Genomic DNA, 72089 nt, shown 5'->3' on the forward strand with positions numbered 1-72089 from the left:
TGCCTCGCTCTGCCACTGTCTCTCTGTCACACTTGTTCTCTCTCTTGCCTGTCTCTTTCTCCATCGCTGTCTTTCTCCCTCGCCTTTCTCTGTCTCTTTCTCACACCATCACCCTGCCACTCTCTGCCCCAACCCCCTCTCTCTCGCCCTGTCTCTCTCTCTCTCTCTTGTCGAGTTTTATCTCTCTTTTTCTATGACAATCTGTCTCTCGCCATCTTTCTGTCTCTCCGCCTCTCTCTCTCTCCATCAGTCTCCCCCCCTCCCCACCATCCCCAGTCTCCCTTTTGAGGAATATTTGGGTGTGAAGCAGAAGGGAAAATATTTTCAGGGTTGCGGGGAAAGGGTGGACGAGTGAGACCAGTGAAACTTTCCCTGCGGAGCTGAATGGCCTTGTAATGGGTGTTGGAACCGTTCTGTGATACACACGCAGGTTATCATTTAATTCTCGAAAAAGCTTCACTCTTTCCTCCATTGTAGGTTCCAGCACTTCCACATCACAAGTTGGGCAAAGGATCTCCCTCCATTTTAAAGATGGAGAAGACTTAGCCTAGTGGGACATCAGCAAGGCTTTTGATAAGGTCCCACAAGGGAGACTGAGAGTGAAGGTAAGAGCCCATGGGATCCAAGGCAATTTTACATATTGCATCCAGAATTGGCTGAGTGGCAGGAAGCAGAGGGTGATTGTCAAGGGGTGTTTTTGTGACTGGATTCCTGTGTCCAGTGGGTTCCACAGGGATTGGTGTTGGGTTCCTTGCTGTGTGTGGTACGTATAAACGATTTAGACTTCAATGTAGGAGGGTTGATCAGCAGGTTTTGCGGATGACACTATAATTTGAGGGGTGGTAAATAGTGAGGAGGATAGACTTAGATTACAGGAGGATATAGACAGACTGGTCAGTGGCAAATGGAATTTAATCCAGATAAGTTTGAGGTGATGCACTTGTGCAGGACAAACAAGGTGCAGGAGTACATGATGAATTGTAGGGCCCTGGGATCTAAAGAGCATTGGAGGGACCTTGGTGTGCATGTCCAGCGGTCGCTTAAGGTAGCGGGACAGGTAGAGAAGATGGTTAAGAAGGCATATGAGATACATTCCTTTATTTGCCGAGTCATAGAATGTAGGAGCGAGAAGATTATGCTGGAATTGTGTAAAACGCTGGTTAGGCCACAGCTAGAGTATTGTGTGCAGTTCTGGAATCCACATTATAGTAAGGATGTGATTGCACGAGAGAAAGAGCAAAGGAGATTTACGAGGATGTTGACTGGGCTGGAGAATTTCAGATAGAGGAGAGATTTTATAGACTTGGATTAATTTCCCGGGAGCAGATGAGATTTTGGAAGGACATGATTGAGGTGAATAAAATTATGAGCGGCATTGATAAGGTAGACAGAAAGGAGCTTTTCCCGTTGGTGGAGGGATCAATAACCAGAGACCATAGATTGAAGGCAGGGGGCAGGAGGTTTAGAGGGGAAGTGAGGAAGGAGTTTTTCACCCAGAGGGTGATGGGAATCTGGAACTCACTGCCTGAAAGGGGGTTAGAGGCAGAAACCCTCATAACATTTCAGAATATTTGGATGTGCACTTGCTATACCTTGGCAAAAAAATCTGTGGGCCTAGTGCTGGAACTTAGAATTAGTGTTGTTAGGTTCTTGTTCGATCGGCACAGACCTGTTTGTCCGAAGGGCCTTTACTTCTGCTGAACATCTCTATGACTCCATGACAGTTCTCCATCCTTTTTAAAGAAGGAGTTGGGATCTCCCTCTATTTTAAGGATTGAGAAATGATCTTCCTCCATTTTAAAGATGGAGAAGTGATCTCTCTCCATTTTAAAGTCTGAGAAATGATCTACCTCCATTTTAAAGATGGTGAAGGGATCTCCCTCAATTTTAAAGATGGATTAGAGACCTGCCTCTATCTTAAATATGAAGAAGTGGTCTTCATCCAATTTTAACATGGGGAAGGGATCTCCCTCTATTTTAAAGATGAAGGAGTCATCTCCCCAATTTTAAAGATGGTGATATGATGCCCATCAGTTTTAAAGATGTGGAAGGAATCATACTCCATTTTCAAGATTGGGAAGTGATCTCCCTCCATTTTAGAGACGGGGAAGGGATCTCCCCACATTTCAAAGATGGGGAAGGGATCTCCCTACATTTTAAAGATGGGGAAGGGATTTCCCTACATTTTAAAGATGAAAAATGGATCTCCCTCCATTTTAAAAATGGAGAAGCCATCTTCCCCCATTTTAAAGATGGAGAAGCGATTTACCCCCTTTTTAAAGGTGGAGTAGGGATCTTCCTCCATTTTAAGATGAAGATTGTATTTCCCTAAATTTTAAGGATGGAGAAGGAATCTGCCCCCATTTTAAAGACTGAGAAGGGATCTCCATCCATTTTAAAGATGTAGAAGGGATCTTCGTCGATTTAAATGATGGGGAAATGATCACCATTCCTTTTAAAGATGGATAAGCGATCTCCCTCCATTTTACAGAAGAGGAAAATAATTCCCTCTATTTTAAAGATTGAGAAGGCATCAGCCATCATTTGAAAGATGAGGAAGGGTTCTCCCTCCAATGTAAAGATGGGGAACGGATCTCCCTCCATTTTAAAGATGGAGAACGGATCTCCTTCAATGTTAAAGATGGAGAAGGGATCTCCCTGCATCTTAAAGATGGGGAAATGATGCCCCTCCATTTAAAGATGAAGAAAGGATACGTCACAGGATAATGTTTCTTTATACTCAGGCACGTTGAAACATATTGGGAGCTTTAACCTTTTCTCCAGTTGATTAACTTTTAATTTGAACACTTTTTTAAATATGAACTCTAATTCAAAGGAGAATAACGCTTTTTAATCTCATAACACAAGAGCAGAGGGAACTTTACTCAGTATCTAACCCCGTCGTTTACCTGTCCTGAGAGTGTTTGATGGGGACAGTGTAGAGGCAGCTTTACTCTGTATCTAACCCCGTGCTGTACCTGTCCTGGGAGTGTTTGATGGGGACAGTGTAGAGGCAGCTTTACTCTGTATCTAACCCCGTGCTGTACCTGTCCTGGGAGTGTTTGATGGGGACAGTGTAGAGGCAGCTTTACTCTGTATCTAACCCCGTGCTGTACCTGTCCTGGGAGTGTTTGATGGGGACAGTGTAGAGGCAGCTTTACTCTGTTTCTAACCCCATGCAGTACCTGTCCTGGGAGTGTTTGATGGGGACAGTGTAGAGGGAGCTTTACTCTGTTACTTGCCCTGTGCTGTACCTGTCCTGGGAGTGTTTGATGGGGACAGTGTAGAGGCAGCTTTACTCTGTATCTAACCCCGTGCTGTACCTGTCCTGGGAGTGTTTGATGGGTCAGTGTAGAGGCAGCTTTACTCTGTATCTAACCCCGTGCTGTACCTGTCCTGGGAGTGTTTGATGGGGACAGTGTAGAGGGAGCTTTACTCTGTATCTAACCCCGTGCTGTACCTGTCCTGGGAGTGTTTGATGGGTCAGTGTAGAGGCAGCTTTACTCTGTATCTAACCCCGTGCTGTACCTGTCCTGGGAGTGTTTGATGGGTCAGTGTAGAGGCAGCTTTACTCTGTTTCTAACCCCGTGCTGTACCTGTCCTGGGAGTGTTTGATGAGAACAGTGTAGAGGAAGATTTATTTTGTATCTAACCCCGTGCTGTACCTGCCCTGGGAGTGTTGATGGGGACAGTGTAGAGAGAGATTTAATCTGTATCTAAAGACGTGCTGCTGTACCCCTCCTGGGAGTGTTTGATGGGGAAATGTGGAGGAAGCGTTACTCTGTATCTAACCCCGTGCTGTATCTGCCCTGGGAGTGTTTAATGGGGACAGTGTAGAGGGAGATTTACTCTATATCTAACCCGGTGCTGTACATGTCCTTGGGGTGTTTGATAGGGACAGTTTAATAACAACTTTAATTCCTATCTAACACTGTGTTGTTCAGTAACGGATGCACAAAAAGTGAAATCTGTGGTTTCATTTCTGTGTCACTTTCGGTATCTTGAAGCTTATGTTTGGAGCTGGAAATCAGTCAGTTAATGAATGTTATCCTGAAATTTTCACCCTGAAAATTGTGAGCCTTAGTATTGTGGAAACGTGTGAAGAAATACTTTGAATTCACACATTCCTACATTGTGAAATGTAAGATACCTTTGAAGCAATAGGATGTAGGGCCAGGGAGTCTGAATGGACAACAGGTTTTGGATGATTAAAGACTGAATTTAAATAACGTCCTTTGCAGCATCCGTTTACTGTAAATGTCCCAAGATAGTGAAATGCTTCAGAAGCTGCTCACAGGAAATGTCCCGAGTGAATGAAACGGTTCCCCAATGTCTGATTTACTTTCCATGTCTTCAGGGACATAAAGGGAGCAGAAATATTGTAAGATACAGACCATGAGATGCCGTATAATCACAGAATTGAAGTTGTGGGGCCCTCTCCTGTTTTAGAATGTCAGTTTTAATGTTTTAATCTGTGACCCTGGGCTAATGATTCAGAAAGCAGAAGGTTCCAATCCCGCACTTTGCTGCCGTGAATTTGAATTGTGAATTTTCTGAAAATTTAATCTGGAATTAAAAACCTCCGCAATCGAATGATTTACATTCTGTCTGCTGCTGCAAAGCCCTTGTGTGTATCTCGGTTTCTCACTTTGTATTAACGATTTAAGATAATGGGATAGAATTCCACTAGTTTACAAAAGGGCACAAAAAGAGGCATCATTGTCAGCGTTGTAGTCAGAAGCTTCAAATTCCAAAGATATATGAACACCTTAAGTGAATGGGTGAAATAGTGAAAGATGGATTTCATTGTAGGGAAACGTGTGGCCGCTCAGTTTAAAAAGGATGGAACAGACTACATTATAAATGGTGAAAAGCTGCAAAGAGTCGTCCAAAGAGACTTGGGAGTCCCTGTCCATTTGTGTCAAGACTGAATAGTTCCAATGATAAACTAAATGTGATGTTTGGTATAAAACTGTTTATCAACTCACATGGCACATGCCATTGTTCAGCCTCTGTAACCTGCACTTCAAAACATCACAATAAAAATTATATTTTCAACAGTTCGTGATTTCAACCAATCATTCGATGTGAAAAAAAAAGCCCCACCGAATCCCTGAAGTCGATTCCAGTCTGTAATTCACTCCCGGGTATCTGTTATATTTCATATAAAGCAGCCTGAACCCCTCGATTAGATTCCAGACCGTAACTCGCTCCGGGGTATCTGTTATTCTATATATAAACATCCCCGAACACCTCGATTAGAATCCAGACCATAACTCACTCCGGGGTATCTATTATTCTATATATAAACCTCCCCGAACACCTCAATTCAATGACAGTCTATAACTCACTCTCTGGTATCTCTTATTTTATATATAAACTAACCCGAACCCCTCGATTAGATTCCAGTCTGTAACTCACTCCTGGGTATCTCTTATTCTATATATAAACTAACCCAAACCCCTCGATTTGATTCCAGTCTGTAAGTCACACCCAGGTATCTATTATTCTATATATAAACCCCACAAACCCCTCGATTAGATTCCAGTCTGTAACTCAATCCCGGGTATCTCTTATTCTATATATCAACCAGCCCGAACCCCCCGATTCGATTCCAGACAATAACTCATTCCCGAGTATCTGTTAATTTATATATAAACCACCCCGGACCCCTCGATTAGATTCCAGTCTGTAACTCAACCCCGTGTATCTTTTAATCTATGTATAAACCAGCTCGAATCCTTCGATTAGATTCCAGTCTGTAATTCACTCCGGGGTATTTATTATACTATATATTAACCCCCTGAACCCCTCGATGAGATTCCAGTCTGAAACTCACTCCCGGGTATCAGTTATTCTTTATATAAACCACCCCGAACCCCACGATTAGATTCCATTCTGTAACTCACTCCCGGGTATCTATTATTCTATATGTAAACCCCATGTACCCATCGATTAGATTCCAGTCTGTAACTCACTCCCGGGTGTCTGTTATTCTACATCTAAACCAGCACGAAATATCCGATTAGATTCCAGTCTGTAACTCACTCCCGGGTATTTATTACACTATATATTAACCCCCTGAACCCCTCGATTAGATTCCAGTCTGTAACTCACTCCCGGGTATCTGTTATTCTTTATATAAACCACCCCGAACCCCTCGATTAGATTCCAGTCTCTAATTCACTCCCGGGTGTCTGTTATTATATATGTATAAACCCCCTGAAAGCCTCGATTAGATTCCAGTCTGTAACTCACTGGCGGGTGTCTGTTATTCTATATATAATCCCCAAAAACCCGTCGATTAGAATCCAGTCTGTAACTCACTCCCGGGTGTCTGTTATTCTATATCTAAACCACCACGAACTCTTTGATTAAATTCCAGTCTGAGAGAAAACATAATTAAACGGAAGTGATTGTTCTGATTGCAAACTGTGCCTTATGTGATATTCCGGGTGTGTTTAATCTGTTGATGTTGTGACTTTTCTGTTTAGACAGTAACTACAAGAGGATTATATTGAAGATCACTTCAGTGAGAGGGCTCAATGAAGAGAGAGCGAGGGATTTCATTGCGGCCGGGTGAGAGAATGCACTGCATTCAGGACAAAAACGGGAAACAGCAGATCCTCCCTATCATCCTCTTCATTCACTGATCGGAATCTACCCCCTCAGGTAACTGTCCCAATTTCCCCTCTACGTATTATCCTATCCATTTAGCAGAAACTGAACAGGAGCCACCATATAAATACTGTGGATATTATTGCAGATCAAAGGCTGGGAATTCTCTGGCGAGTAACTCACCTCCTTACTCCCCAAAGCCTGACCACAATCTACAAGGCAGAAGTGTGATGGAATAGTCCACACTTGCCTGGATGAGTGCAGCTCTCACAATACTTAAGAATGGTGACACCATCGAGGACAAAGCCACCCCAGCTGTTTATCACCCCATCCACAAACATTCACCTCCTTCACCACCGACACACAGTAGCAGCAGTGTGTGTACCATCTACAAGACGTACTGTTGGAATTCGTCAAGGCTCCTTAGACAGCAAGTTCCAAACCCACGACCGCTAACACATAGACGGACAAGGGCAACAGGTAGATGGGAACACCACCACCTGGAAGAAAACATTCCTTGGATGAATAAAATCATCATATATTTCTCATGATCAAGCAATATCCCACACACCCGGTCATCCTGCCCAACCCACCCACCCCCCCCCCCCGCCCCGCCCCCCCCCCCCGCCCCCTCCCTTGCTTGTGACACTCATCTATCAGTTCTTCTGTATGTAGCAGCTCCAGAAGGATCAATGTTTAATCGGCTTTAAGTGATAAGAAATTCAGTGCTCAGGTCTGGACCATCTGGAACCGTGAATCTGATGGAGACTTTCACCCAGCAGCCGTGAATCCATCTCCGTGTGCTTTACAAACTCGCTCGATGTTGGCTCTGCTTTGACGTCAGCTTCTTTAAAACAATGAACCTGTCAGCAAAGTGATCATCTACAGCTAGACATGTGTGATTCTGTTACCGCTATTGATTTAGCTCCACACAAGAAGGGTGAGGGAGATTTTCAGCCTTTGCTTTGTTAAATAGAGGATGAGGTCACTCTTTTAATTTAGTGACCTCTGGTCACGCTGAAGCCAAACTGAGCTCTCGAACTCCCGGCAGTTTCACGAATGAAGTGATCTCCTGTTTAATGAAGGTGTTTAATTAAATATATCCTACTGTGTACAGGTCCTAAATCCTCATGGAGCTGTCAACACTGAGAACGGGCACAGGGACAACAGATATTGCCTTGTTGAAGGGCAGGCTCTGGGAAGATATCATCTTTTCAATCAATGTATCTGTAGACTGGTGGTATAATTCGGTGCTTGGCTTTGCAGAATCAGAAATAGATTCACAGCCAAGATTCTATTGGATATTAGAGTAATTTTGTGTGACGTTAGCTGTTTTGGACCTGCTGTATAAACATATATTGATGTTAGTGAGGTAGAAACAAAATGTAAGGGGAGCAGCTGAATTAACTGAAGTTACTGATAAGAGGTGGATTGAATAACATTTTCCTGAGATGAATTTGTTTTCCGGAGAAACTGAAAAAGTGAGTTTTTTTTCACATTTTGACTGACGAGCATCAATAGAAATGTTCTGAAATGATCCATTGATCCTGCAGGGTAAACCTGTCAAACTGCACAGGTCAACAAGCAGAGCTTCCATTAATGGACAATCAGACAAGGACATCTCTCTGTTAGAAAGGCATCAATAAAGGGGCAGAATGCAAGGAACATTCCAATTGCAAGGGTTTCAGTGGGTGAATACTGAGCTTACAACTGGAACACACTTGAGTCTCTGATAATCCGCTCTGATGGGAAACCTGATTGTATTAACACTTTGTGTGTAATTGTTATTTCTTGAATCCTGTGCTCAATAAATCCTTGAATGCTTAAACTCAACGTTTCAAAAAGCTCCTCTTTTCTGGAATGTCTGGATCATCTGAAACCTTTTTCCCCTCCCTTTCCAGTTACGGGCTGCTCACTGTGTGGTGAGGCTCAGCATCAGGCAGGATGGGAATGTCATTTTTAAGTTGGTTCCACATTCCCAGCAATCCACTGTCAAAGACTCTTCTCAAACCGTTTCCCTGACTTGTGATTAAAGTGATACAACCCCACCCTCTACTGGCTGCTCATTGTTACTACAGGCGCCGCTCTGAGCCAGCCTCAGATGAGTTTTGCTGCTTCATGGCTGCATCTGGAAACATTGATGAAGAGTGAATCTTGAACAATAGTGTAAAGGATAGAAGTTTGCAGCAGGGTTCACAGTTCACTCGGATGGTGCATTTGGTCCTTTACCTCCTGACCCTATAGATGAACTCTCTCCACATTCCCTATTGGAGATATGGTTGGAGATAGTAGTTGAGGATTATTTCAGACTGCAACGTGCATAGTTGGTTCAGTTATCAGGTCTAATCCCATTCAGAATGTGAGTAGATAAAGGTTGCAGTGCTCGGTAATTTCTCTGTAATACATTGGCAATGTTGGCTCCTGTTAATGGTTTTATTGGAATCCGTCTTTGTGATAATGTTCTCAATATCTCTCCAATTCTTTGCCGATATAAAATATAATGAAAACACAAGCAGTATACAGGACATGATTGATTGTTACAATTAATTTTATTAGAACCCTCCAGTGCTGAACATGTTCTCACATCCCATCACCTTCCTGGTATAAGTCACTCTTCCCCAGTGAACTTGTGGTAGAAGAAGCCTCGCCCAGTCTCCCTGCCGTGACTTACCCCATTCCTGTTCTTATTTTCCCCGCGGGCAGACGTGGCATTTAACCATCCTCCCCACTCCCCCAGCCCCCCCACCCCCCACCCCCGGCCACCGCCTCCTACAGATCGATGGTCCAATTTGTGAGGGCTCTAGAGGGAAATAGTTGCCTCCAAGACTGGATTTAAGCCGTGGCCCCTCCAGTGACCATAAAGACAGGAGCCAGCTTGGCTCGTTCCCTATAGAGAGAGGGCCCACCCCACTCTGTTACTAGAGTCAAAGAATCCGCTCATCCCGCCAGCCTGTAGAGCGGCATGCCCTGCACCGCACTGACAACCGAACAGCAGGACCCATTCCCACTTTGTTACTAGAGCCAAAGTACCTGTCTGATTGTGCCCATGATTGCAGAGCCCTCCCCACTCTCATACCATTGTCACAGACTCCACCATCCCTTCTATCACCAGAGGGATAGGCCACATCCCGCTCTGTCACGACAGGGACACGACCTGGCCCCAACTTTTTACAATGGGGGCAGGAACCGGTGCCCACTCTGTCACAACAGGGGCAACTCACCACCCCCCTGGAAGACTGTAATCAAATGATGGAATCCCGGAAACTCTCAGTGATTCATTTCTTTAAACCCTCGAAATTGTCGAAGAATTAGAGTAAAGGGATATTTCAGCACATTCTTCAACTGCTCCCTGAACTTAGTCTGGGTCACGGCGTAAATCTCAGTGTTTGTGCAGCAGCTCAGGAGCTGCAGCATGAAGCCCAATTCCCGCACAGAGTTACCCAGCCATACAGAATACAGCCCCATATAAAACATTCGCCTCCATATGGAATACGCCATTAACACCGCCCACAACAGGATGAAATTGGCCGAGATAACAAACAGTAAAATGATGGATTTCCTCCGACTCTCCATCTCTGGGTCTCTGGGCCTCTCCCCACTGCTGTGAGCCCGGAGTCTCCTGCGGGCTCTGCTGCTCATTAAAATGTGTCTGACGGTGAGAACATTGAGCAGCAGAATCAGGACAAATGGGACACAGGGGGTAAGGATGTGATGGAGAAACTCGATGATTATCCAGACTGGATTCTCCTGAACTTCGAATGTTACAAAGCAAAACCAGGGCTTGTTCCTCAGCAAATACGAATCTGATAGCATAAAGTACTAGAAAATATTCTTTAAGAAGCTCAGCAAAGTCACTGATCCGAGAACCACAGTCGCCGTTTTCTCAGTGCAATATTTACTTTTCAACTTGTGGCAACAAATGGCCACAAACCGATCAAAGGTGAAAGTGACGGTGAACCCGACAGAACAGTCAGTGACTGCATCAAGCAGGACAGCATGGATATTACAGAAACGCATATCCCACAGGAAATTAAAATATTCCCAATAAACAATTGGAATGTGTCTCAATATCAGGTCGAAAATAATGACCATTAGATCCGCTGCTGCCATGGACACCAGGTAACGAGTGACACATTTGGATAGACCACAATTTCTCCGGGTTAAGATCACAATCGTCAATAGGCTTACTGTAAGGAACAGTGAAAACAGTGGAATTATACAACATGTTCAAAATTTAAAAATCTCTTTGGCTGAAGGCACTGAAATGTTCCATTATGTTGCTGCATCTAGTAACATTTTGAAACTGCTGTGGATACACTACTAAACTGTAATGTCTGTTATATAGCGGAAGGCAGTGTAGATGAAATATGCACTGAAGTGGCAGAACTCGATGAATATCATAATCTTGATGTCTCATATTTCCTGAACTGTTTGGAAAACTTTGCAATCTTGAAACACTTCAAATTTAGATGGAGGAGTGTAATGCAGTTAAACATGTTTCATACAATTAATAGCCATGTACAGTGAGACTTACCAGGGACGCCAATAATAGAAAGGAGGGGATAGTAACCAGCCTGAATAACGTGGAGCATCCAATAGACCCGGCTTTCCAATGACATCCACTTATAATATGTGGAAAGTTGATAAAGCGCCGCCGATAAACTCCGGCTCATTGCCATAACATTCCAATCTATTGTTCTCAGATCCTGATCCATTGCCGTAACATTCCAATCTATTGTTCCCAGATTCTGATCCGTTGTTGTAACATTCCAATCTATTGCTCTCAGACTGTGATATAACCTCCCCCTCTCTCTTGGAACAGCAGGTCACTGTATGTGAGAGAGCTGCAGCTTCCGCTGTCACTATGAACTAACACATTGAGCAGCTCCTTTATTAACAGCAGCGGGAAGGATCCAAGGAGACTGGCATTCATTCCAACTGAACAAACAGGTTCAGTTAACTCCTTCAATCCAATTCGTCTTGCAAACCACTACATTTTTACATTTACCTGGTGCAGCTGGGGTTTATGAGCGTTTTCTAGGTGCAGCATAGTGTAAAGAGATGATTGAGAAGTAGAAAATTCGGGCAAATAAAGGAGTTGTTCAATAAAAAAGTTGGGATGGACATAAGCAATTCATTAAATATGGCAGGGCACACCATTAAGAAGACTTAAATAACAATATATTTTTATTGAGAAATGGAACCAGAGTTTACAAAAGTAAGACAGGCAGACAAAAATTCTGTAAATCTATACGTCTTGGTGAAGCCTCAGCTGAAGTATCGTGTCTAATTCTGGGGAACAAATTTCAGGAAGGATATCAGGGCTTTGGAGAGGGTGCAGAGGAATTTTACTGGATTTGGAACAGGGATGAGGGGCTTGATTTCGGTGGAGAGAATTCAGAGGAAGTTTAATGGAGACATTTAAATCATGGCCTTTGATAGAGTAAATAACGTGGGGCTGGTAATCCTGGAATCCGGGTCAGGAACGAGAAGAAAGAGTTCAAAAGTGACAGGGAAGCAGGGATGGGTTGAACAGTTGTTGGTGCAAAGAATTCAGGAATGTGCAGCCCAAAAATCTGGTGGAGGGAGAGAGACACATGACCTTCAAAGTAGAAATGGATGCTTACAGACAGTGGGAAATGGGACAACTAATGGAGTGGAGGAGAGAACGATCGATTATATTGGCCTTGAAAAATGTGGTAAGAGATACGATGGGCCAAATGACCTTTTTCTCAACTCTATGATTTCATGACTTTGTTCCATAAGAGTATGTTGGATCCGTATATAATGTTTACAGTTGTTATCGAACAGATTCATTGAGAGACGCGCTGATCAAATTTGTATATTCATGGATGCCAGAGAGGAAAAGAAAACACTCAGGAACTAATGATTGCCCTGAAACTGAAAAAAGATACTGAAACTAATACAGACCTGAAACTAATGAAGATCCTGAATCTAATACAGACCCTGAAACTAATACATTGTCTGGAATTAATACAGACCCTGAATCTAACACATGGTCTGCAATTAATACAGACCCTGAAACTAATAAGTGGTCTGGAATTTATACAGACCCTGAAACTAATAAATGGTCTGGAATTAATACAACCCTGAAACTAATACATGGTCTGGAATTAATACAGACCCTGAAACTAACACACGGCCAGTAATTAATACAGACCCTGAAACTAATACAGGGCCTGGAATTAATAGAGACCCTGAAACTAACACATGGTTGGAATTAATAGAGACCCTGAAACTAACACATGTCGTGGAATTAATACAGACCCTTAAACTAATGCAGACCCTAATACTAATACAGACCCTGAAACTAATACATGGCCTGGAATTAATACAGACCCTGAAACTAACACATGTCGTGGAATTAATACAGAGCCTGAAACTAATACAGACCCTGAAACTAATACATGTCGTTCGTGGAATTAATACAGACTCTGAAACAAATGCAGACCCTGAAACTAATACAGACCCTGAAACTAATGCAGTCCCTGAAACTAATACAGACCCTGAAACTAATGAATTCCCTGATATTAATATAGACCCTAAAACTAATGTATGTCGTGGAATTAATACAGACCCTGAAACTAATACCGACCCTGAAATTAAAACAGACCCTGAAACTAATGCAGACCCAACACTAATACAGTGCCTGGAATTAATGAAAATTCTGAAAAAAATGCAGACCCCGAATACATAATCTAATTCCAGAATCTAATTCCGGCATTGGATCTAATGGAGCTCCTGAGACTACGATTAACCATGAAACTAATCTTGGCCCTGATCATTAGACAGCGCCTGAAACTATTACTGAGCCGAAAATGAATATGGCCCCTGAAAATACAATTACACAAAGAAAATACTTGCTCGGTAATAAATCAAGAGCATAAACAAATACACCCAGAAACAAATGAATCCCCACAATCTGATCAAAACCATAAAACAAGCACAGACCCCAAATCTAATAGAGACCCTGAAAATAATGCAAAGTTCTAACTGTTAAAGGCCTCGATAATGATCCGGGCCATGAATCGAATGCAGAACCTGTGAGCGTTACAGGTCCTGAATCTAGACCTGGCCATGTAATTAACAGGTTACCCCAGTCCTTACCCAGTGTCAACATGGAGCAATCTCGTGTCAGGTAACATATAGAGCTGTGCTTGGTCAGTGCTCACCAACATTGAATTCCACAGGATATCTGCAATACAGATATTCCTCAACATTACATCAACCGTGTACACCATTTGCCCAGTGTCAGCTCTGTGTGTACAAGGGGCAGATACAATACAACATTAAAACACATGTGTATCCTTACATTATGCACAATCTTCAGTTTGAAGCACATCGAATGCAGAGCTAATTTTCATCAGAATAGTTTTTTGGCAACGTTGCACACTCAGCTTCACCTTCAAGAACTCCAAAATCAGGCAAAGCAAGAGCTCCTTCAAAATCACTTTGACAATCTGCCCTCACTATGCATTAAGTGTCGGATAGCATATGAAGCTCCAACTACCTTACCCTGGCAATGCATGCCCACTTCATGCCAAGTGTCAGCATTCATCACTCACAGGACAGTTACAATACAATGCTCCCTCTAAACACTATTGCCCTGTATCTCACATTGTTCGCAGTTTCAGCACTAAACCTTCCAGGGGTAAGGACAAAACTGAGCCCGCAGGCAGAATCAAGGAGCAGGTTGTTTCCAAGGTTGTGAAGCAGTTAAAGAATAAGACAGGTGGGCATCCAAAAGACCGACATGTTCTCACTTTCAAAAGTTGAGTACGTGAAGGCTAGTTCAGAAACACCACTCTCTGCTTTCTATCTCTTACCAATGCTATATTCACACTGTCACTGCTCTTTCAATCCACCAATTATTGTTTCCTAACAAATCCATCAACTCTCAACTCATCAAACTTAGTCCGTATAGTTCACAAAAAACACACTATCATCATCAACCCTCTCTGGTACTTCATCCAAAAACTGAAACAATTTTCCCAGATGTATTTTTTTTCATTAACATTCCTCTTCTGGCTGTTATCTATAAACCCATGCTTTCTAATCCACAATCTAAATTTTCCCCTGATTATTGAGACTATCATATTATACAATGTTTCATTGAGAATTCTTTGATTGATCGGCGGATACAAGGTACACCCTTCTGCCCTTTGATAAACAAGGAGCAACATTGACAACACTTTGGGAATACTCCGAGATCCAAGGGGGATTGAATGATTATGGTTAGTGTGTCCACCATTTCCACCCTTCCGTTCCTTGGAAACACTCCTACACCCCATCCAAAGCTGGGAAAGAATCTGATTCGGGTACAGAAAGCGTTGGATTGAAAGGGGTTAACTAAAGATTATTTTTGTCGCGTAATCATACCAGTCTCCATGCACCCTAACTTTGTCAGTAGAGATTCCACCTCTTCTATTAATATGCGATTTCTTCCAATGCACTTTCTCATCCTGTCAGGGAGAGCATCACTGCGGCACCCTCAGTGACCAGCAGCTCCAAAGAGAGGTAGAAGATATATTAGAATCGGCGATCAATAGATTTGAATGTTTCAACACTAGATCGGAATCTGAGAACAATGCAATTGAATGTTACAACAATGGACCAAAATCTGAGAACAACTGATTGGAATGTTACAAAATCGATTGGAATGATGTAGTAGTGGATCAGAATCCGAGAACGAAGGATTGGAAACATACAAGAGGCATCGGTTTATCCCAGGATATTTGCTACCAGTTTACGTTTTATGATAGAATCGCATTCTAATAGCGGGTCAAAATGGTGCTTCAGATTATTCAGTACCTTCACTATCCCATCGTCGTTATTGTTGGTGTGATTCCTGAGTCTCTATCTCTACAGTTATTTATTATATAAATAATGCTCAATCACAATGCTGTTCTTCAAATTTACATTCTTATATTGGGTTCAGTTGGCATCACTGCAATCTATATTTGTCTAGCTATTAGATCTGGAAGCCACATTTCACTGCATAACTGCTCATTCTAAGTATTCCTCACATGAACCTTGTGACGATTGAAGCCAGTGTCTTCTGTCTGCATCAGAAAACCTGTACTTCATCCACACACTGTCCAGCAACCATACCTCCCAACTGCTCCCTATTCTTGTATTTGTGTCCCTCAATGGTCTCTCACTTAAAATGTGTCCAATTATCCTGCCCCTTCCCCATATTCATACGATCCATTCCCCCCCCCCCCCCCCCCCCCCCCCCCCCCCAGTCTTATTGAATCCAATTGTTAAACAGGTTTTCTTTTCCTCAGTATCTCTCCCTGGAGTCACTGCTGCCAACACCAGGGAAAACTGTTTCAAAAACAAAGTGCATCTCTCTATCTCTGGCTCTCTGGGACTTTCCCCACTGCTGTGAGCCCGGAGTCTACTGCATGCTCTGCTGCTCACTAAAATATACCTGACTGTTAAAGCATTGAGCACTAGAATCAGGCAAAATGGGACACCCGGTGTTACAATGCAATGAAGAAACTATATTGCTGCCCATGCCCTTGAACTCTGAGCATCCAATGTCAGAAAACAAAACCAGGGGAAACTCATGCCCCAATACTGAGCCATATACAGAAACTACCAAAACACATCCTTCAGCAGCCCAACAAACTGACTGTTCCCAGAACCACAGATGCAGCTTTTGTGATGCAATATTTTGCTCTCAACTTACTGCAACAAATAGCCACACATCGATCGAATGTAAAAGTGACAGTGATCCAGGCAGAACAGTCTGTGGCTGTGTAAAGCAGAACAGCATGTATAGTACACACGGGAATAAAAAAAAAATAGGAACATAAACTCGATAGAATAATGAATTGGAAGATGCCTCAGCATCAGATCTATGGTAACGATCAGTAGATCTGTCCCTTGCATGGCCACAAGGTTGTAAGTGACACATGTCGAGAGACCACACTTTCCCTGAGAAATGATCATTATTGTCAGCATATTAACTGTGAGGAAGGGAGAAAAACATGTACATTAATCTTTAGGCTGGGACGAGTTACCAGTTTAACAGAATATAGTTGAATTTTGTAAATGCCTTGCTGTACCCAATTGTGCCTACAAATATTTCTGCCCATGACACCACTATCATCTGCAGAAAGCTGTTGTTCTTAAATAATGTAAACCAGTCAATGTTTATTAATATCCATGATGGGGTAATCCTTCAGCACAAGTCGCACCTCAAAATGAGTTAAGAACATGGCAAAGCCACATTAATATTGCAGGAACCCAGACAGCGGATCCCAATGCGACTGGAAGAAGTAAGACAATGAACTGATCAGATTAAAGTTCTGCGTTTCTGCAACATCTACGGTGGTTCCATTAAAAAAAATTATAAACATACCGGAGGAGAGGCTCTGCATACATCCACAAAGGGATGGTGTGGTTTTGGGTCAGGATGTTTGTTTTGAATGTGGTGGGGTAGTTATTGGTCAAGTTGTTTGATTTGAAATTGTTGGGGTGGTTATGGGTCAGATTGTTTTATTTGAACGGGTTTGGCTGGCTATAGGAGAGTTGATCAGCAGGATGAGTTGGTTATGGGTCAGGTTGTTTGTTTTGAGTGAGGTGAGTGGTTATGGGTCTGATTGTTTGGTTTGAGTGAGGTGGTGTAGTTATGGGTCAGGTTCTTTGATGTGTATGATTTGGGGTGGTTATTTATCAGGTTGTTTGATGTAAATGCTGTGGGGTGGTTATGGGTCACATCTTTGAATTGAATGTGGTGGACTGGTTTGGGTATGATTTTTTTGATTTGAATCTGATGGGGTGGTTATGGGTCAGTTTCTTTGATTTGAAAGTTATGGGGTGGTTAAGGGACAGATTGCTTGATTTGAATGGGATGGGGTGTTAATTGGCCATGATGTTTGATTTGAATGGGGTGGGGTGGTTATGGGTCAGGTTGTTTGTTTTGAATGGGGTGGGGTGGTTTTAGGTCAGGTTGTTTGTTTTGAATGGGGTGGGGTGGTTATGGATCAGGTTGTTTGTTTTGAATGGGGTGGGGTGGTTATGGGTCAGGTTGTTTGTTTTGAATGGGGTGGGGTGGTTATGGGTCAGGTTGTTTGATTTGAATGGGTGGGGTGGTTGTGTGTCAGGTTGTTTGTTTTGAATGGGGTGGGGTGGTTATGGGTCAGGTTGTTTGTTTTGAATGGGGTGGGGTGGTTATGGGTCAGGTTGTTTGATTTGAATGGGGTGGGGTGGTTATGGGTCAGGTTGTTTGATTTGAATGGGGTGGGGTGGTTATGGGTCAGGTTGTTTGTTTTGAATGGGGTGGGGTGGTTATGGGTCAGGTTGTTTGTTTTGAATGGGGTGGGGTGGTTATGGGTCAGGTTGTTTGTTTTGAATGGGGTGGGGTGATTATGCGTCAGGTTGTATGATTATAATCGGGTCGGGTGGTTATGGCTCAGTTTTTCGATTTGAACAGGGTTGGGTGGGAAAGGGTCAGTTTGTTTGATTTGAATCGGGTGGGGTGGTTTGGGTCAGGATTTTTAATTGCAATGGGGTAGGGAGGTTATGTTTTAAGGTGATTGATTTGACTGAGATGGGATAATTATTGGTCAGGTTGCAGGAACCAAAACAGCGGAGCCCAATGCAACTGGAAGAAATAAGCCAACCCTCAATCAAAAAGATTAAAGATCTGCATTTCTGCAACATCTAGTGTTGGTTTCATTAAAAATTAATACACAGACCGGAAGAAGGGGCTCTGTATAGATCCACATCCTCAATGATCTGGGCACAGCAGGGCAGCACAAAAGAATCGGCTGCAAGATTTGCAGCCATTTTCGGCCAGAAAATCCGAGTGGATGGTGCATTCCGGCCTCCTCCTCAACTCCTCTGAAGTGCAGACGCCAAACTGAAGCCACTCGCTTCACCTCGGTAATATCAAGGTACGTGTGAAGTCACTGAGCACAGCAAAGGCCCCAGGGACTGACTGCATCACAGCCAGAGCTTTGAGGACTTGTGCCCCAGAATTAGCCGCGGCTCCAGCCAAGCTGCTGCAGGACAATTACATGACAGGCACCTACTGGGAGAAGTGGGTAATTGGCCTGTTATGTTCTGTACACACTCACACACAAAGAAGGGAAAAGCGGGTCGAACTCAATCATCAACAATGTGATGGAAGGTGTGACAGGCAGTGAAAGCAGGCGCCACTTACACAGTCTAACCTGTGCACCCAGGATCACTCTGTGTTCAGCTAAGGCCATTGGTTGGCAGCCCCCATTACAGCCATGGGCCTAACAGGGGAATACGCTCAATTCAAGATATAAGATTCTGGTGACTGCCCTTGACTTAAGTCCTTGTTTGACCCTGTGTTGGCCAGCAGTCCGGCGAAAGGAAAGTGCTTTAGGTTGTTTGAGGCTAAGTAGATGAGCTCCAAAAGACCATCCGGTTGGCAACTACTCCCAACCATCTGTAACTGCTGTAGCAATGAATTCCCCTTCATCACAAGGACAGGCGACGGGTACTTCACTGACCATTATAACTTACACAGAACTATTCGTCACTCCTGGAAAGCTGAAGCTGAATGTTTCCACACAGAGCACCGCAAAGACATCATGCGGGCTGATGCTGATCAGCCGCAACAATATTGGCAGCACACAAGTAGCAGGCAACGCCTATTTGCAGCTCAGGAGGAGAAGACAATGCTGAGCGCAGAGAATTAAAGAGTTGCAAGAGTAATGTAGCAATTGATAGCTGCTTGAATAATTATTGATTACAGCGTCTTAACAGGAACAATAGTAACAGTGAAGAGAGAAGACACTCAATGACAAGAAAACAAATAAAATAATACCTGTCTGACAGAAACAATGCTGGGTGCAGAGACTTACCAGGAACTGCAAGAGCAACGAGCAATGGATAGGAAACTTCCTGAAGCTCATAGAGGAACAATTCAATCCTCAGATCCACTGACTAATCCGAGTGCATTGTTGGCCTCTCTGCGGATCTCCTGTTCTGTGTTAGAGCTGGTGCTGATGTTCACACTGACTGTGTGCAATGACACTTTGGAATGTTTTTCCCCAATTAATATTACTGAGAACACTTCTGGTGACAGAGTGAGTGTGTATCCAGCCAGACTGATGCTAATTACCTCAGCAAAGGGCTCTTAATGTCTGCTGGTGGTGCAGTGGGTGAATATTTGTGGATTTGCTGCCAATTACGTGGGGTTGTTCTGTTCTGGACGGTCTGAAGCTGATTAGTTTTATGGGAATTGCACTCATGAAGGCAAGTGGAGTGTATCACAAATAAAAGTACGTGAGGAAGGGATCTGGGACAATTACAAAGTCTCTTCTTTAACAGATCTGTACAGATGCAAGTTATCTGGACAAGGATGTCCGGTTGAAAGGAAAAGTAAGATATTCCTCCTGAGGAGGAACTTCACACTGACATGTTATAAGTCACTGGTTAGGCCTCGGCTGGAGTATTGTGTCTAATTCTGGATTTGTTATTTCACAAAGCAGGGCAGGGCCCTGGTGAGGCTGTTGATGATATTTCCAAGAATGGTTATAAGGATGAGGGACTCCAGCCACGTGGGGCATTGACGAAACTGGGACTGTTTTTTTTTAATAGTATCATAATATCAGGTAAATGGAAGTTACAAAAGAGACATTGGAATCGGGATGGGTTTTCACAGAGTGAGAAGGGATAGAGAGGTTTCATTTGAATCTGTGTGGGAAACCACTTCCCGAGTGAGTGCAGTTGAAACATTAATCAGGAAGCAGGACACCATCCAAGACAAAGCAGCCCCAAATGATTGGCACCCGATCCAGGAACATTCACTCCCTCCACCACCGGCGCAGGGTGGCTGTGGTTTTCAGGGATAATTGGAAAGATCAGTGGAGGAACTAATTGGATAGCTTTTGTTTGTGTGTATGTGTGTCCATAGGCACTTGCTTACTCTTTGTGTGTATGTGTGTACATAACCGCTAGTTTATTGTTTTTGTTTATGCATGTACATAACCAAATGTTTACCATTTGTGTATGTGTGTTTGCCTAAATACTTGTTTACTGTTTGTGTGTATGATCTACCCTCTGCTGGATGCTTTCTTTTTTCTTGGACTGTCGCTTTAAAATGGGACTGCTGCTTTAAAAACGATCATGGATACTGTTTAGAGGCAAGTTCACTGGAATAGAATGAGAAATATCTACAATCTTGCTATCTTGGAAAATAGTGTGCCATAAAAGAACAGGATGGTTCTGGAAAGGAGCCCTGGAGTAACGGGAATTGCCTGACGAGAACATTTGAATTAGCTCCTGACCAATTGACACGGTTTTGTGTGGTAACAGTGCAGGCAGTTCAGATCCCAGCCTGCAAAGAGTGGAGACACAAAACATCTTTCTCTCCTGTGTTTGTGGAGATTCCAGTAAGGAGTTGGCTGGCGATTTATCATTTATTTGCATCCTGCTTTCTTTCAAACCCCCATTCAAGAAGATTTCTAAGGCCGCGCTCTCTCCCTACAGCTCCACTCTCTTTACACCTCAGCCCTGTTCTCTCTCTACAGCTCCACTCTCTCTAAACCCAGTCCTGGTCTTTCCCTACCACTCGATTCTCTCTACTCCCCCCAGACCAGCTCTCTCCCTACAGCTCTACCAACACCCACCACCCCCCCAGACCAGCTCTCTACCTACAGCTCCGCTGTCTTTACACCTCAGACCAGATCTCTCTCTACAACTCCACTCTCTCTAAACCCAGGCCTGCTCTCATCCTACCACTCTACTCTCTCTACCCCCCAGACCCGCTCTCTAACGACAGCTCCACTCTCTCTACATCCCAGACCCGCTCTCTACCTACAGCTCCAATCTCTCTACACCCCAGACCCGCTCTCTCCCTACAGCTCCACTCTCTCTACCACCCCAGACCCGCTCTCTCCCTACAGCTCCACTCTCTCTACACCCCAGACCCGCTATCTCATTACAGCTCCAATCTCTCTACACCCCAGACCCGCTCTCTACCTACAGCTCCAATCTCTCTACACCCCAGACCCGCTCTCTCCCTACAGCTCCACTCTCTCTCCCACCCCAGAACCGCTCTCTCCCTACAGCTTCACTCTCTCTACCACCCCAGACCCGCTCTCTACCTACAGCTCCACTCTTTCTACCACCCAGACCCGCTCTCTCCCTATGGCTACACTCTCTCTAAACCCAGACCTGCTCGCTCCCTACAGCTGCTCTCTCTCTAACCCCTAGACCTGCTCTCTCCCTACAGCTCCACTCTCTCTACCACCCCAGCCACTCTCTCTCCCTACGGCTCCAATCTCTCTACGCCCCCCAGACCCACTCTCCCCCTACGTCTCCAATCTCTCTACCCCCAAGTTCCACTCTTTCCCTATGCCTCAACTCTCTCCACACCCCCGACCCGCTCTCTCCATACAGCTGCATTCTCTCTACACCCAGGACCCGCTCTCTCCTGCGGCTCCACTCTCTCTGCACCACCAGACCTTCTCTCTCCATACAGCTCCATTCTCTTTACCCCCCAGACCTGCTCTCTCCCTCTGGCTGCACTCGCTCTACACCCCCCAGTCTTGACCTCTCCCTACGGCTCCACTCTCTCTATACCCCAGACCCGCTCTTTCCCTCCAGCTCCACTTGCTCTACACCCCCCAGACCCGATCTCTCCCTATGGCTCCAATCTCTCTTCACCCCTCTGTCCTGCTCTCTCCCTATGGCTCCAATCTCTCTACATGCCCCAGACCAGCTCTCTCCCTACATCTCCAATCTCTCCACCTCCCAGAACTGGTCTCTTCCTAAGTCTCCAATCTCTCTACCCCCCAGACCATCTCTCTCCCTAAGTCTCCAATCTGTCTACCTCCCACACCCGCTCTCTCCCTAAGTCTCCAATCTGTCTACCCCCCAGACCCGCTCTCTCACTAAGTCTCCAATCTGTCTACCCCCCCCCACACCCGCTCTCTCCCTAAGTCTCCAATCTGTCTAACCCCCAGACCCTCTCTCTCCCCAAGTCTCCAATCTCTCTACCCCCCAGACCCGCTCTCTCCCTAAAGCTATACTTTCTGTATGCACCAGAGCCTCTGTCTCCCTGCAGCTCCACTCTCTCTAACCCCAACACAGAGCCGCTCTATCTCTACAGCTCCACTCTCTCCGCTCCCCCAGACCCACTTTCTCCTAAATGCTCTGTTCTCTCTACCTTCTAGACCCGCTCCTTCCCTACAACACCACTCTGACTAAACCCCAGTCCTGCTCTTTCCCTAAAGCTCCACTCTCTCTTTCCCTCAGGCACCAAAACATTCAAATTAAACAATCAGTCAAATAATCACCTTACGCTACTGAAATCAAACAACCTTAGAAATACTTACCCCACCCCATTCAATCGAACTACCTGAAAAGTAAGCACCCCACCCCTATCAAATCAAGCAATCTCTCTCATATCCACCCTTCCCTATTCAAACATAACAAACTGACCCATCAGCACCGCAACTCATTCAAATGAAACAACCTGCCATATAACAACCCCACCACATTCAAATCAAACAACGTGACCCATATCCACACAGCCCATTCAAAACAAACAACCTGACCCATAACCACCTCACCACATTACAATCAAATAACTTGATGCTTAACCACCCCAAAACATTCAATGAAAACAACTTGAATCAAAACCACCCTACCCAAAGAAAGCTAACAACCTGACTTATAACCACCCCACACCATTCAATTCAACTAACCGGGTCCATAACCAAACCACCCCATTCAAATCAATCGTCTAAACACAAACTCCTCACCCAAGTCAAATCAAACGTCCTGACCAAAATCCCGCCCACCCAAATCCTTTCAAATCACCAAACTGACCCATAACTACGCCATGAGATCCAGATCAAACAATCTGACCCTTAACCACCCCAGCAAATTCAAAACAATAAAATCTAACCCATAAGCAGCCCACCACATTCAACTTAAAAATGTGACCCATAACCACCCCAAGGCATTCACATCAATGTGTCCCATAACCGCCCCACCGCATTCAAAACAATATGAACCATGACCACACACCACATTGAAGCCAAATAACCTGAACGATAACCACCCCACCCCATTCAAATCAAACAACCTGACCAATAAACAACCTAACCCATTCAAACGAAACAACCTGATCCAGAACCACCACACCACGTTCAAATCAAAAACCTGACCCATATCCATCCCATTCCGCTCAAATCAAACAACCTCACCCATAACAACCTCACCTCATTCAAACAAAACAACCTGACCCATAACCACACCACCCACTAAAATCCCACAACCTGAGCCAGAACTACCCCACAGCATTCACATCAAACAATCTGACCATAAATTCCCTACCCCATTCAAATCAAACATCCTGCCCCATTACCACCCCAAGATATTCAAGAAAAGAATCTTAACGTTAACCAACCCAATCCCTTCAAATGAAACAATCTGAGCCAAAAACACGGCACTCCTTTAAAATCAAACAACCTGACACATAACCACATCATCCCATTCAAATCCATCAACCTGACCCATAACGACACCACCCCATTCAAATCAAGGAACCTGACCCATCCCCAACAAACCACGTTCAGCTCAAATAACCAGACCCTTAATCACCCAACCCTCTTCAAATCAGACAACCTGACACTTAACCACCCCACCAGTTTAAAATCAGAGAATCTGTCCATAACTACCCTCCCCCAATCAAATCAAACATCTTGATCTATAAAAACCCCAACGCATTCAAAGCAAACATTCTGAACAATATCCATCCCACCACTTTCAAATCAAAAACCTGACCCATAACCAGACCACCCAATTCAAATCAAACAACCTGACCCATAACCACCCCACCCCATTCAAATCAAACAACCTCACCCATAACCACCCCACCCCATTCAATTCAAACAACCTGACCCACAACGACCCCACCCCATTCAAATATATCAACCTGATGCCTCACAGTACCAGCCCATTCAAATCAAATAAATCTAACTCTCCCTACGGCTCCACTCTCTCTCTTCACACCCAAGACATGCTCTCTCCCTATTGCTCCAATCTCTCTACACCCTCCTTACCCTCTCTCTCCCTAAGTCTCCAATCTGTCTACCACCCACACCAGCCCTCTCCCTAATTTTCCAATCTCTCTACCCCTTAGACACTCTCTCTCCCTACAGCTCCAATCTCTCTACATCCCCCATACCCACCCGGTCCCTCCGTCTCCAATCTCTCTCCACCCCCCAGACCCGCTCTCTCCCTAAATCTCCAATCTCTCTACTCCCCAGACCCGCTCTCTCCCTACAGCTCCACTCTCACTACCCCCCAGACCTGATCTCTCCCTACGGCTCCACTCTCTCTACACACCCCAGACCTGCTCTCACCCTACAGCTCAACTCTCTCTACCCCCCAGACCCGATCTCTCCCTACGGCTCCACTCTATCTACACACCCAAGACCTGCTCTCTCCCTATTGCTCCAACCACTCTACACGTCCCAGACCCGCTCTCTCCCTAAATCTCCAATCTCTCTACTCCCCAAACCCGCTGTCTCCCTAAGTCTCCAAACACTCTACCCCGCAGACCCGCTCTCTCCCTGCGGCTCCAGTCTCTCTACACCGTCCAGACCCGCTCTCTCCCTAAGTCTCCAATCTGTCTACCCCCCACTCCAGCCCTCTCCCTAAGTCTCCAATCTCTCTACCCCTAGACCCTCTCTCTCCCTAAGTCTCCAATCTCTCTACACCCCAGATTCACTCTCTCCCGAAGTCTCCAATCTCTCTACCCCCCAAGACCCGCTCTCTCCCTAAAGCTATACTTTCTGTATGAGCCAGAACCTCTCTCTCCCTGCAGCTCCACTCTCTCTAACCCACCCCAGACCCGTTCTTTCTCTACAGCTTCACTCTCACCGCTCCCCCAGACCCGCTGTCTCCTAAATGCTCTGTTCTCTCTACCTTCTAGACCCATTCTTTCCCTCCAACACCACTCTGTCTAAACCCCAGTCCTGCTCTCTCCCTAAAACTCCACTCTCTCTATCCCACAGACACCAAAACTTTTAAATTAAACAATCAGACAAATAATCGCTCTACGCCATTGAAATCTTACAACCTTACCAATACTTACCCCACCCCATTCAAATTCGAACTACCTGTAAAATAAACACCACACCCCCATCAAATCAAGTAATCTCTCTCATATCCACCCCTCCCCATTCAAACCAAACAAACTGACCCATAAGCACCCCAACCCATTCACTGAAACAACATGACCCATATCCACCCAGCCCATTCAAATCAAACAACCTGACCCATTTCCACCTCACCACATTCAAATCAAATAACTTGACGCTTAAACACCCCAAAACATTCAATGAAAACAACTTGAAGCAAAACCACCCTACTCCACTGAAAGCTAACAACCTGACTTATAACCACGCCAACCCATTCAAACCAAACAACCTGATCCAGAACCACCACACCACATTCAAATCAAAAACCTGACCCATATCCACCCCTTTCCGCTCAAATCAAACTACCTGACCCATAACCACACCACCCACTAAATTCCCACAACCTGAACCAGAACTACCCCACAGCATTCACATCAAACAATCTGACCATAAATTCCCTACCACATTCAAATCAAACAACCTGACCCTTATGCACCACAAGCCATTCAAGTCGAGCAATCTGACACCTAACCACCTCACCCATTCAAATAAAACATGCTGACCCCTAACCACCCCACGACAATCAAGTCAGACAGCCTGATCTTTAACCTAAGCACCCCATTAATATCAAACAACCTGATTAATATCCAAAATACGCTGTTCAAATCAAACAACCTGATCCATAACCACTCCACCACGTTCAAATCAAACATCCTGCCCCATTACCACCCCACGACATTCAAGCAAAGAATGAAAACTTTAACCAACCCAATCCTTTCAAATGAAACAATCTGAGCCAAAAAACACTGCACTCCATTCAAATCAAACAACCTGACACATAACCACATCATCCCATTCAAATCAAACAACCTGATCCATAACCACACCACCCCATTCTAATCAATAATCCTAACACATAACCACCTCACCCTATTCAAATCAAACAACCTGACCAATATCTACCCTCCCCCCCCAACTTGTATCAAGCAACTTGACCATAACAACCCCATCCCTTTCAAATCAAACAAACTGACCCATAAGCACCCCATCCCTTACAAATCAAACAAACTGACCCAAAACAACCCCATCCCTTTCAAATGTGACAGACTGAAGCATAACCACCCGATCCCATTCGATTCAAACAACCTGACCCAAAACCACCCCATCCCTTTCAATCAGACAGACTGAACCATAACCACCCTACCCCATTCAAATCAAACAAACTGACCCAAACCACCCCAACTTATTCACGTCAAACGAGATGGCCCATAAACGCACCAACCCATTCAAATCAAACAATCTGTCCCAAAACCTCTCCAATACACTCAAATAATGCAACCTGACCCATAGCTACCACATACCTTTCAAACCAAACAAACTGACCCATAACTACCCAATCGGATTCAAATCAAACAACCTCTTCCACAACAACCCCGTCAGAGTCAAATCAATAATCTGAAGCATAACAACCCCAGCAAATTCACATTGAAAAATTCTAACCCATAACCCACATTCAACTTACAAAGTGTGACCCATAACCACCCCACGGCATTCACATCAAACAACCAGACAATTAACCACCCCAAAACATTCACATCAAACATTCTTTCCCATAACCACAGAACCACACTCAAACCAAAAGCTCTGACACATAACCACCCCACCCTATTCAAATCAACAAATTGACCCATAACCACCCCACCCCATTCAAATTAACAACATGACCCAAAACCATGCCTCCATTCAAATCTAATAACCTGACACATAACCACCCCAACCCATTCAAATCAAACAATCTGACCCATAACCACAGCACCACATTCAATCAAATATCCTGACCTGTAACTACCCCACCTCAATCAAACCAAACAAACTGACCCATAACCACAGAACACCACATTCAAGCCAAAAAACCTGACCCATACCCATCTCACCCCATTTAAATCAAACAAACTAACCCATAACCATCCCATCACATTCAAATCAATAAATATGACTCATAACCATCCAACCCCATTCAATTCAAACAAGCTGATCCATAACCACCTTCCTAATCCAGTCTGACCTCTTATCCCCTCACTCTCATGTAACCTGTCACTTCAAGAGTCCCACCTGTTCACTTGACCCGATTGGACCTCTGTCCGTTGATCCAATGTCATCCCTGATACCCCCTGACCCTCTGCCTAACCCCTGACCCTCCACCTAACCATTGGCCATCGGTGGAACCACTGACCCTCTGCCTAACCCCTGGCCCTCTGTCTAACACCGCACCCTCTGCCGAATCCTGAAACTCCATGTAAACAATGACATTTATTCTAAACCCTGACACTTTGTTTAAACCCGACTCTCTGTTCAACCCTGACCCAGCATGTCCCGTAACCCTCATATAACCTGTGACCTTGAAGCTGGCCTTGGTTGTTCTGAAACAGTGTGACCACTGCTCCCTAGAACCTGTGTCGCAACTTGATTCCCACGACCCTCGGCCTCACCCCTCACCCTCTACTCAGCCTTTCTTCTCCGACCCACACAGTAGACTTAGACCCTCAGCCTATCTCCGCCCCGGTCAATCCCATCACCAACCCAACCTGAGCCCCACCCTTTACTACCCCGACCCCTGACAATGTAGAAAGTGTGTGTGGGGAAGGGAATGAGAAGTTAGATTGAGATGAGGAAGATGGGAGGATTCTTGATTGCAACCTAAGCAGTAGAATTCTCTGGATATGGTCAACAGCCTCGTCCCCTATTCCATATCGTATGGATTCTCTGTGAATCTGATTCATTCCATTCCGGCTGGTTCAGCTCCTATAGGCTGCACCAATTTAATAAGGACGGTTAATGTTGTAGACACTGAGCCGCCATCTCACAGCTGAGGGCTGAGTTTCTCATTGTTCCACCAGCCTGGCAGCTGAAGGATCAACTTACTGGTGATGGATGAACTTAGAGATGATCGGTCAGTTTATTGGGGCTGATTTAGGTTCTGTGCACTGAATGAGCTCTTTGTGTCTGAGGTGCTCTGTCACCTTATTAGTATTTTATTGTCTCTCTGCATCTGTAACTGTCTCTGCCAGTGAAGACCACATCTATCATACACCCCATCACTTCCTTTGAATATTGGAAATGGTGTTCTGAGATTTGGGGATATTATTTTCACACCCAGTTAAACATAAGTTGTGACGTGTGGAAAATAATAAGGGAGTGTTGACCAGAGTTAAACTAATCACTTTGCTCAGTAATTAACATCAGTCCCCCTGGATACAAACTCACTCTGCCACGAGAAGGGTTCCCAGTGATATTAATGGCGAAATACATTCCAAATTGTCATCGCACACAGGCAGTGTGAACATCAGCACCGGCTCTAACACAGAGAGGAGTTCTGCAGATAGGCCCACAATGCACTTGAATTATTCACTGGATCAGAGGGTTGAGATGTTCCTCTATGAGCTGCAAGAAATTTACTATCCATTGCTCGCAGCTCTTGCAGTTCCTGGTAAGTCTCTGCACTCAGCATGGTTTCTGTCAGACAGGTGTTATTTTAAACGTGTTCCTGTCATTGAGTGTCTCCTCGCTTCACTGTTACTGTTGTTCCTGGTAAGACGCTGTAATTCAAGCAGGTATCAATCGCTGCATTACTCTTACAACTATTTAGGTCTCTGCCCACAGCATTATTTTATCCTCCTGTGCTGCAAATAGGCGTTGCCTGCTACTTGTGTGCTGCCAATATTGTTGCCGCTGATCAGCATCAGCCTGAATGTTGCCTGTGCGGTGCTCTGTGTGGAGACATTCCGCTTCAGTTTTCCAGGAGTGACGAATAGTGCTGTGCAAGTTATAATGATCAGTGAACAACCCGTCGCCTGTCCTTATGATGAAGGGGAATTCATTGCTGCAGCAGTTGAAGATGGCTGGGAGCAGCACAGTACCCGCAGGATCTTTTGGGGCTCATCTACTTTACCTCAAACAACCTAAAGCACTTTCCTGTCGCCGGACTGCTGGCCAACACAGGGTCAAACGCGGACTTAAGTCAAGGGCCTGCATCAGAAAGTTATATGTCCAACTGAGCATATTCCCCTGTAATGCCCATGTCTGTAATGAGGGCTGCCAACCAATGGCCTTAGCTGAACACAGAGTGATCCTCGGTGCCCAGGTTAGACTGTGTAAGTGGCGCCTGCTTTCACTGCCTGTCACACCTTCCATCACATTGTTGATGACTGAGATCGATCCCGCTTTTCCCTTCTTTGTGTGTCTGTGTTATCATAGAATCTGTTACTGAGTCATCTTCAGATTCGTTATTTTATCGAGTTTATGTTCCCGTTTTTTTTATTCCCGTGTGTAATATCCATGCTGTTCTGATTGACGCAGTCACAGACTGTTCTGTCTGGATCACTGTCACTTTCACATTCGATCGATTTGTGGATATTTGTTGCAGTAAGTTGAGAGCAAAATATTGCACCACAAAAGCTGCATCTGTGGTTCTGGGAACATTCAGTTTGTTGGGCTGTTTGAAGAATGTGTTCTGGTATTTTATCTAAACGGCTCAGTATTGGAGCAGGAATTTCCCGGGTTTTGTTTTGTGACATTGGATGCTCAGAATTCACGGACATGGGCAGCAATCGAGGTTCTTCTTTACATTGTAACGCCGGGTGTCCCATATTTCCTGACTCTAGTGCTCAATGCTTTAACGGCCAGGATTATTTTAGTGACAGCAGAGCCCACAGGAGACTCCGGGCTCAGAGCAGTGGGGAGAGTCCCAGAAACACACAGATGGAGAGTAGAATGAAATCCATCATTTTACTCTTTATTACCTCAGGAAATTTCATCCTGTTATGGGCTGTCTTGACGATGTTTTCCCTATGTTGGCTAATGATAAGTTTGAGCTATACTTACGTAAGACCACCTCTTTATATGCGGGAAATAGGCTTCATGCTGCAGCTCCTGAGCTGCTGTACAAACACTAGTTTGTATGCAGTGACCCAGACTATGTTCAGAGAGCAGCTGAAGGCTGTGCTGAAATACCCCTTTTCTCCAAATCTAAAACTCATTCAATGCTGAGCGGAACTGAATGATTTCACAGCCAGAACACGCTCACTCCTCATGCTCTGCCCGATCCAATTCTCTACAGCAGGTTCAGTGATAGTGATTAATTATAAATCTCTGTGACACAGGGTGAGCCATCCTCAGGCACTGTCAGAGATACACTGAGAACTGGGAAAAGACTCCAGCTACCACCTAGTTTATATATTGGGCTTTGGGAAAGTCTAGGCTGGGATTATTCTACCTGGAGCCTCTGTTTGAAAATCCCATATATCAGCATCTCACACAAAACAACATGTGACTGCCCCTCACATCAATCAGAAAGTGGCTTCCATCATATCCAGCACAAAGTCTCACTCCACAGCAAAACACAAAGTGATTCCTGTGGACACAACACCCAACAACAAGCTGGATCTCCACTTCCAAGCTCAATAATTCACATCAAATTAATTCCCTCCTGTCAGGCTGATCATGTCCAATAGAAACCTCAGCAGTGATGCTATTCACTGTCAATGTGTCATCAATGTGCATTCAGAAATCAATGTCACTTCACATGGGCTATAAAAGGCTTCCATCCCAATTCGACAATGACTGCCTCAGCCTGGCTTCGCATCTTTTGTCAGCATTTTTGTGTCTTTGTATCGTTTGGTCAAGGAATAAATTTAAAAAGATTCAAAACCTCTTTTCAAACCCGTTTCACCGTTTTGGGATTAAAGTGATACAACCCTGCCCTCTGCTGGCCGCCCTCCGCCACTACTGGCGCTGCTCTTTGCCTGTCTCAGAGAAGTTCAGTTATTGCATGGCAGCATCTGGAAACAGATTGAAGGAGTCTGAATATTGAACAATAATGTAAGGGATTGAAGTTTGCAGCAGTGTGCACAATTCACTCGGGTGGTGCATTCGCTCTTTTACCACCTGACCCTCCAGATGAACTCTCTCCTCATTCCCCATTGGAGATATTGGTTGGAGATGGTATTTGGGGATTATTTCAGACAGGTCTGTGCACATTTTGTTCAATTACCTGACTCTACTCCAGTTAGAAATGAGAGTAGATAGACTTAGTTGTATTCTGTAAATCCTCTGCAATACATTGTCAATGTTTAAATCGACAGCTTGGATTTTGATAAAGATTTTTGAAAATATTTTTCCAAGATAATTTTCTTGGCTTCTCACACAGATTCATTTTCCTAGAAAAAAATATTGAAAACACAAACAATAAATGGGAGATAATTTAGTTTCAAATCTTTACAGCCTCCATTCACATGGTGTCCGTACTAGCTTAGATATGAAGAGCTCTGCCATCTATTCCCATCTTACAGCTCTTGGTCTGCACTCCTGTCGGACACAGTGTAACAGAGAGAGGCCAGCTGGGTTGGAGTGAAAATTCACTAACTCCACTCATGCCCCTTATTTACCCTGCCAGGCAAAAACATCAAAAAAGCTCCAACACAATTGTCAAGGAAAGTTTTCCTTTCATAAATCCGTGTTGACAATTATGAAAGTGGCGACTCTTCTCCAACGCACAACAGACACACAGAGGCTGAAAGATATCTCATTTATTTCTGGAAGTTGTTAACAGCAACAGGGCACAGGTTGTGTAATGTCATTATGTTCCAAATGTGAAATGTGTTGCTGCTTTACAAAGCCAATCACACACAAACTCACACACACACACACACACACACACACACGCGCGCGCGGACAGATACACGCATTCAGGTGCAGAAACAGACACACACACTCACCAAAATTCCTATACAGACACTCAGTCTCACACACACAAACACACATACAAACGCACGCATACACACACACACAGTCACACACATGCATGGACACACATATACAGTGGCACAGACAGACAACACAGATGGTTAATGTGAATATCAGTCTAGTCAGTGGTTTATTAGAGGAATAAGAAAAGCAAAGTTGAAACTCTTTGCGGATTTTATTCTGAAATGTGTTGCTGCTTTATAACACCAAACTCTGACTTACGCATACATACACCTACCATCTCCCACCCACACGTAAACTCTCAGAAAGATTTACAAACACACACATTCTTACACAGCCACACACTCACTCACAGAAATACAGACAGACATGGAGCAGGGAAAGTTAATGTCAACCTCAATTTAGTCAAACAGGTAGTGTATTAGAAGAATAACACAAGCAGATTTGAAACTCCCTGTGTTTTTTTTAGTCTGAAATGAGACAATAAAAATTCATGAACAACCTGAAGATTAAAAATCACCAACAAATTCAACAATAACCTCAACATTGAAAAACACCGACAAATTCAACAACAACATCTACGTTGAAAAGCAACAAGTTCAACAACGTCAACATTGAATGACACTAGAAAATTCAACAAAAACCTCAAACATTGAAAATCCTCAACAAATTCAACGAAAACCTCAAGATTGTATAACAACAACAAGGTCAACAAAACCTCAACATTGAAAATCACCAACAAATTCAGCAACAACATCAAGATTGATAAACACCACAATTGAGACATCCTCAAAATCGAATAGATATATTTCTCAACAAGAATCTCGACATTGAAAAAAAAACAAGAATTTCAACCACAAGCTCAACGTCGAATCACCACAAAAAATTGAACACCAACCTCAACATTGAAGAAACAACAAATCCCACACCAACCTCTACATTGAAGAAACAACACATTCAACACGAACCTCAACATTGAAAAAACAACAAATTCAACACCAACCTCAACATTGAAGAAACAACACATTCAACACAAACCTCAAGATTGAAGAAACAACACATTCAACACCAACATCAACACTGAAGAAACAACACATTCAACAACAACCTCAACATTGAAGAAACAACACATTCAACAACAACCACAAGGTTTAAAAAACACAACGAACACAGCAACTAATTCAACTTTGAAAAACAAACACATATTCACAACCTCAACATTGAAAACACCAAAAACCTCAAAAAAGAACAACAAATTAAACAAGCTCAACATTGAAAACAAAACCTTTTTCAACAAGAACCTCAGCATTGAAAACAAAACTATTGCAATAACAAGCTGAATCTGGAATAAGCCCAAAATGTTCAACAACATCATCAACATTGAAAACCCCAACAAAATGAATAAAAAAACTTACATTGAAAATCACCAACAAATTCAGTACATCCTCAACTTTGAAATTCACCAACAAAGTCAATAACAACCTCAACTTTCAAAGACACAAACAATTTAAACAACCTCAACATTGAAAACACCAACAAATTCAACAACAACTTCAACATTGAAAACACCAACAAATTCAAAAACAACCTCAACATTGAAAACACCAACAAGTTCAACAACAACCTCAAAATTGAAAACACCAACAAATTCAACAACAACCTCAACATTGAAAAACACCAACAAATTCAACAACAATCCCAACATTGAAAACATCAACAAATGCAACAATAACCTCAACATTGAAAACACCAACAAATTGAACAATAACCTCAACTTTGAAAACACCAACAAATTCAACAACAACCTCAACATTGAAAACAACAACACATTCAACAATAACCTCAACATTGAAAAACACCAACAATTTCTACAACAACCTCAACATTGAAAAACACCAACAAATTCAACAAAAACCTCAACATTGAAATCACCAATCAATTCAACAACAACCTCAACATTGAAAACACCAACAAATTCAACAACATCCTCAACATGAAAAATACCAACAAATTAAACAACAACCTCAACATTGAAAACACCAACAAATTCAACAACAACCTCAACATTGAAAAATACCAACGAATTAAAAAAAAACCTCAACATTGGAAAATACCAACAAATTCAACAACATCCTCAAAATTGAAAAACACCAACAAATTCAACAACTTCAACATTGAAAAACACCAACAAATTCAACAACAACCTCAACATTGAAAAACACCAACAAATTCAACAACAACCTCAACATTGAAAAACACCAACAAATTCAACAACAAACTCTACATTGAAGAAACAACACATTCAACAACAACCTCAAGATTTCAAAAACACAACGAACACAGCAACACATTCAACTTTGAAAAACAAACACATATTCACAACCTCAACATTGAAAACACCAAAAACCTCAAAAAAGAACAACAAATTAAACTAGCTCAATATTAATAACAACAACCTTTTCAACAAGGACATCAACATGAAAAAACGAACAATTTCGACAAGAAACTCAACGTGGAATCACCACAGCATATTCGACAAGAACCTCAACTTTCAAAAAACACCAAAGAGTTAAACAACCTCAGCATTGAAAACAAAACTATTGCAACAACAACCTCAATCTGGAATAAGCCCAAAAAGTTCAACAACATCATCAACATTGAAAACCCCAACAAAATGAACAAAAAAACTTACATCGAAAATCACCTACAAATTCAGTACATCCTCAACTTTGAACTTCACCAACAAAGTCATTAGCAACCCCAAGTTTCAAAGACAAACAATTTAATCTACCTCGATATTGAAAACACCAACAAATTCAACAACAACCTCAACATTGAAAACACCAACAAATTCAACAACAACCTCAACATTGATAACTCCAACAAATTCAACAACAACCTCAACATTGAAAACACTAACAAATTCAACAACAACCTCAACATTGAAAGCACCAACAAATTCAACAACAACCTCAACATTGAAAACACCAACAAATTCAACAACAACCTCAAAATTGAAAACACCAGCAAATTCAACAACAGCATCAACTTTGAAAAATACCAACAGGTTCAACAAAATAAACATTGGAAAACACCAACCAATTATTTAACAACATCATCATGGGAGGGGCGGCTCCTAAAAGTCACAAAGTTCAAAGGTCGGACCTGGTTCCCGTGGTGACAGCATCATGGGAGGGGCTGCTTCTAAAAGTCACAACGGGCAGGGGGCGTGACCTGCGCCCCATGGTGACGGCATAATGGGAGGGGCGGCTCCTAAATGTCAGAAGGTGCAAGGGTCGGACCAGGTTCCTATCGTGATGGCATCATGGGAGGGTCGGCTCCTAACCTTCACAACCGGCAGGGGGCGGGACCTGCTCCCCATGGTGAAGGCATCATGGGAGGGGCGGCTCCTAAACATCACAAAGTGCAAGGGGCGCGAGGTGGTCCCCATGGTGATGGCATCATGGGCGGGGCAGATTCTAAACATCACCACGGGCAAAGGGCGGTACCTGGTCCCCATGTTGATGACATCATGCGGGGTGGGGGGCGGCACCAGAACTTCAGAGAGGCCAAACGGCCGGACTTGTCCCGGTGATGACCGCATAATGGGAGGGGCGAGAACTGCGATGGCAAAATGGGCAGGGTGGCGGCTCCTGTTTCCCATGACGACGGCTTAATTGGAGGGGCGTGTCCTTTGACTGCACAATGGAAAGGGGGAAGGACATGATCACCATGATGACGGCATAATGCAGGGGCGTGGGTCTTGTGACGGCGCAATGGACAGGGGCTGGGGCCTGGTCCCCATGATGACTGCATAACAGAGAGGGGCGTGTCACGAACCGGCCCATTGGACGGGGCACTGACCTTCTCCCTTTGATGAAGGCACAATGGAAAGGGGCGTGCCCTGACTCCCTTGGCCAGGGTAAGCTGGACTGGGTTAGAGCAGGGCTCCCGCAGGCCCCGCCCATGACACTCAGCCATTGGAGCAGGGAGAAAAGGTGAGAGGGCAAATGCTCAGCGCCCCACCGTTCCCACCAGCGCTCTCCTGATTAGCCAATGGTCCAGCAGCAACAGGCATAGAAAAGGAATTGTGAATCTTCATGCTGGATATTTCTCCTGCGTTACCTTCCATTCTGCCCTTCAGTTACCCTTTGATGTTATAACAATCCTCAGGAGAATCAATAAACAGGAATCTGTTGTAACAAAGCCAAATGCTGGCCTGTAAAAGCACTGCATCATCTCTAGGTTACCTATGCGAGTTACGCTGTGAATACTTCACCAAAATCACACAGCAAACACGCCCCAGTTAAAAACTACAGGATCAGAAATGATAAGCATTGGGCAGAAGCAGAAATTGAGAGGCCCCCGACACACACACACACATACACCCGCACATAGAGGACACACACACAGGCTGACACATACACACACACGCAGACAAACACTCACAGGCACATCCACACACACACACACACACGCACACAAAAATACACACACACAGGCACATACACACGCACACACTCAGAGACACAAACTCAGACACGCGCATGCACACACAGCCACACACAGCCCCCCACACACACAGCCCCCACCCCCACCCCCGCTCCCCGCCAGACACACAGAGGCGCACACACAAACAGGCACAAATAATTCACATGCAGAAACAAACACAGACACACAATGGCACAGACACACACTCACACACCTCTGTTAATTGCACGATTTGTATTAATTTCAGGGTCTACATTATTTTCAGTATTTGTATTAGTATCAGGATCTGTTATATTTTAAGGGTCTGTATTAATTTCAGGTTCTGTATTAGTTTCAGTATCTGTATCATTTTGAGGGTCCGTTTTTAGCTTCAATATCAGTTTAGGTGTCTGTATCAATTTTAAATTCTGTATTACTTAAAGGATCTGTATTAATTTAAATGTTTTTATTAGTTGCAGGACCTTTATTAATTTAAAGATCTGTATTAAATTAAAGATCTGTATTTTTTAAAGGATCTGTATTATTTTCAGGATCTGTATTACTTTTAGGTTCTGTATTAGCTTCATATAGGTCATTGCAGTTTTTTTTCAACCAACATTGCTTCATTCCTTTTCTTCTTCTTTGTCAATCACTTTAAAACTCTCTATTGTCTAATTGGAGAGCTTCCCAAACATGTTTATAAGGAACCCCCTTCAAGGCGTTACCTCAGATTGTCAGCGGGAGCATCGGCCCTGTGACTAACAGGGAAAGCCGGTTGAAGAGAGGGAGAGGCGATCTCAGAATCGGAGAGCAATAAATTTGAAATTTACAACAATGGATCACAACCTGAGAACAACATATTGGAATATTACACCAATAAACATGAGTTTATCGGAAGCACTTCATGAGCTTTCCACATATTATAATTGGATGCCATTAAATTCCCGGATCGATTGGGCAATCCAGCTTATTCTGCCATTTTACTATACGATCCTCGGTATTATTGGCATCCCTTGTACGTCTGATTGTGTCCGACAATCAATTCTATAAACCATGTTTAACGACATTAATCTTCTACACCAAAATTAGATTTGTTTTGAGATCGCAAATTTGTCTAAATTAGTTCAAGTGCACAGGGGCGACAGTTTAATGATTAACAACTTGTTCAGAAATGTCAGTATCATATGTATTCCTTTTTACTATCAGTTGTCTTCCACCATATCACAGACATTTCAGTTTACTGCCACCTGTACAATAATTTCAATACTTCACTGGATGCCACAATAACATGGATCAATCAAGCACATTCAACCAAGCTGATATTTTTTTTCTTTCAGCTTGATGCATAATTCCACTGTTTACTCTGTTCCTTACAGTGAACGTAGTGGCAATTGTGATCTTAATTCAGGGAAATTGTGGTCTCTCCAATTGTGTCATTCGCTACCTGGTGTCCATGGCAGCAGCGGATCTACTGGTCATTGTTGTCGACCTGATATTGAGACACATTCCAATTGTTTATTGGGAATATTTTAATTTCCTGTGGGACATGCATGTGTGTAATATCCATGCCATCTTGCTTAATGCAGCCATCGACTGCTCTGTCTGGTTCACTGTTACTTTCACATTTGATCAGTTTGTGGCCATTTGCTGCCAGAAGCTAAAAATTAAATATTGCACTGAGAAAATGGCGGCTGTGGTTCTAGTATCAGTCACTGTGCTGAGCTTCTTAAAGAATATTTTCTGGTATTTTCTGCTATCTGGTTTGTATATGCTGATGAACAGACCCTGGCTTTGTTTTGTAACATTTGAAGTTCAGGATAATCCGGTCTGGATAATCATCGAACTCCTCCATCACATCCTTACTCCCTATGTCCCATTGGTCCTGATTCTACTGCTCAATGTTCTCACCGTCAGACACATTTTAATGAACCGCAAATCCCACAGGAGACTCCGCGCTCACAGCAGTGGGGAGAGGCCCAGAGACCCAGAGATGGAGAGTCGGAGGAAATCCATCATTTTACTGTTTGTTATCTCGGCCAATTACTTTATGTTGTGGGCGTTGTTAATGGTGTATTCTTTATGGAGGCAGGTGTATTATATGGTGTGTTATTCTGTATGGATGGCTAATTATGTGCGGGAATTGGGCTTCATGCTGCAGCTCCTGAGCTGCTGCACAAACACTGGGATTTTCGCCATGACCCAGACGAAGTTCAGGGAGCAGCTGAAGAATGTGCTGAAATATCCCTTTACTCCAATTCTTCGATGCTTTCGATGATTTGAAGAAATTAGTGAGTGAGAGTTTCTACTTTTCCTCCATTTGATATCAGTCTTCCAGTGGGTCGGTGAGCTGCCTCTGTTGCGGCAGAGTGGGGAACTGCCCTCTCCCCATTGTAAAATGCGAGGGCCCGGCTGTGTCCCTGTCACGGCAGAGTCGGCTCTCGCCTATCTCCCTGGTGACAGAGGGGATGGTGGATCCTGTGACCATGGTTAGAAAGCGGGGAGGGCTCTGCGGCCATGCGGACAATGAGGCTCTTGGCTTTGCAGGGCAAACGAGGGCGGGAGTGTGGGGGGAGCGTGCGGAGCCTCTTACTCTGCAAACAGATGGGGAAGGCGCTCTCTCTCTGGGGACAGAGCCAAGCAAGCACCTGTCATCATGAACATGGCCTAATCCCAATCCTGGCCTCCGCTGCCTCCCTCTTGGGTCCTCACAAATTGGAGCCTGGATGGAATGGGGTTGGGGGATTTGGGGCAATGCCATCATCGGCCTGCAGAGAAATAAGGACAGGAAGGGGGGAAGTCATACTAGGTAGACTGTGCAAACTTGTTTCTATCGAATTTTACTGGGGCAGAGTAAGACATAGCAGGAAGATGGTGGAATGGGGCGTGCGAACAGCTGCCTCAAAGGGTGTTTATTATAAAATTAAATGTAACAATAAATTCCGTCCCATTTATTGTTTGTGTTTTCAATATATTTTCTATAGCAAAATAATCAGTGTGAGGAATTGAAAAAAAAACCATCTTGGAAACAAATAGAAACTTTTAGCAAGATGCAATGTGTTGGGTTAAACGTTGACAATATATTGCTGAGGAATTACAGAGTATAGCAAAGTTTATCTACTCCCATTTTGCATGGGATTAGAGTCTGATAACTATGCACAATGTGCACAGTGAAGTCTGGAATATTCACTAACTACCATCTCCAGCCAATATCTCCAATGAGGAATGAGGAGAGAGTTCATGTACAGGGTCAGTTGGCAGAACAACGAGTGCCCCACTGGAGTGAACTGTGCTCCCTGCTGCAAAATTTAATCCCTTACTGCATTGTTCAATATTCACACTTCATCAAACTGTTTCCAGATGAAGACATGCAGTAACTAAAATTCTCTGAATCTGACAAAGAGCAGTAATGGCGCTGAGCTGCCAGCAGAGGGTGGGCACGTATCCCTTTAATGGAAGGCGAGAACTGTTGCTGTCTTGTCAGAGGGGGCGAGGCCTGTTACATCAATTTTAGAGCGGGGGTGGAGCCTGTGGCTGGATTGTCAGAGCGGGGGCTGGGTCTGTTGCTCCATTGTCAGAGCGGGGGCGGGGCCTGTTGCTCCATGGTCAAAGTGGGTCGGGTCCTGTTGTTCCATTCTCAGAGCGCGGGCGGCTATTGTTTCTGCATTCTCAGAATGGGGGCGGGGTCTTTCGCTCAATTTCAGTGCGGGAGGCGGAACCTGTTCTACCTTTTCAGGGCGGGGTCGAGCACTGCCATTGTGATGTCAGTGTTGGGCGGGGCCTGTTGTTGCATTGCGAGAGTGGGTGTGGATTTGGGTTGCGTGATCACATTTTGAAGAGAGTGGACAAGCTCCTCTCGGCCACGTGGTCACAAGTTGCCCCTCCCACTATGGTATCCATAGTAACCAGGGAACAAGTCCAACCCCAACACGAGCATGCTGGGGCTGATTGTCAAATGGACATGGGAGGAATGTTGATATCACAGGTATTCGCGGGTAGGGGGAGGTTTACCAGCTTCACTGGGTGGGAGGGTGTCCATGTTCCCAGTGAGAAGGCCGATATACATGCTGCAGTATAGGTGGGCGTGTATACCGACTTCACTGGGGCCCGGAGATAGATTGAAGAGGGAGGTACATCGTTAGATGTAGACCAGATAAGCGGGGCCAGAGGTGACATGCCAAGATCGGGGCGGTGTGGATATTGCAGCTGAATCATGGAAAGGGATAGATATACCAGCTGTAGGAATGGTGCAGTGTGATACACAAGGTACACGAGGGGAGAGATATACTCCATACTCCGTCCTGGTGGGGAATAGGCCAGGTACACAGGAGCAGCAGAGAGGAGTGATTCATTTCGCAGGCTGTGCAAGGGAGGGTGATATAGCAGTTATAAAGGAGCATGGTTAAGTATGCCAACTACACGATGGGAGGGATTGTTAGACGATGTACACTGGGGAGGGTGTTGATATACCTCGGGGAAGGTGGGAGGTTTATGTTTACAAGGCAAATTTGAGGGTAATATGCATCTTGCCCTGGGGCAGATTTTGTATCAGATTAATAGGGGAACGAGGAGATATATGGACCTGAGCTGATCTCTGTATTTGTTTCAGAGACTGCAATAGTTTCAGGATCTATTTCTGGCTCAGGATTTGTGTTCAAGTTTTCAGAACATACACTGGGATCAGGGTCTGTTTTACATTCAGGTTCTGATTTAGGTACACGCTTGGTATTCTTATCAGGGTGTGTTTTGGTCCCTTGCCAAGGATTCACCTGGATAAGGGTGATCTCACTGTGGAGCCCAGCTTGATCAATCATAATTTAATTGTTTGTTTAGACAGGTGGAGTTTAGCTACTGAACAGAGTCATGGTAGCCAGCTGAAGATCATTTCACAAATGAATGAAACATTTAGTCAACAAGAAAAGATGAACCATATTACACTACTCATTCACCCACAACTATACTTTTAAGATAACTATAGGTTTATAAAGATAGCACTAGCGACACAAACCTTCTTATGCTTTACTGTCCATAGTAAGTAGTCTGTCCATGTAAACCTAAGGTACCCTGTGGTCAGACAGACCGCACTCTGACCTCATGTGATAGATGGTTTCTGAACCAGATGCTATTATTCTGTATTCAACTCCCTGCAAGCACTTGTTACACCGTGAGCAAACTAGTCTCACTGTATTCTGTCCTTTTGAAGAGGGTTTCCCATCTTCAGTCTGCAATACCTCGCCTTGGAATCTTCTCCCAAATTGACGTTTTCTCTCAGACAAGTTCCACAAGGGTATAGCTCCAGGGTTTAGAACCAAACTTTCGATGTTCATCTTCCCTTGTTCACCACATGCATTCAAGCTGTGTTCCAAGCACTCTCTCTCACAAGCTCATCTTTAACAGTACATAACTGCTTCGCATGCTTATAGAAATGATTTACAGAAATGCAAGTCTTATTTAAACTTGTTGCTTTTTCAAATATCTCACTTTAGATCTAAAGCGTGAAGCCTTTCTCATTGCCCCTCACTCTTTACTGTGATTAACAGGTCTTTTTCCCTCGTTCCAGAAGTTCCTTTGCCTCTAACTTCTCCTTTGGACTTTTACTCATTCACTTCCCTGGCATTTGGGTATGTTATTTTTGCTTGGTACATTTTTATTCTTCTGGGGAATCTGCAGCTCCCTCTCTCGGTGCCCAGTCTCTCTGGCGTCCTGGCTTCAAGTGAACTTAAAACTGCTGTTTCATTATTTCTGTGTGTATGTCTGTGGGAGGAACCTGCCTACCTTGCTCCTTGTTGCTAGGCAACACCATTGTTTGTCAAATCTTCTGTCTTTACCTTTTCCTCAGTGCAGACATCAACTCCAGGTTTGAAATGCAAGCAACATTTTAAAGTGTAATTAAACCTTCCATTTGTCCTCTCTTAAAACACACAGATACAGAAATAAATATGAAAAGTAAACTTTAAAGGAAAAACTCATCCTAAGTTCAACAAATTCAAATATAACATACTTAAATTATCTCTATTTCCTAACATGGAGTATATTCGTTTGAATCTGTGTTGGTTTAAGTGGCTGTGCAAGTTTAGGTAGCCGTATTAGATTCATGGCCTGAAAGCGATTCAGTGACTCTATATGTTTCTGGACCTGTATTAATTGCATGGTCCATATTAGTTTCCTTGTCTGTATTATTTCAGCGACACACTTGTGTCATCGGCTCTGTAGGTTTCATCGTCTACATTAGTCCTAGACTCTGTAATAGCTTCAAGGCCTGTATTAGCATCTTGGGCCCTATTAGTTCCTTGGGATGGAGGAAGTTAAGGGCCTATGTGATTAAAGGTTCTTTAATAATTTCAGTGCCTGAAATTTGCAGACTCCAAACGACTACAGCACAGGAGATGAAAAAGATAAGACCTTGGGCACTTGAGTTGCATAGAATATTTTTATTTTAAATAAAAGATATCATCATGATAATAGCTGAATGTGGTTGTGGACTCAAGTATTAGATACTTTATGGTGCTCTACCAGATATGACGTCACCTGACCTGAGGGGGGCTTAAGGTCAGAAAACACATGTTCAAAACTGTCTTAATAGAATTCAAACATTGTGGATAAGTATTCATGTTAGGTAGGAGGGAAGATTTCAGCCTGTGTGAAAAAATAGGGACATGCGATGCATGCACCTGTTACTAGAGATGTCTGTTTAATGTAAAACTCTATGTTGATGAGATCAGAATCTGGAAACGGTTCTTCAACGTGACCAATAATCTGTAAATATGTTGAACACTTGTAATTTAGCAGAGTGCGATCTCAAGCTGCCTTGAGATGGTTCTCTCCTTGCACTTGCTCGAATAAACGATGGTGACCTGTGCCTGCGTCCCCTGTGGTCCGTTTGTCAAAGTAAACACAGTTTGGCGTAGTCGGCAGGATACTCAGATCGGATCCTCGGGGCGGCTCTGAAAAGTGGGCGAGTCCATTTCATGTACTACCTGTAGTTAGTGCAGTAAGCCTACGCGACAACGGTCCAGTTAAGTTTCGAAATAATCGGGAGGACGACTCAGGACAGATGATAGGAGGAGCCGATAAGAGGCAGAGGCACGCAGGTGGGCTAACATTTGAGATAGACCCTTAGCCGAAGCCGCGTAGATCAGACGCCAGTTAAACAATTAGACCACATATCCCACAAATAACTAAATCATTAGGGCCGCGGGAATCTAACTTCCCGCAGACGGGGATATATGAACAGAAGGCCGTCAGCAAAACAGAATAGAGCTATGGAACTCGATTGGGGAACCGCTGACTCCATTACGAGGTACATAGCGGAACAACATTCAAGATTAATCACAAAAATGCAGAAAGTGGGGTGGAATCCACAGGGAACTATTGGACAACAAAATCAGTGGTGCCTAGAATTAAATGATAAGGCAAAGAAAGGGGTGATGGTTATTCTTACCTTGTATAATTGATTTAAGTTACAAGACCTGCTTGTGCTGTAGAGAGAAAGAGAGAAAAAGGTGTATCCCTAGGGAGTTAATCAGCAGTGACAGGCAGGACCAGGGCAAATGTGAGGTTTGGTCTGTTTGGTAGTCCCTAAAGGTGGAGCCTTCAAGATCCCTTTATTTCCCCCACTGCTATTAGAGGTTTACTTTAGAATATAAGAGTTTAAACTCAAGTTTAGGATACAGGAATTTAAATACTTACCCCTGAACATATGTTTGTTTGTGGGCACGAAGCATTTGTATGTGAGCTTGAATGTGATTTCTTCCGTAAATTGTTATCTGTGTGTCTAATTCAGCACTTTAGGGTTGAATTCCCCATGTTAGATTAAATGAATATTATACTGAAACATTGCAAAGTTTTGTGTCTGAAGTTTGAAATGAAATTTCTGGCAAAGAAAAAACGCAAGTTGAAAGTCATATGAAGCCAAATAGGGTTAGATAAACCAACATTTGTACAGGCCCCTTGCAGACTTTTATCAGCAGCTTCCAAGCTAATTAGGATTCACACATTCGAGTTGGTATTCTAAAATTATGAGGGGGAAAATAAAGATTACTTGAAATTCGAAACGATTCTAGGGAAACCGAAAAACATCAATACAAGGTCCAAGTGGTTCCAATGGACAAAAAGGGGTTTCCTTTGAAGAGATGAATTAAATATTAACGGAGATCTGCATTTCAACAGCACTGTAATTTGAATTTGGGACAATATTGAGATGTAAAGTGCAGTGTAATTTAAGAGGTCACTTTCAGTACTGGGGAGACTATCCATAGATAAAGAATGTTTCGATAAAGAGATGGGACTTCTAATGTGGATACAAATCTTTACATTTGCAAAAGAGATTGTTTTAATTTTGATATTTTAAATTACGTTTCTTATGAAGTTTAAAATTTGAGGTTTAGTTCCTGATACTTTCTCAAAAGAGTAATTTAATGTTAAAAGGTTTGACAGCAATTGGCACTGATTCAAATGCTGCAGACTTTTTTTATTTTTAAGCCTCTCCCCAAAATATGAAGACAAGCTGAAGACCTTGACAAAGTTTGGCATAAATCCAATTCTTTGGTCGAGTTAATGAATATATGATAATTCTAAAAGAAACAGGCTAGATCAATTTAGTGGGTTACTTTTGGGACAACAAAACGTTGTTTGACAAGAAGATAAGTAAGCAAAACATGTCAATGCCTGATTCCTGTTTTAAAACTATCATAATACTTAAATGGATTTTAAATTCTCTTCACACATCTGAACAAGATAAGATTGTAGTCTGTTGTATGTGTAAAATGGTATGAGGCAAGTAGGAGAAAGAGTTAGGGAAAGAGGACACAATATACAATCTGTTTTAAGGGAACTGAATTTGATAACCTCGCCATCAACTGAGATATTGGAACTGCACAGGTGAGATAAGCAAAGATCTGGAGGCAGAGATCTTCATTGATACGGAATAGTTAAATCTACCTAAATTGTAAGGAAACATTATAAACGATCAAGACAATAGAGAAAATGACCTCAAAAGAATCTTATGATGATCATATTCAGGGGAAAAACGAACTTAGAGGTAAACTTATGAGGAATCTATAGTTCAGGAATTGAAATATAAGGAGCAATAATACTTAAATATAATTTACCACAATGTGGATATAGGTGAAGGGAAAACTGTAAAAAGGCTAAATAGATGAATTAGTGATAGTATTGACGTGCCTGCGAGCTACAAAAAGTAAGACCACACGGTTAACACTATGATGACAGACAGAGCTAAGCAGCTCCCATAGAGAGCCGTCACTGGAACTGAAGATACTGAGCAATTTAAACAAAGGACAAAAAGGTGCATTGTACAGTTATATCGGCAGTTTAGGGAGTTGAGGTCGGACGTGGGACAGCTGGAGACAGTAGCCTGGAAGGATGGAGGGTTCCTATCCAGATGTATTCAGATCAGGGAACTAATTTCACCAGAAGATTCATTAAATAAATGAATAAATTTAAATATAAACAGAAATTCCCTACCAGCGACAGAGCTCGGGCATGGTGGAAAGGATGAACTGAACTTAAAAAAAAACATTAATCACAAAAGCAATTCAAGATATAGGGCACAGTTTAATATGCTAGTGCGCCTTCGGGCTACCTCAAGCAGGATCCATTTGAAATAATGATAAGGAGAGCAATGCAGTTACCGAGGGAATCATCGTAGAATTGGGAGGTGTAGGACACCTAAAAGGAAGGATGCGTGATTCTGTGAGGGAAATAAGTCAGCAATTGGATGAGTTGAGGAAGGATGTTAGAGGCAGATGGTTGATTAAGGATATGGAAACTGGAAAATCCAATGAGCAACAATGGACCAGGTGGTGAATAGGTGATGGTTAAGGTGAACCCAGAGCGAACAGACATGGACCATACCAGGTAATTATGAAAGGTGATATATGAGTACTTGTAGATATGAGAATGGGAATTAAAGGGAAGCATTACACGCAGTTAAAGGTGCATGGAAATTAGCCAATCGGTAACGTGGAAAACGGGAGCCGATGATAATATCTCCACAGATCTACAATCTTGGTCGTGGGCGTATCATTACTGGCCACAAGGTCAGGGATCATCACTGCTCATCCCTCACTGCAGGAGAAAGTTTGGTACAGCACGGACAGTGCCGAATGTGACACGCAATGATAACAGCAAGAGAACAAGTGCTAGCTAATTGTAGTAAGGGTTTGCTTCAGATCAGGCGTGGGAGGTCCGTCACTATCCAGCCACCTCCAAATTCTACTTCCACAGCCCGAGTAGAGGTAATTGAAACCCCTCAAACCACACCGACTAACCCAACTTGTACAACTGTGCATCCAGGACCGACTGGTTAATCAGAAGTTTTATTTTTATGATAAAGTAAATCACGAGCTGGTACCCGTAGTATTGAACATATCTGGAATGCCCTGCCCGAGTGGTTCTCAACCCATGTTTGAGATCTACACACGGCTCTAATTGGCCAGTTCATGACTGAAGCATTTCAGTTCCACGGAGGAATGCGACCAGGCTTGGGAGGGAACCGAGTTAAGTGCAGCCTGATAAATGATGCCGCTACGATATTCAATATATGGGCATCAGTGCCTGATTCAGAATCTGGCAACTGTTGGTCAGAAGGTCCTGATCTTGAGCTCCAAGCTTAAAGAAATCTTCGAAAGGAGACAGGGGGCTCATAAAACCCTATTAAAACCCAATTAAATAGAGACCAGGACATGACACAATTAATCCAAAACCTGGCTACAGTGCTCAAAGGTAATGCGGGGATGATAAACAAACTGATTAACATAGGGGAAAATAATTCAGACGAAGCAAGCAGAAATGATCTTTGCAAAGCACATGGATCCTGGGCACTGGAACAAGCCTGCGAGAATATAAGACCGATTAATGAAGGGGTATTTCCTTTATGGGTAACCTGTGAACATTTATTTAATCTTTAAAGATGCAAGGATCATGACTTGACCGGTTGCTCAAAGGTTTAACAAGCGTATATCGAATGAATGTTGACTGTATAGAGGAAAGCAATATTCTAATAAGCATTGTTTTAGTAATATCTGTCATACTTCTGTCAACACCCGGCAGGGCATTATGTAGAGTAGAACATATTGGGGTTTCACGGAGGGATTGCTATATTAGGCATCATGATATTCCACCATATGCAGTAGACACAGATGTAATATATTGAGCACAACACTAGAAGAGTGCAGGATAGAGGCCGCTGCAGTAATATCCACACCCAATATATGAGAAAGATGAGGCTAAGTGCCGATTTAGAGCAGCAAAAAACTGTACAATGGAAACTATATGCTCTACAAAGGAACTGCAGATGTCGTTAAACCTGCTGAGTTTTTCCAGCATTTTCTTTTTTTTTTAATTTCTGGCATCCACAGTATTTTGCTTTTATCAGTCAGAATCATACGTGCCTCGGAGGGCAGTGGCAATGCTCGATTTCCCAAGCGACCGCTGCCCCTGTCATTCTGACTGGATGGTGGAGATCATGCATTTTGAAATCATTGTTGAAGGAGCCTAGACAAGTTGTTGCAGAGCATTTTGTAGATGCTGTTCACTTCAGCCACTGTGAGCCACTGGAGATTTCAAACCCCAGCGTTGACCTCATGCCTTGAATTTCATGGTATCTGTACCAAATTATTGAGTGTTTCCAGGTCCACACATATCCTCATAGTGCACGACTCTGGTGCCACATCTGCTTTGTCTGTCCCACTGGGCGAGCAGGTTGTGCCCTGGGACATTCTTGGAAATGTCTGGGATATAGGTTGCAGGTTATAAGAGCGTAGCATTCTGCTGCCTAACTATTCTGTGTGAAAACTCTCCGACATATAAAAATGTTCTCCATTTGTTTATGATCAAGATGAATTTCATCGGCAAAGTGGGCTGAGCATTCACTCAGGGAGTGATCCCTAACTCAATATTTGAAGTCCAATCTTTTTTAAGTCCTCTGTAGTCTTTGCAATCATGGTGCGCGAGAGCTTAGTGCCTTGATTGAGCACTTCCTTAGGGCAGTTCAGAACCAACTACGTTGCTGTGAGTCTAGTTCCGCATGTAGATCAGGCCGTACGTTACATTAGTTGACTATCCCTGAATATGGTGTACAATGTGCTAAACTTACTTGAGAAAAAAATGTATATAAAGGCGTTAAAAGCAGTTTGGAGAAGGTCCACTGTGGCAATCCTCATAGGCGGACATTTCTAATGAAGAAGGTTTGAACATGTCAGAGTGGTGCAAATATTATAAGGTAGCTGTGGTGGAGTACTTTTATTATCCAACTGTAGAGAACGGCAGTGGTCATGTAAAGGGAAGAGAAGGACAATAATTCTTCGTGTATGCTTAGAATGTTCTACTGACGTAGGTGTCCAGTCTAAAGAGCAATGATGAACTGCTGGGCCTGGCTCTTTGGGTTGAGGTCGCCAAAGTAGATCACGATTCATTGGGAGAACAGTTAGAGGACATTGATCATTGTAGCATAAATTTCAGGATGACTATGGAAAAGTAAAATGAAGAATGCAGAGTAAGAATAATGAGCTGGCAGAAGCCAAATTCAGTTGTGTAAGCATGGGTCGAGGCCAAATAAATTGGATCCAAAGGTTGGGAGGTGACACGGGAACTGAGCAATGTGCTACATTAAAACAACAGATGATTTGGGCACAGTCAAGTTGTGATCCCTGAAAAAGGAAAGACAGGGCAGACAAATCCAGACCTGTCTGGATGACCAAGACAGTAGCAATTAAAATAGTAGGCTTGTCAGGAAAGTTGCAGATATGGAGATAATGAACCTGAAAGCTTTTACGTGGATAAAACAGAAGTAAACCAAGACTCTTGTTAGTCAGTCGGAGATGCATTTGTACGGTAACTACTGTTTAAAACCTAAATGATCTCCCATCCTCTCTTCATGAGCTTTCATCTGTAAATTTGTTTGCATGATTTCTTAGCCGCTTGCCAACTTCAGCCCTTTTTTAATCACATTATGCACTTGAATCAAACAGAATATGTGATCGGTTTTAACGCTGAATGTGGGAATTAAGTATGTTTGCATCAGGCACTCAGTATTCCCGTTTCATATGTGAACGTCCATGGACAGAATAAAATGGGTTCCTTTGTATCCGTAGATTCAGTAGTTACTGTTCATTATCATGCAAAATAATAGGAATTGTAAGGGTAACAGTAAGAGTAAAAGGTCGAGAAATAGGAAGAAGTAGAAGGAGCAGAAGAAGATGAATAAGAAGGAGGAGAAGATGAAAAAGAAGAAGGAGAAGAGGATGAAGAAGGAAGACAAGATGAAGAAGAGAGGATGAAGAAGAAGGAGAAGAAGGAGAAGAAGAAGTAGAAGAAGAAGAAGAAGATGAAGAAGAAGAAGAGAAGATGAAGATTACCAAAGCCAGTTTTCACTATTGGATCGATATTATCTTACTCTAGATTGTGTCATGTTCTCTCAAGAGTTTTCATTAACATATTTTGATTGGACTTTGCCATGCGAGTGTGTTTTCCACCACCTTATTGACTCCATAAGGAAATTGGCTGATGCAATGTGCTCCCTCTGCTGACTATAACCAATAACACCTTTCAGAGGCATAATTATGTCATTGGAGATTTAACTACTGTTTAAATAAGAGCGTTTTGAAAGTTTCAGCTGGGACTGCCAGTCAGAGAAGTGCTTTCCTATTCATCACAGCTATTCACAACAATGAGATATCCATTAACACAACAGATTGAACGCATTTACTATCCAATTCTTGCAGCCTTTGGAGTTTTTGGTGAGCATGTCTCTCAGCCATTGATGTTATCAACATGTGTTAAGCTCACTGCTGCAACTGCAGCTTTACTTTCCACACATTCATCTGTTCTTTTCACTCAGTAGTATGATGGAATAATTTCTGTTTTTGATTTCGGACTTACAATGCATCTTTTTTTTATATCTGAAATTATATATGAATATTCAAACTGTTTAATATTAATGATTTATTCCTTTTACTGATTACCAATTGTCTTGCATAAGACCTAATGCTATATCTTCAGAAACTGTTAACGCTGTCATGTTCAACCAAGCAGAAATATTTATTCAGGAATTATTTTTATTTATTTACAATGTTGCCAGATCTGTTTTACCACCAGGCAGCACTAAGTCCTCTAACGCCAATAAAGTGGTTCAGTTAAACTTGGATTTTAGCGATTTCATATGTCTTCCCTGCAGTGAAATATTTATTATGCATTAATCTATGGAAGTTTCCTGGGCTTGAGATTTGGCAGTTCGTATTTCATTGATTGTGGAGCACTCTTCCCCAATTAACTACAATATGAAGCTAAATGATCTGATATGTCCGTTGGATCAAGAGCCTTCCTGTGTCTGGGTGGATTAAAATCTGCAGTGGCAATGTCGGCTTTTCGATAAGAGAACACATGTCCATCTAAAGCTGCACGTTATAATTACAGCAGAGTGAAAAATGCAGTTGAAACAGAGGCAGACTTGTGTAATTTGCAGAAACATTAAAGTCTGACGGAGATGCTTTGAAACTGGCAAAACGATTCTGAGAATGGGTTAACAGAAAAGGAAGCTATGGAACAAAATCTACGAGCTTGATGTTAGGATTGAATCGGCCGGGGAAGGGTCATTGAAACAATCATGCATTGGTACTGCTCTATTCGGATGAATTAGAACGGTCGCCTGGAAATGAATTCAGAGCAAGGAGAGAGAAAAGGTGGGGCAAGGAAGAGAAGCAGGGAGTGTGGGCGAGGGGGATGACCATAAAGAGAGTGAAGCAAAGGGAAAGCGCAGCAGCATAGGTAGTTCATGATGAACTGGTGGCTTTTATCAGAGCCATCCCTCACCTTCACTGATCTGTTCCTGAAGCCAAAATTGCATTATGACCTGGTGGGTTGCCTCAACATGAATTCGGATGCCGTATCGAGTGAAGAAAAAAAACTGTTTGCAGTGCAGTCATTAAGGGCAATATCCCTTAGGTTTTTGGAGATGAATCGTTCAGGATACAAAAAAAAACACATCTCAATCCTCAAGTTTCTGCTGAGTTGTTGGAGCCGAACTCACCATGGAAGTGGAGAGTATCCACGACATTCTTGGCGTGTTCCTTGTAGATGTTGGGCAGGCTCTGGGTAATTACTCACCATGGAATTCCTAGCCTCTATAGTGTTCTTGTGGTCAGAGGATTTACTTCGCTCATCCAGTTTAGTTTCTGGTCAACGGTATCACCCGGGATGTTGATGGTTGGAGATTCAGCGGTGACAATGCTAATGCATGTGAGGCACGATCTGTAGATTTTCGCTTGTTGGAGTTTGCCTTTGCCTTATACGAGCGTGACCCGAATGTTACTTGGCAATTGTCAGCCCAAGTCGGAATATTCTCCAGGGCTTGCTGCATTTCGACATGCATTTTTTCAGCCCCTGAGGAGTGGCCTTGTGCAATAATCAGTGAACTTCCCCATTTCTGAGAGCATGATGGAAGGACAGTCAGTGAAGAAGCAGCTGAAGTCGGTTGGGCTTAAAACATGACCCTGACGAACTCCTGGGGTGTCGTCCTGAAACTAAGATGATTGATCTGCAGCAACCATAACCATCTTCCTTTGTGCTAGTTATCACTCCAAACAGCGGAGATTCCACCCCCCACCCCTCCCCCCCACCCCCAACCACCACAACCACCAGCAGATTGGATCCAGCTTTGCTACGGATATTTGAATCCACACTGGGTCAAATGTTGCCGAGATGTCAAGGGCAGTCACTCTCACGTCACCTATGGACTTCTGCCCTATTATCCATGTTTGAAACAAGGCTGTAATAAAGCAACAAGCTGAATGTCCCTGACTGAACCTGAATGGCAGTCACTGAATTGACAATTATATTCTAAGTTTTACTTGATCACAGTGCCAACACCATCATCCATCAAATTCCTTGTGACTGAGAGTTGACTGTGGGGCCAGGTTTCCTGCTTTCCTGGTTCTTACGCCCCCCACTGTCGGATGGATGCAGCAATTGCAGCACCACTGGTCGATGTTAGCTGGTGTCGCAGCTAGATCTTGAGAATAATTGTACAACCTCAGCCACACAGTTTTCAGGGAAAACACCTTTTGTAGTATGCAATGCATTGCGCTGTTTATGTCATGACATCGCCTCTGTCCCAGCAAACTGCTGCAGAATTTCTTCTGAGCAGGTCCAACCGTCTTCATCTTCTGCGGCAGACACCATGTTGGCCCAACTACCTTCAATGCCTTCATCATTATTATCCCCTCGACATAAATTCATGTTTCAGGGTGTCCGCTGGACATTGCACATGCACTGCTCCACAGGAATTGACGGTATCTGTGGCCATATGCAGCAGGAACGGGACAGAATTCAGACTAGGATTGCTAAGTGGTAAATAATATCCACTTGTACAACAGTGAGGAAGTTGACCACACCCAACAAGACAGCTTATATTTTGTTCATATTAACATGCAATGGCATAGCCACCTCTGAATCCTAAGCCATTGGCCAGGAATGAAATAAAACAGCAGCGTATATAATGTAACCATAAGAGCATCTTAGAGCTTGGAAATTCTGTGGCAAGTAATCCACCTGCTGATTCCCCAATGCCTGACCACCATCTGCAGGGCACAATTCATGAGTCTCATCCACCACTCTTCAATCCTCTGGATGGCCACAGCTCCAACAATTCATAAAAAGCATTTCAGTATCCAGGACATAACAAGTCACTTGATTGGCACCCCAGCCATTCCCTTAACCACACTCCCAAGAGCGACACACAGTAGCAGCTGTGTGTGCCATGTGGAAGTTGCAGTGCAATAACTTAACAAGGCTCCTTAGGTAACAACTTATAAACAAGTGATCTCATCTACCCCAAAGGAAATTCCAACCGATGCATGGGAAGACTGCAAACTCTCAGTGTCCTCCAATCCACACACCATTCTGCCTTGAAACTATGTCGCCGTTCTTCCTCTGTCACTTGGTCAAAATCCTGAAACTCCCTCACTCACGGCACAAGAAGGCAGCTGGCCTCCACAGCCTGAGGGCTAGTTAGATATGGGTAATAACTGCTGGCCTTGCCCGTTATCCCCATCTCCTTTGAATAGACGAGGTCATAAATATAATAAAATGCTTGGCATGAATATAATTAGCTGAAAAACGTCATCTGTGATTTTGGAAAAGACAGAAAGTGGCGAATATAAAAAAGCCACTCTGCACTGCTGCCTACAGATAGATGTAAATGTTTCAGCCTTATCGTTTGCACAGACCTTCTGGTCTCTCTTATCATTGAGAATGGCGCCAATATGAGGAAAGGAGTTGCACCATGGTGCATGAATATTCAGGGTTGGTTGTGGGAGAGCCGACGAGTTTGGATTTGACACAGGTATGAGCGAATCACTTAAATCTGGAAAATAGGTTTCAAGTTCCTCTGCTGCACATCCACGTAGCCCGATGTTGCCCTTTCAATGGGTTGGTTTATCCTTCCCAAGTAACCCCCTTGTTGCAGCTGGCATGTTGTCCACCACTGCTCATTGAAATTCAACTGCAACCCCCCCAACCCCCAGCTTGATGGTAATTGCAGCGCGAATGATATGTTGACCAAAGGGGAAACATCTATTTATAAAATACTATCCTGCTGTTTTAATGGTGCACACTGTCTCCTGGGTGCCAGGCTTTGAGTTGAAATATGTATTTAAAAACGCCAATTAAAATTCTAGCTATAATAAACATATGTAGAGCCCTTTGGAATTCAGGGCTTCGGGTGGCATTAGGATTGTTTAGTGCATGGCTGAGATTCTGGGCGGGGTAAATGTAAGGACCTACCCCATTCTCCGTTTCCTGTGATCCCAAGCCAGTTAGCAGTTGCAAAGACACATAACACACAATCACCCCATCACAAAATTACACAGTGCAGGAGAGCCTTCGGCCCATCGAGCCTGCACCAGCACGTGAGAAACAGCTGACCTCCCTACATAATCCCACATCATGAGCCTTTAGTATGAAGAACAGACCCCATGCACAATATGATTTTAAGTTGTCCCGCCTTCCAATTGTCATGGGAAGGTGCTCTGTGTCAGGCAATTTCTGGTGCTGTTCACACCCCCTGCACCTTATTTTGTTTTCCCGCTGCCTGCCATTGAGATGTACATTCATCGGGATCTGTCCAGCCCAATAAGTTGAGTTAAGGCATAACTACACTTCTAAATTAGCATTGTTATCCTTCTGCCAGAGTACATTTGGCCAGCCTACTAACATCAGAGCTTCTTCTAAGTGATGTATATAATTGAGGAGAAATGGCTTGTTAGCTGAGGGCAGGAAACATGAGGTGATCAGCAGGGCTTTCACTATTCCATCTGTTAACTCTTTCCAGAGGCTTTCGTGTTGCTGCTCCACCCGCAGATCTGCCCTCAAATTAATCTGCCTCATCTTTTTTCTCTCTTACAGTTAACTTATTGTCGATTGTGATCCTATCACGAGGAAAATGTGGTCTCTCCAAATGTATCACTCGCTACTTGGTGGCAATGGCAGTAGCAGATCTGCTGGTAGTTATCGCTGAACCAGTATTACACAGGACTGTACAGATTAATTTCCCTGATTCATTCATTTCCATTACACCCGTTTGCAGTTTTGTTTATTTCCTGGTTTTCACAGCAACAGTGGTGTCTGTTTGGCTCACAGTCAGTTTTACCTTTGACCGATTTGTGGCTATTTGTTGTGAGAAGTTGAAAGCAAAATATTGCACTGAAAGAAATGCAGCCTGGCTAATTGGAACAGTAAGTGTGCTTGGCTCTTTAGTGTCTGTCCCCTGGTATTTTAAACATGAACCTGTACATATAATTGATAACATTCCCTGGTACTGCATCAGCAAAGCGAGCTTCTTCAATTCCACTGCTTGGGCCGTATTTGTTATCTTTTATGTCATTTTAACACCTTGTGTCCCGTTCATTCTGATTTTACTTCTGAATCTTCTGGCAGTCAGACGTATTTTAGCAGCCAGTAGGGTCCGCTTGAAACTCCGGAATCGCAGCAATGGACAGATTGAAAGGGACCCAGAGATGGAGAACCGAAGAAAATCCATTGTCTTACTGTTCAGTATATCTGGCAGTTTTGTATTGTTATGGGTGATGCAGGTTGTATTTTACATTTATCGGCGCATTGAACAGGTTTTTTCTTATTCAGTCGCTGACTCTCTTTATTCCGTAGATGCCACAGCAAATATGCTGCAGCTGCTCAGCTCCTGCACCAACACTGCTATTTATGTTGTGACCCAGAGTAAATTCAGGGAGGAGTTGAAGAATGCAGTAAAATACCCGTTCAAATTTATTTTTAAATTGGGCAACTCATAGGTAGAATGCAACATATATATTAATCATAATTAAATGTTGAAATATATTCATTTCCCCAGGTTTCCACCTACGTTAACCAGGAAATAACATTTTATATTAGCAACGTGGTACCCGCAAAGCTCTTAATCGGATTCTGTTCCTCAACTTCAACTCAATCACAAAGATGTCAATGAGAGCAAAATGGAATGGTTATCAAATCACAGTGGCGTTTTTGGTCTGAACAGAAAGGGAGCAGTCTTGGCTCATAGAAAGAGAGATGGAGAGAAGAGGTTGGTAGAAAGAGCAGAAGAGCTAATAGATAGAAAGTTAGATAGATAGATAGAAAGAGAGACAGAAAGATAGATAGAGAGATCGATTTAGAGATAGGGAGTTATAAGTAAAGATAGAGAGATCGATAGATTGTTAGATAGAGACAGAGAAAGATAGATATAAAGATAGAGAGATAGAAATAGAGATAGAGAGATAGAGAGTTAGATAGATAGAGAGATAGAGAGTTAGATAGATAGAGAGTTGGATGGATAGAGAGCTGGAGAGATAGATAGATAGAGAGATAGATAGATAGATAGATAGGTAGATGGATAGATGGATAGATAGATAGATAGATAGATAGATAGATAGATAGATAGATAGATAGATAGATAGATAGATAGATAGATAGATAGATAGATAGATAGAGGGGGTGTGTATGTGTGAGAGAGTGATAGGGAGACAAGGATCGAGGGAAAAATAGAAAATTTGTAAAATAAAGAAAGGGAGGGGAGAAATGGCGACTGATGAACAGTGTGAAACATCTATGTTTGATCGACACGTACACAATTGACTGATGGACGAAGTAGCATATCTATTGATAGCATGATTGATGATAGTGGTCATGTAGAAGAGAGACATAAAGCTGATTGTTTAGAAAAGGTCATCACAAATGAAAAATTAATTTTAAACCGAGGGAAAAATATATAGATATGTCGTAACTTGACAATAGATATGTAGGAGCTATTACGAGAAGGGAAGACATGTAGAGGGAGGTGTTAAGTAAAATGTGAAGTGCGAGTCGAGGAAATATAAAAAGTAAATAAAGTTACAAATGCTATCGATGAGAGTATTAGAATGTTTTCTGAAGTGAAGCAGGTAACAAAGATAAATGATACGCAGAATAGGTGGGGGGGGGGGGTACTGTTAACCAATTAAATTTATAAAGAAAACAGACAGCAAACAAACGATCTGGGAAAAAAATGCAGCGTGTAAAGATTCCCTTTCACACCTTTCTGCGCTTCATGCCTCACTCAATTCACTTTGCACTTGGAGCCGTCTAACGATCCCCCTTTCTGGGGCATTCTCGTTCAGAAATCTGCTACGGAGCTCTCTGCTGTTTTCCCACCTCCACTGCTCAATATCCTCCTTGGGGTTCCTGCAGACCCACGCACCACAAGCTTTCCTCAGTGACAATCTCTTAATTCGGCTCGAGACATTGGTCACCGCACAAGCTGGATGGCGTAATAGAGGCAATCAGAACAATCCTCTGTGGAAATGGTTACCACGATCACATCAAAGCTAACTTTATCGCACAGAATCATGAATTGGACTAAGGCCGCCATTTTCTACCCTCACAAGTGCCTAGACCAATCTTAAAAGGCCCTGGGAGTGTGGGTTGCCTCTAGAGTTTGGTCGATAATTGAAGTTCACAGATGCTGCCAGACCGGCTGACCTTTTCAAGCATTCTTTTCAGAATTCCAGCATTTGCAGTATGTGGCTTTCATATCTCAATCAGGAGCCAGTCAATTTAACACTAACAGAAAATCACAGACATTTATGTGCAGAACTCTGTGAATAAACACACATATTTAAATGTTCATTTAAAATATGGAATTGTTATGTCTTTAGAGCTACACTCTGCAGTTGCAACTTTATTTTTATGTTATTTCCTTTGGCACATCAATTTTTTTAAGCAAATGCAGAATACATTTTTTTGCTTCTGAGAGTCTGTGATCGAATAACTGAAGTTTAATGGAATTTCAGTCCATGGGTGCGTCAAGAAGACGAATAACAACATTGAGTAATTGAGATTTAAGTGAGAACGTAACGAGGAAACAAGAGAGAGAGAAGACCACACAGTATGAAATTAACAGGCACGTCAGCAAAGAATCAGAGAGGGAGATAATGGTCGAGTGAAAGGAAAGGGAGGGGAAGAGGGCCACACTATGAGTGATGGAGAACAAAGAGATGTATAAGAAAGTTGAAGAAGGTAAACAAGGAGAAGAGACGTGAACTTAATGTGCGCGAAAAAATGAGGGAAAAACACGAGGCAGGAAAGTCGAACATAAATCAGGACTAAGGAAAATACATATGGAAATCAAATATCTCGGTAACATAAGATAAATGCACAAAAATGCGGATGGAGTAAATCTGAAATAGAGACAGTAAATGTTGCAACATCCCAGCAGCCCTGGCAGCATCAAGTCACATGGACTCGGAAGCCTAACTCTATGTTTCTCTCTCCACAGATGGAGGCAGACTTGCTCAGAATCTGCAACAGTTTGTGTTCTTATGTGGATAAACTAATCATTTTAGGAAAATATAGACGCACCAAAACGTTAAGGAATGTTATAGGAAGATTGTGATGCCAAGAGAAAGATAGGCAAAGAGGTACTAATACATTAATAACTCGTCGTTGTTAAGAGGGATAATGAAAGAGACAGGCAGGCAAAAGGATATATTCGGAGTGTTAAGATAAACGAAGCACATCATCATAGAGCGATGAATGAATGAAGCAGCTCTCGAGAGAAGATAATGTTAAACAGACAAAAAAGACAGATAGATGAAGTATTGAAAGATAAAACAAATATTACACAGTTTGCACACAGCAGGGGAGAGTTTTAATTGGGAGGCTGTAAACTAATGAGCATTTTAGTTTACAGAGAGGGGCACTTCTACGTTATTTCTAACTAAACTGTCAGGACACTGACCTATGCAATTTATTTTTATTTTCATCCACTGTGTGTGCGGAATTCTGAGGGTCTTCAATACAATTGAAATTTGGTTAGACTTACAATTCTCATTTCATATCAAACATTCTCTCAAGCCTTTTGTTACAGAGACCAGACTGTCATCACTGCACAGCTACATCCACAAATCTCCTGCAGACTCTGTCATGTCTTCACTGAGTCAAATCTCTGCTCAGCTCCCAGCTTTGAAGAGGGGTCACTCCTGAACTTCACTCTGCATTGATTCTCTCACCTCCCCAATTTCCACTCAAACCAAGCTGTGTGCTCACAGCTCAGATCTGTGAGGGCCACTGTCAATGTAGTGAGACAGCTTTTCTGGACTCTCTCTCTCTCTCTCTCTGTGCCAACACTCATAGCACTAATCCTGATCCTCTGGGATCTCACTTTGCCTGTCAGGTTAAACTGGGAGCTGCAGACACAACAGTCATTCCAAGATGCATTGCAGCCCATCAGAATTTAGAAGATATTTACAAAAGTTTCCAGGCTTTCTTGCAGTTGGGATCTTTCTCCATTCTGTCTGCTCAGGGTGTTTGATAACATAGTTTCCCCTGCCGATATGAAGTTGTGTTTCATTCCTGATTTCAAATTTAGAATCTGGTGATTTCACACAATGGGATAAACACGCTGACAGCAATGGATTGTCTTTCATTGACTTCATTCGCTGCCAGATTACAGACTGAATCGTGAACTCTGAACACAGAGCCCACACTGAAGACAGAGCTCACACTGAACACAGAGCTAACACTGAGCACAGAGCCCACACTGAACACAGAGACCACACTGAACACAGAGCCCACACTGAAAACAGAGCTCACACTGAACACAGACACCGCACTGAACACAGAGCTCAGACTGAACACAGAGCTCACACTGAACACAGAGCTAAAAACTGAACACAGAGCCCACACTGAACACAGAGATCGCACTGAACACAGAGCCCACACTTAACACAGAGCCCACACTGAACACAGAGCCCATACTGAACAGAGAACCCACACTAAACACCGAACACACACTGTACACAGAGCTCACACTGAACACAGAGATCGCACTGAACACTGAACCCACACTGACACAGAGACCACACTATACACAGAGCCCACACTGAACACCGAGCCCACACTGAACACACAGCCGACACTGAACACAGAACCCACACTGAACAGAGAGTCCACACTGAATACAGAGCCCACAGTGAACACAGAGCTCACACTGAACACAGAGCCCTCACTGAACACAAAGCTCATTCTGAACACAGAAACCACACTGAACACAGAGCCCACACTGAACACAGAGCCCACACTGAACACGGAGCCCACACTGAACACAAAGCCCACACTGAAAACAGAGCCCACACTGAACACAGAGCTCACTCTGAACACAGAACCCATATTGAACACAGAGCCCACAATGAACACAGAGCCCAGACTGAACACACAGCCCAGACTGAACACAGAGCTCACACTGAACACAGAGCCCACACTGAACACAGAGCCCACACTGATCTGAAAGAAGACACTGAACAAAGACCCCACACTGAACACAGAGCCCACACTGAACACAGAGCTCACACTGAACACAGAGATCACATTGAACACAGAGCTCACACTGAACACAGAGCCCACACTGAACACAGAGATCACATTGAACACAGAGCGCACACTGAACACAGAGCGGACACAACACAAAACCCACACTGAACACAGAGCCCACTCTGAACACAGAAACCACACTGAACTCAGAGCTCACACTGAATACAGAGCTCACACTGAACACAGAGCTCACACTGAACACAGAGCGGACACTAAACAAAAAAACACACACTGAGCACAGAACTCACTCTAAACACAGAAACCACACTGAACACAGAGCTCACATCGAAAAGAGAGCCCACACTGAACACAGAGCCCACACTGAACACAGAGACCACACTGAACACCGAGCTCACACTGAACACAGAGCTCACACTGAACACAGAGCCCACACTGAATGCAGAAACTACACTGCACACAGAGCCCACACTGAACACAGAGCTCACACTGAACACAGAGACCACACTGAACACAGAGCCCACACTGAACACAGAGCCCACACTGAACGCACAGCGGACACTGAACACAGAGCGGGCACTGAACACAAAACGCACACTGAACACAGAGCTCACACTGAACACAGAGCTCACACTGAACACAAAACGCACACTGAACACAGAGCTCACTCTGAACACAGAGCCCACACTGAACACAGAGGCCACACTGAACACAGAGCTCACAATGAACACAGAGCCCACACTGAACACAGAGCCCACACTGAACATAGAGCCCACAGTGAACACAGAGCCCACACTGAACACAGAGACCACATTGAACACAGAGCTCACACTGAACACAGAGCTCACACTGAACACAGAGCTCACTCAGAACACAGAGCTCACTCAGAACACAGAGCCCACACTGAACACAGAAACACACTGAAAATAGTGCCCACACTGAACACAGAGATGACACTGAACACAGAGATCACACTGAACACAGAAACCACACTGAACGCAGTGCCCACACTGAACACAGAGCTCACACTGAACACAGAGCCCACACTGAACACAGAGCCCACACTTTACACAGAACTCACACTGAACACAGAGCCCACACTGAACACAGAGTCCACACTGAGCACAGATCCCACATTGAAAAAAGTGTCTCACTAAGGATCCTTAGTTAACACCTTCCAAACCCACAACCACTACCATCCAGAAGGACAAGGGCAGCAGATAATGGCAACACCGCCACCTGGAACACCACATCCCACGAATGAACTGTAAAAGGAGATATTTCTCATGGTCATTCCATCTCTCACACCTAGTCATCCTGCCCAATTCCTTGATTGTGACATTCATCCATCATTTCTTTTGTTTGCGGCAGCTCCATAAGGATCAATGTTTAATCAGCTTGAAGCGGGAGGACATTCAGTGTTCAGGTGTGGACCATCCGGAACCGTGAAAGAGATGGAGAGGGTCACCGAGCAGCCGTGATCCCATCTCCGTGTGTTTTACAAACTCGCTCGATGACGGCTCTGCTTTAACTTCAGCTTCTTTAACACAATGAACCTGTCAGCAAAGTGATCATCTACAGCTAGACATGTGTGATTCTGTTACCCCTATTGATTCAGCTCCACACTGCAAGGGTGGGGGAGTTATTCAGTCTTTGCTTTGTTAAATAGAGAATGATTTTCCTCTTTTAAATTGGTGACCGCTGGTCAGGCTGAAGCCAGACTGACCCTTCCAGCTCCGGCCTGTTCCAGGAATGAGGTGATCTCCTGTTTAATGAAGGTGTTCGATTAAAGATCACCCACTGTGTACAGGTCCTAAAGCCTCATGGAGCTGTCAACACTGAGAACGGGCACAGGGACAACAGATAGACCCTGGTTTAAGGTCAGCCTCTGGGAAGATATCATGTTTTTAATCAATGTTTCTGTAGAATGGGGGAATAATTGGGTGCTGAGATTCGCAGAATCGAATATAGATTCACAATACACGATCGTTTTAGATATTAGAGTAATTGTGTGTGACAATAGCTGTGTTAGACCTGCTGTATAAACACATATTGATGTTGGTCTGATAGGAAGAAAATGTAATGGGAACAGCTGAATTAACTGAATTTGCTGATAAGAGGTGGATTGATTGACATATTCCTGACAGGGAATTTAATTCCTGAGGAAATGAAAAGCGTGATTTTTATTTTACATTTTGACTCACGAGCATCAATAGAAATGTTGTGAAATGATCCATTGACCCTGCAGGGTAAACCTGTCAAACTGCACAGGTCAGCAAGCAGGGCTTCCATTGATGGACAATCAGACAAGGAAATCTCTCCGTTAGAAAGGCATCAATAAAGGGGCAGAATGCAAGGAGCATTCCAATTGCAAGTGTTTCAGTGGGTGAATACTGAGCTGACAACTGGAACACGCTGGAGTCTCTGATAATCCGCTCTGATGGTAAATCTCATTCTTTTAATACTTTGTGTGTAATTGTTATTAATTGAATTTTGTGCTCAATAAATTCCTCAACGCTTAACCTGAACGGTTCAAAACGCTCCCTATTCCTGGGAACGGCTGTATCATCATAAACCTTTTCCTCTCCCTTTCATTTAAGGGCTGCTCAATGAGTGGTGAGGGTCAGCATCAGGCAGGATAGGAGTGTGAGTGCTTAATTGGTTCCACAATCCCAACTCCCCAGGTCGAAGCCTCTTCTCAAACCCGTTTTGCTGGTATGAGATTAAAGTGAGACAATGTCACCCTCTGCTGGCAGCTCACCGCCACTACAGGCGCTGCTCTGTGCCAGTCTCAGAGCAGTTCAGTTACTCCATGGCTGTATCTGGGAACAAAGAGTGCATATTGAACAAGACTGTCTGGGATGGGAATTGGCAGCAAGGTGCACAGTGTCATCGGCAGGTTCATTCAACCTTACACCACTTTATCTTCTACATGAACTCCTTCTTCATTTCCCATTGGTGGTATTGGCTGGAGATGGTATTTAGGGATATTTCAGACTTCTATGTGTACATTCGGTACAGTAATCGGACGCTAATCTCAATCAGAATGGAAGTAAATAAACTTTGCTGTACATTGTATTTCCTCTGCAATACATTTGCAATGTTTACCCAACGTGTTGAATCTTGTTTTTTTTTAACGCCTTCAAGATAATTTTCTCAATTTCTCTCCGATCCTTTTTCGATAGAAAATATATTGAAAACACGAAAAGTGTGTGGGACATGATTTATTGTTGCATTTAATTCTATAAGTACGCCATCCATCCACATTCCTGGTATATCTCACTCTTCCCCAGTGAACCTGTAGTATCAGAATACTCGCCCAGTCTCCGAGGCATAGTTACCCCCTTCCTGTATTTATTTTCCTGCAGGAAAACAGTGACATTTAACCCCACCACGCCCCCTTTTACATCTCCAATGTATGAGGTCCCTAGAGGGAGAGAGCTGGTACCAGGAATGGGATTAAGCCGTGGCCGATCCAGGAACCATGAAGTGGGGTATTATCTTGACTCTGCCCCCATAGAGATAGGGCCCTCCCCACTCTGTTACCAGTGACAGAGTCTCCGGTGTCCCCTCTGCCAACAGGGTAAGATGAAATGCCCAGTTTTGCCCACCACAGCATCAGGCCCTGCCTCTCACTGGCACCATAGCGAAGGCCCCAGCCTCACTGTCCCTATAGTAGCAGAGCCGTCCCCGCTCTCTAACTATAGTCACAGTATTCACCATCCCCTCTGTCACCAGAGCGATAGGCCCCATCCTCACTGTCCCTATAGCAGCAGAGCCCTCCCCACTCTCTAACCATAGTCACAGTATCCATCATCCCCTCTGTCACCAGAGCGATGGGCGACAACACGCTTTGCCACAACACGGACAGTCCCTGCACCCCCCCACCCCCCACATTTTACACTGCGGACAGGACTGGCCCCCACACTGTCACAACAGAAGCAGCTCATCTCCCCGCTGGAAGAGAGAAATCAAGTGGTAAAATATTGGAAACTCTCAGTGATTCATTTCTTTAAATACTCGAAAGCATCGTAGAATTGGTGTAAAGGAATATTTCAGCACATTCTTCACTTGCTCCCTGAACTTAGTCTGGGTCACAACGTAAATCCCAGTGTTTGTGCAGCAGCTCAGGAGCTGCAGCATCAATCCCAATTCCCGCACATAATTAGCCATCCATACAGAATAAGCCCCCATATAAAACATTCGCCTCCATATAGAATACACCATTAACACCGCCCACAAGAAAATGAAATTGGCCGAGATAACAAACAGTAAAATGATGGATTTCCTCCGACTCTCCATCTCTGGGTCTCTGGGCCTCTCCCCACTGCTGTGAGCCCGGAGTCTCCTGCGGGCTCTGCTGCTCATTAAAATGTGTCTGACGGTGAGAACATTGAGCAGCAGAATCTGGACAAATGGGACACAGGGTGTAAGGATGTGATGGAGTAACTCGATGACTATCCAGACCGGAGATGTCTGAACTTGGAATGCTATCCAGCAAAACCAGGGGTTGCTTCTCATCAAATACGATTCTGATAACATAAAATACCAGAAAATATTCTTTAAGGAGCTCAGCACAGTCACTGATCCGAGAGCCACAGTCGCCTTTTTCTCAGTGCAATATTTACTTTTCAACTTGTGGCAACAAATGGACACAAACCGATCAAAGGTGAAAGAGATGGTAAGCCAGACAGAATAGTCAGTGGCTGCATACAGCAGGACAGCATGGATATTACACACAGGCATGGCCCACAGGAAATTAAAATATTCCTCATAAAACAATTGGAATGTGTCTCAATATCAGGTCGAAAATAATGACCAGTACATCCGCTGCTGCCATGGACACCAGGTAGCGAGTGACACATTTGGAGAGACCACAATTTCTCCGAGTTAAGATCACAATCGTCAATAGGTTTACTGTAAGGAACAGTGAAAACAGTGGAATTACACAACATGCTTAAATTTTTAAATCTGTTTGGCTGAAGGCGCTGAAATGTTTCACTATGTTGCTGCATCTAGTGACATTTTGAAACTGCTGCAGATACACTAATAAACTGACATGTCTGTTATATAATGGAAGGCAGTGTGGACGAAATATGCACTGAAATTGCGGAACTCGATGATTGTCATAATCTTGATGTCTCATATTTCCTGAACTGGTTGAAAAATGTAGCAAACTTGAAACACTTCAAATTTAGATGGAGGAGAGTATTGCAGTTAAACATGTTTTATACAATTAATAGCCATGTACAGTGAGACTTACCAGGGACGCCAATAATAGCAAGGAAGGGATAGTAACCCGCCTGAATAACGTAGAGCATCCAATAGACCCGGCTTTCCAATGACATCCACTTATAATATGTAGAAAGTTGATAAAGCGCCGTTGATAAACTTCTGCTCATTGCCCTAACATTCCGATCTATTGTTCTCAGATTCTGATCTACTGTTGTAACATTCCAATCTATTGTTCTTAGATTCTGACCCATTGTTGTAACATTCCAATCTATTGTTCTCAGATTCTGATCCGTTGTTGTAACATTCCATTCTACTGTTCTCAAATTCTGATCCATTGTTGTTACTTTCCAATCTATTGTTCTCAGATTATGATCCATTTTTGGAACATTCCAATCTATTGCTCTCAGATTGTGATATAATCTGCCCTCTCTCTTGAACAGCAGGTCTCTTTAAGTGAGAGAGCTGAAGCTTCTGCTGTCAATGTGAGCTAACATGTTGAGGAGACTCCCTTAATAAAACAGCGGGAAAGATCCATGGAGACTGGTATTCATTCCAGCCACAGAACAAATAGGTTCAGTTAACTCTTTCAATCCAATTCCTCTTGCAAACCACTCAAGTGGTACATTTAGCTTGTCCAGCTGGGTTGTACGCCTGTTTTTAGAGGGTGGAATACTGTGAAGAGAGGATTGAGAAGTAGAAAATCTGGTAAATAGATGACTTGTTCAATGCAAAAGATGGGGTGGACATAAGCAATTCATTAAATATTGCAGGACACACATTTAACATTATTAAAATAACAATATGTTTTTATTGAGAAATGGAACCAGAGTTGACAAAAGTAAGACAGTCAGACTCAAAATGTATAAATCTATAAGTCTTGGTGAAGCCTGAGCTGAAGTATCGTGTCTAATTCTGGGGAACCCATTTCAGGAAGGATGTCAGGGCCTTGGAGAGGGTGCAGAGGAATTTACTGGAATTGGAACAGGGATGAGGGGCTTGAATTAGGTAGAGAGAATTCAGGGGAGTTTTAATGGAGACATTTAAATTCATGATGGATTTTGATAGAGTAAATAACGAGGGGCTGGTGATCCTGGAATCCGTGTCAGGAACGAGAAGAATGAGTGCAAAAGTGATTGACAGGGAAGCAGGGATGGGTGGAATAGTAAGTCTCATTATCTAGGACGAAAAGTTCAATGAACCATGTTTAACTGCATTACTACTTGTCACCAAAAGCTGAGTTATTCCGAGATGGCAATATTTAAAAAAAAAACAGCTCAGGAGAGCAAATATGACAGAATAATGATTAAAATCGAGTTCAGCAATTTCGGTATCATACGTAACCCTATTTAAGCTCAACTGCCTTCAACCATATCACAGTCATTTCAGTTTAGTATTTACGGTACCATAGTTTCAGTGTGTTACTGGATGCAACAAAATCGTGGATATATTCAGCACCTTCTGGCAAACTGATATATTTTCCTTTAAGCTTCATGTATAATTCCACTGTTTTCTCTGTTCCTTACAGTGAAAGTAGTGACAACTGTGATATTAAATGAGGGAAATTTTGGTCTCTCAAAATGTGCAGGAATTTAGCTTCACGCTGCAGCTCCTGAGCTTATGTACAAACACTGGAATTTACGCTGTGAAACAGACTAATTTCAGGGAGCAGTTAAAGAATGTAGTGACATATCCTTTTACTCCATGTCTTCGATGTTTTCGCGGATTCCAGCACTGCTGCTCCTGTGCGTCGGTGGTGGAGAGAGTGAATGTTTGCGCATGGGGTGCCAATGAATCAGGCTGCTTTGTCCTGGACAGCGTCGAGATTCTTCAGTGTTGTCAGAGCTGTACTCATCCGGGCAAGTGGGGAGTATTGCATCAGACTCCTGCCTTGTGCCTTGTAGATGTTAGACAGGCTTTGTGGAGTCAGGAGGCGAGTTGCTCTTGGCACGATTCATTACGTCTGACATGGTCTTGTAGAGAAAGTTTTCATTTGGATAGTTAAGTTCAGTTGTTGTTCAATGGTAACCACCAGGATGTTGATAGTGGGACATTCAATGATGCTAATGACATTGCAAATCAAAGGGCGATCATTGGATTCTCACTTGTTAGAGAAGGCCATTGCCTGACACTTGTAAGGCGTGAATGTTACTTGCCAATTGTCAGCCGAAGCCTGCATATTATCCAGGTCCTGCTCCATTTGGACATAGACTGATTGAGCATCTGACGTGCCGCTAATGGTGCTGAACATTGTGCAATCATCAGCGAACATCCCCACTTCTGACCGTATGATAGAACGAATGTAATTAATGAAGCAGCTGAGAATGGTTGGGCCCAGGGCACTACGCTGAATAACTCCTGCAACTCAGACTGATCTCCAACAACCACAACCATCTTATTATGTGATCGGTATGACCCCAACCAGTGGAGAGTTTTCCCGCTGATGCTCATTGACTCCAGTTTAGCTGGGGCTCCTTGGTTCCGCACTCGGTCAAATGTTGCATTCAGGTCAAGGACAGTCACATTCACCTCACCTCAGGAGGTCAGCGCTTTTGTCCATGTTTGAAACAAGGCTGTAACGCGTTCAGGAGCCGAGTTTACCTGGTGAAATCCAAAGTGGGCATCAGTGAGCAGGTTATTTCTAATCAAGTGCCGCTTGACAGCACGTTTGATGTCCCCTTCCATTAATTCACTGATATTTAAAACACACAAATGTTTTCTGGAATCTGATATTCTCAGCTTAAAAAGGTTCAGTCTGCTTGCTAGGCTACCGTGTGCAAACTTTCTTCTATTGGCGTAATAATGCAGTAATAATACTGACTGAGAAGAGAGAGAGATAGGAAGAGAAGGAGGCACAGAGAAAGATAGAGAAGTATAGAGGGAAGGACAGAGAGAAACAGCGAGACATCGAATATCTTTGCCCATGTTTACAGAGTTTATTATTTCTAATGGAATTATATTGTCGCTGTCACTATTCTTATTCATATGTTGTCATGTTTTGTAGGATATTACAAGGTTTATTTGATTTATTCCTTTCTCAATCACTGCCATAGTTTATGTTTGCCATTCTTTTTACAAATTATTCCATAACTTCTTGATCTGTATTTCCTCGTGCTGTTCATTTTCACCCTTCGGCTTAGTGATTGACGCACACCTTCATTTACATAGTCCTTCTGATTCTTTTAATCATTCTATTGTTTTATTATCAACCATTTAGGTTATCTTTATTAAGAGATATTTCATCCGCCGTTTCTCCCGCTCTCTCTACCACCCCCACCCCCTCTCTCTCTCTCTCTCACTGTCTCTGCCTGCCTGTCTGTCCGTCTGTCCCAGTTTCGCTGCCTACATCCTAACATACGATTAAGTTTGTCTCATTGAACGCCACAGAAACCCACTGAATACTTTTAACACGACGACCTCAGCTTTTGTTCCTGTGGCAAGATAACTTCTCTTTCAATTCTGTCGAGGAAAGATTCCTTTTGATTTTAAATTCTGGTGCAGGTCTGCCTCACCATCTCACCCACTTCCATCCCTGAGCTCGTTTTGCTATATTTCACCTTACTGGGATATAATTCTGCTCGCTTATGTAAGCAGGTTTTTTGGGTAATCTAAACCCTGGAGATAGGGAGCAAGAGTCAGCCTTTCATGATTAAGTTGCAAACATTTTTTGCCACTTAAATCTTTGGGCTTTTCTGCCGCAGAAAGCAGCAGATTGCAAGGACATTGCGTACAATCAGGGAATGTTTTAATCAAACTTTTTGATGCGATTGGGATAAAAGGCTTCGTGGAAAGTGTTTGAAAAAAAAGTAAATGATTATGTACAAAATTAATTGAATGGGGCTGCAAGCTGGGATGTCAAAAGGTCCTGCTGCGTCTATATCTTATGTCCTGATGATTACATGAGTTCAATGTGTTTGACTTTAGTCATCTTCTGTGCGTTGTACCCTTATTTTTCACAGCCTGTCTCTGTAACTGAAGAGATAACGTCAGATTGCAAATTTATATTCAACTTTTAAATATTTGGCGAGTGATTGATTACTGCTGGAAAATGTATTTCCACGTGCGAGACAAGCCGTTGGACCAAAGGAGGATCAGAGACAGTTTAAATTATGCAAAGGTCATTGTGCAGCCGAACTAATTTTGGACCTAATTTAAAGTGAGGTAGTTAATGAGTAATATCGGCCGCATTGCTTACAACGTAGATGGGAAGTCCCCTCAAGCAGTGGCCATAAAACTAGGCTTTGAAAAATCACTCAAACAGGTTTGATAAATCATTTTAGGATGAAATAGGGGCACTATCAATCGGAATATAATTACATATTTTCGGTGAACATTGTGAAATATGTAAGGGAAAAAATTCTCATCAATAAAACCAGACAGTAATGATTTGGTATTGTGGCAATCAGAATGCAAATTGTGCAGATGAAATGGAACAGATTTTTGATTATATAAAGGGAGAATAGCAGTGGGAAATATATACTTACATGTGATTAATGAGTGTTTGGATTTATATGTTCCATTAAAACAACCAAAAAATAGCTGATAATAAAAGTTCCTGGCTGAATAAAGGGAGGAGAGCAAGAAATGGCATTTAAGGTGAAAATAATTAAATAAATAGAATGAGAATAAAGGAGAAGACGGAGAAAGAAAGCCAGAGTGTCAGGAAATAAAGCAAAAGAAGGAATGCACAGATAAACTTCGAAATGAAATGATGATGTAATTAATGAGAGATGTAACAAAATATCCTCAAGACAAAATTAACAATGGGTAAACCAAAGGAAGAACCCAGCTACATGTTAGTGGAATGATAATAGACTGGAGTGTGAGGTGATGTCAATTGACACGTGGGGTGGGGAGAGGCAACATAAACCAAACAGAACAACATCAAAGTGTTTGCAGGAGATCACGGAGACCCTGCCATGCATGTAAACATGCCTGTGACAAAGCTAGTTACTTGTATGTTGTACTAGTGTTTAATAAACATAGTAAATTCCAGTGTTCATATGATTCATCCGAAGTTAGTAAAGAAGTAGTACAATCAATTTAACGAAATCACATCAGTATCAATAGCAGCACAGTTTTTACATTGAACTGTGGAATGTGTGGGCGTTCGGATACCAAAGTAATCCAGCAGAAACACATTTGCAGAAAGCGGAAGCAGTTCAAGGTCAGGATTATTGCTCTGGAAGGTGAACGGCAATCAATGCACCCGCATAGGAGAGGGAGGGTGTGTGTGTGTGGGGGGGGGGGGGGGGGGGGGGTGCGGAATAACTTGGTACTTTGTTCCAGATGATGTTCACATCTTCTAGAATTAAATCCTTTGTTTCTGTTTAGCAGTGAGGGACAAAATGATGTGGCCATAAAAGGCATATAGGGAGAACAGGCCGGGAGGAGCAGCGTCAGCGTCCTGATGGTCTGCTCCAGCAAGTTGCAAACTGCTACATGAGCCTCAGTATCGCGTCGCTGTGCTGCAGTCTAATGCCGCTGTACATTTGTCATCAGCCACTGCTTCTGTGGGCAACACTGGAGCCAACACTTGAGCCTTAGTGGGCCCTGGAATACAGCACGGATCTAACAGCGAGATGTGCAAGATGGATGAGCGGACAGGCCATGGCACCATGATCTAGGAAGCCGTTTAAGTAGGGAGATCACAAAGGAATGCAGTGGGACTAGGTGGGCATTATGCTGATGGCGATTGACACTCTTTCTTGCAGCGAATGACGAGAGTTCAGCAGGCTGCCTTGCTTGGCCGCTGCCAGCTTTAAGGATATCTGCTCGGGGCTGGATAGGAACTCGCAACGGGAGGAGATAAATCCAGTTACCGTGTTCCATGTAGGTACCAAGGACATAGGAAGGGCAAGCGAAGAGTGCATGTATACTAAGGATGAGAATCAGGGCACAACTCAAGAAACACAAAGGACCAAAAGGCCTCCTTCTGTGCTGAGTAACTCTATAATGTTAGGGCAAATA

Source organism: Carcharodon carcharias (assembly GCF_017639515.1).
Source record: "Carcharodon carcharias isolate sCarCar2 chromosome 40 unlocalized genomic scaffold, sCarCar2.pri SUPER_40_unloc_2, whole genome shotgun sequence".
Lineage (NCBI taxonomy): Eukaryota > Metazoa > Chordata > Chondrichthyes > Lamniformes > Lamnidae > Carcharodon > Carcharodon carcharias.